General features: G+C 39.6%; 4 protein-coding genes across 4 annotated transcripts; 2 read left to right on the forward strand and 2 right to left on the reverse strand.

The window, feature by feature from the left end:
• Positions 1–11937: 11937 nt before the first annotated feature.
• LOC139735155 (zinc finger HIT domain-containing protein 3-like) lies at positions 11938–16220 on the reverse strand. Its single transcript, XM_071645915.1, has 5 exons — positions 16001–16220; positions 14555–14592; positions 14081–14158; positions 13472–13552; positions 11938–12938 (listed from the first exon to the last, which is right to left on the reverse strand). The coding sequence occupies exons 1-5, from the start codon at positions 16081–16083 to the stop codon at positions 12748–12750; spliced, it is 471 nt and encodes a 156-aa protein (XP_071502016.1). The 5' UTR covers positions 16084–16220; the 3' UTR covers positions 11938–12747.
• A 562-nt stretch (positions 16221–16782) lies between these two features.
• LOC139735156 (required for meiotic nuclear division protein 1 homolog) lies at positions 16783–25711 on the forward strand. The gene is made up of 10 exons (XM_071645916.1): positions 16783–16986; positions 17755–18264; positions 18981–19092; positions 19898–20025; positions 20364–20464; positions 21407–21513; positions 22258–22322; positions 23146–23343; positions 24270–24386; positions 25304–25711. Exons 2-10 carry the CDS (start codon positions 17815–17817, stop codon positions 25376–25378), a joined length of 1353 nt encoding a protein of 450 aa, XP_071502017.1. The 5' UTR covers positions 16783–16986; positions 17755–17814; the 3' UTR covers positions 25379–25711.
• Positions 25712–29544: 3833 nt separating this feature from the next.
• LOC139735157 (tektin-1-like) lies at positions 29545–34273 on the reverse strand. Its single transcript, XM_071645917.1, has 5 exons — positions 34084–34273; positions 33114–33279; positions 31787–32059; positions 30831–31053; positions 29545–30266 (listed from the first exon to the last, which is right to left on the reverse strand). Exons 1-5 carry the CDS (start codon positions 34271–34273, stop codon positions 29910–29912), a joined length of 1209 nt encoding a protein of 402 aa, XP_071502018.1. The 3' UTR covers positions 29545–29909.
• Positions 34274–38264: 3991 nt separating this feature from the next.
• LOC139735158 (tricarboxylate transport protein, mitochondrial-like) lies at positions 38265–59990 on the forward strand. The gene is made up of 6 exons (XM_071645919.1): positions 38265–38554; positions 46808–47015; positions 54387–54613; positions 56249–56469; positions 58154–58227; positions 58804–59990. Exons 1-6 carry the CDS (start codon positions 38386–38388, stop codon positions 58916–58918), a joined length of 1014 nt encoding a protein of 337 aa, XP_071502020.1. The 5' UTR covers positions 38265–38385; the 3' UTR covers positions 58919–59990.
• The last annotated feature ends 12099 nt before the right edge of the window (positions 59991–72089 follow it).

A 72089-nucleotide genomic window follows, 5' to 3' on the forward strand; every position in this document is an offset into this window, starting at 1 on the left:
TACCACCATTATTGCAGTAAACATTTCTCAGAAATTTCTAAGGACGATTAACGTGCACCTGTAGCAGAGGCCACGACGTAAATGCATGCACAATCATTATTAAAGCCATGTCCACTCTAAGCATTACAATGGAGTAACAACAGAGGACACCATAACGCAGAATGCACACGAGCACACAAATATATTGATTTTTGTTTTCTTACATACCTCGCGGGAAACTGAATGAAAACATGTAGCAAAGAAGAAACTATACTGCGTCCTCCAATATATATTTTCCGGTTAAAAAAAGGGTCCGCAGGTGTACAAGCCACCTGTTCTCCGTGCTATGTGTACGGTTCACTGTGAGGAGGGCAAGCTACGTTATTTTCTGTTAACTAGAATATGGAAGAGGTCGCCTTAAATGATGAGGATTTTGTTACTTTTGTGTTCATCTGGTGTTGATGAATGCCTGCTGAAATCTGTGGGTGGGTCCTGCGTCAGTTCCCGTCACGTTTGAACTTTCCTGCAAAAATGGACCCAAAGTGACAAATAATCACCCCCAAGGAGATAACAAAAATACGTTATTCAACCGCAGCAAGAAATGAGGGAATCGTTTCGAAGTTCACATGTTTCTAAGTGTGTGAACTTTCTTGCGGTGTTATCAGGTTATACCAGGTTCCCGTACATTTTAGTGGGGGCACTTATGTAATAAGTCATCTCATTTTGGGGAGAAAACACGCCAAAACAATTTATATTTGCATTTTCTTCGATGGCTCACATCGTAACAAAAAGCAAATTGTCAAAGTCACATAGGTCCTTGTCCTTTTGTCGCTCATAAATTATATTTCCGTATGATACCTGCACGCATACACACTTTATACACTCTCGACGTAGAAACAACATAGAAAGGCGAAAAGCTGTAGGTTTTCATCCTAGAGGCACCTTTTAAAACGACGCTTTGGAACACGTGTTTTCGCACATGCTTCTCTTCAGCCAGACCACTCGTTGAGCCTTTTTCCCCCCTCACCGGCGGTGAATTACGTGTATTCAAGCATGCTTTACTCGATAGGGATTACGGCGTCTCAGCGTTACCAGTCATACACGTAGCGCAGATGCGAGGGCGTATTACACGCCTCCGCGCTGAGCTGTGTCTGTCCAATTGCAAAACTCTGTCAATCTGCAGGTGGACTAAAAAGAATGCTGCTCGTTTAATATGGATCGTGTTTATCTGTGGGACTACAAGGGGGGGGGGGGGGGGGGGAGGGGGGACTGCATAAGATTAATGACTATAGAGGCTGCGGAACCGGGGAGGAGGGGAGGGAAGGGGGCCGTCCCCCTTTCACTTTTTGCTCTCTATACACAGTTTGAAATCAAAGACACGCACATTTGTTTCAGTTTTTGTTCTTATTTAAGCCCATAAAATCTCTGAATTTCCTAGGGTTCCGACCTTAGTGGGAGCATTGACCGTTGCCACCGATTCCGCCACGAGCACTATCCCCAACCACCTCCTCCCTCAGACGGCCAACCGCCTGCTAAAACAAGATAGGTTTCACGCCCCCTTTGGTATATCACCATCTGCAGATTTTATAACTTCAATCATCTTGGGCACCGAATTGTGTTCCTCTAAACGAGAGATAGATCATGCTATATCCCTCCGATAATGCCGGTTTAGCGCACTGCAGCAAGAAAATACAACTTGACATGCTTTTCCTAAATCCATTCCGTTATCACGATCAAAAGAGAATAATAATGGTGTCATTTTATAGATGTCAGCCTAGCCGTGATGTGGCGGAGTGAAAACTCAGTAAAACTAACATGCCCCTGCAGCTCTTTTGGGCTGTTTAATAAAGAAACTAAAATTAGTCCAGTCGAACCTTCAAAAGACAACTACTCTGCATCATAACCCAGAACATATTCTTTAATTTCTCTCTCCCCCTTTAACTATCTTATCTCTCCTTCTTCTTCCCTCTCTTTCTTTCTTTCTATCTCTCTTTTCATTCTGATTATTGTGTTATTCATTTCAGCCACTAAACTGTCCACGGCTGTTTTAATACTCTGTGTCTAAAGCAAATTGTGTACGAGGAAATAATTGTGGATAGACATTGTATTTGTTTATTGTTGTACATCTGTTAGAGGGAGATACATGGTATACATGTTTCGCGCTTTTGTTATGTACTAACAAAAATACATATAATGTATGTACATGAAGAGCTTGCTTCCAAAATGCGTTAAATTCATCATTTTCCAATGGATTTAGCACCTTTTGGAAGCAAGCTCTATACATGTATATATATATATATATATATATATAGACAGAAGTATTGGAACAAGTTCACGCGGTGGACTGCAGGTTCATCCGTATTTATTGCAACCCAGAAATGATACCATTGAACAATGCATTTGGATTGAATTAACGCACTTCTTTGTACAACTGTACATATATATATATATATATATATATATATATATATATATATATATATATATATATACATATATATATATATATATGTATATGTATATATGTATGTATATGTATATATACACATATATATATATATATATATATATATATACTTATAATATCGAACACTAAGGAAAAGCGTTAAGTTTGGTATGCATGAATAATATTGCTCATGAGATAAATTATTATTTTTTTTTGTACATGTCAAATGCATAAGCTAGATACTTTATCATTATATTTTTTGAGCATTCATACTGAAAAAAAACCCAAAAGACGCAAATAGCAAATGATTTATGAAAACATGTGCTTACCAAAATTAGGATATTGATGTGTGTGAATCTTCCTATCCCATAGGTTATCAGGAATGAAATGATAAGCCAAAAACTTACAAAGAAATAACAAGTAGAGGCCTTCATCAATCAACAGGATGAATCGCTTCCACCTTGGAAGTATACATTCCCTTAGGTGTAAAACCAGAAATTAACAACTTGTATCATATGACTCAGTGCGATGTTCGTAATTCAGAAGGTTCATTAGTCCGAAAATGATATATGGTTCCTTATTCCGACACACACAAATTCCTTATGCCTATAGACGTTCGTTAATCCGAAAATGAAATAGGGTTTGATTATTCGAACACCTGGCATCATACCGAAGTTTCTTTCATCCAAAAATGAAATAAGAGTCGTTATTCCGAAAGTTTGTGGATCCGAAGATAAAATAAGGTTTGTTATTCCGAAGGTTTGCGTATTCAAAAATGAAACAAAGTTCGTTATTCCAAAGTTTGATAGTGTGAAAATTAATTACTGTAAGGCTCGTGAACCCGAAAGTAAGGTGTGTATTAACTAACATTCAGATTTACGAACCATATTTTATTTTTTGATTAACGAACCTTCAGAACAACGAACCTTATTTCATTTTCGGATTAAAAAACATTCAGAATAACTAACTGTTACCATATACATATTATGAGTTATCACTACTTCCTGGGATGTTCATGCAGTGTTAAAGCTTTTAACGGTGTTACCAAGAGTGGCTGAGAATAACAAGAATAATATGTTATGTCAGTATTCCTCTATATTTGCTAATATAATTGGCAATTTACTGGCAAAGGGATTCAACTTTGTCAATTGTAGTGCATTCTTTGAAAATGCTTTTAAGGAATTTACTCTGCATTTTGCTTGGACAAAAAGAGAAATCACAAACACCCCCACAGAAATGGACACACACACACACAAGCACCTTTAAACAAATTGTTATGTGACACAAAGACAATCCGCCTATGACTTATACATATACCACAGATTCCTGAGATCATTTTGTCATTTAGCCTCTAGCAAGGGCAATTATCAAAATCTCACACGTCCATTCAACTCATCCTATTGCATTCATCAGTGATCAGCTTGTGCTATACCGTAATCACAAATACACAACAATCGCATTGTGCACATTGTGGATACACTCAGAGAAGTTGCAATGCATCACGTTTGATTTTCTTTTTGGGGTGATGTTACAGCTGTTCATAAAAAACACAGCACAATATACAGCTTGGGAAACACAAGCACAGACCTGCAATACAGTACTCCTTAGAATATAAACGCCCTATGCTTGTCAAATGATAATAATGAAAACAATAACAATAATAACGATATCAATAATGATAATAATTATTATAATAATGATAATGATAATAACAAATATGTATATGACCCCAATATATGTGTTTTGGTTTGTGAACTTTTCAGTTCTTGGGGTAAGACCAGTGAATTATAGTACCCTACCCCTCCATGTGAGATGCTGTCCCTTCTCCTGTTGGAGAGTGGTCTAGCCCCCTTCCTGGAAGAAAGATAAGACCAGCCCAACCAACCTAGATGTTGGCAGTGGTTTCTCACTCTGTTGTACCATTCTGTGTTCTCGTGTATTCAGATATGCTCCTCCCCCACCCCCTCATCGGGCGTGCGCTACAAATCTGGCAACCCTGTACGCCGAACGCAAAGAAGGACATGGTGATGTTGGTTTGCTGTTCAGGAATCTCGCCCCATGGTGGAAGAACTCTCAACGCAAATCCTCATCACTCTTCCTACATGTCTGAAGAGCAGCTGAAAGAGGTTGCAATTCGTGAGGGGCATCCCAACACACAAGGTAATGGTAGTTGCAAAGAATGGAAAGGTGGAGTGTGTTGCGCGTGATAACTTTTTTCCTTTGCAGTGAGGAAGTCGAGGGAAGACCGGATGGCGGGATGAGTTGCTTCAGAGCATCGAGACGAGCATAAATGAGATGACTGAAGGAAAGTCGATATCCTGGCTGAGGTGGAACTGCTAACCCAATTAAGAGAGGGGCAGGGTTCAATATCAAGAGTATGTATTGAGGATGCTGGTGCTACGACAGATGTTCTCGCTCGCTTCACAAGAAGCAGATGCCATCTGTATCTGCCAGGGACAGGCAGGAAACGCCAGAAGGGCATCCGAAAGGGGCAATGGATTCCCCAGTAACAGCTCTGTCCTGGATAAGATAATGTCATTAAACTGTTCCGAAGCCAGAGTTGGTTAGCTTTGATGGCAATCCCACTGTGTATCGTAGCTTCATGAATTGTTTTGAAGTTAATGTGGAACACAAAGTGCTGGGCGATAGGGCCAGACTTACCTATCTCATCCAGTACTGGTGGGGTAAGGCCCGCAAAAGCATCGAAAACTGTGTTCTCATGGAACCATGTGAAGGTTACGCTGAGCAAAGAGGATCTTGACAGGACAGTTTGGACAACCGCATGTAGTGGCAAATGCTCAATTAGATAAGATCCTCAAGTGTTCAAAAGACAATAGAACGACCACGCAGGATTGTGGGATCTTGCATGGTTCTATCCCAGATGGGATATCTCGCGGATGTGAATGGCTGTGAAACGCTACTCAAGATGAAACGACTCTTAACCACTTACCTTCAAGCAGCATGGGCAAGGGGAGCCCATACAATTATGGTGGGATGCGTAGTGCCCGACTTTGAATGATGACTACACTCGTAAAATCAGCCCAACTGACTAGCAATATCTTTGGAAGAAACATTGGGAAAACAAAAAAGAATGATAAAGCACTGAAGAAAGATGCAAGAGCTAAAGGGACAGTGTTCGCAACTCAGAGGGTTGATGAGAGTTCACAACGTCCAGCCCAAGGCAGTCATGATCGTCCAAATAGGAAATGCCCTTGCTGTCAAGAAAAGCATGATCTCAGTCCCGCAAACCCTCTAGGAAGAAAGGAGTGGATGACAGAAGAGACATAGCTAGAAAAGCGAGATTGTGTTTGAATTGCTTACAACCATTCCACTTGGCTGTAGGTTGCCTTTCTAAGGCTCAATGTGAAGTCACCAACTGTGGAAAGAAGCATCATGCTCTTCTGCACATTACATCTAATTCTAATCCGAACTCTCCTTGAGAAGAGAACCGAGGGAACAGTTCAAGGCATGAAAACGAAAAAGGAGAAAAGCGAGATAACCTAAGCTCTTCGAATCAAGGTCAAGGAGACGAAAGGTCAGTCATTCATCGCTCACTCCTCGCGAGGCAAGATTAGTCTGAGAGTTTTACCTGTAAAAGTTAGAGGAAATGAGAGACAAACAACAAGCTGGGCCTTATTAGATGAAAGCAGCGACGATTCGCTTTGCACCGAAGGTTTTGTGAAAAAATTGGGTCTCACTGGGAGTGAAAGATGTTTCAAGCTGTCTATGGTGGATCAGGACAGAGCAAGCAAATGCGGCCTTGAAGTTCCTATGTCAAGGCCTGGTCACACACCCCAAAAGTCGCATAAACGCATGAATCATGCATGAAATCACGCATGAAATTTGGTTGTGCATGCTTGTCCGTCGAGAATTTGACCATTTTTTTTTTCCCATGCTGCCAAAGAAAGGTCGTCAGCCGACCTGGACCAGTCCCAAGGAGACAGGGGGGAAGGAGAAGAGGAAGGTCCCAGCTCCTCCTCTTCCAGAAGATGTGCCTGCTCCAGGTGATGCTGTGGCTGTTTCTGCTGAAGATGCTGATCCCCGTCCTCAACCCGTTGAAGGCAAGGGCAAAGGCTAGAAGGGCAAGTCCAAGGAGAAAGCCAAGCCCAAGCGCTACTTCTCTCTCGAAGTGGAGCGGGAAGAAAGAGTGGATGGCTGAGCACGCTGACGTCTGGCGGCGGGGCCACCAACTCTACAAGAAGTGCAAGGAAATCTGGGGTGCCAAGGATGCTGAGCTGGGTGTGTCTGTGATAGAGCGCATGATGGGCTGGTGGAAGTCTGTCAAGGATTGGTATGTTAGGTTCTAAAAGTTCAAGTCTGGCCAGGCAGCGAAGAAGTATACTGACCCGGAGCAGTTCATCATTGACAACTGCAGCACCCATGGTCAGCTTGCAGAGATCCAAGCCCATCCTGCAGGTGCATGTTAGAAATCCAAGCCAGACAGTGACCACGAGCAAGCCCCCACTGCTCTTGATGACCTGGAGATGGTAGAGAGCACCTCAGCTGAGGCAGGCTGCACTCCCTGTTGTCAGTCCAGGCCCAACAAGAAGAGGAAGAGGGACGAGCAGGAGGAGGAATGGATGAAAGACCTGAGGGAGACTATTAAGGTGAACCAACAGCTCCTTCCTAGCCTAGCTGGTGCAAGAGAAGCTTGCCCAGTCCTGGTGTTCATTAGGTATGTGTCTGACAACCTGCCAGCTGCACCAGCAGAGCAGTACAAGCAGTTGAAGACCCGCTTCACTGCTCTCCTTGATGCTGCTTCGCAAGAGATTGTTACAGCTCCTCAGCCGGCAATACCTGCTCAGGCCACATCGGCTCTATCTGTATTCCAGCAGCCTCAGCAGTCTCCACAGTCACAGCAGTACCAGCTTTTCCAGCTGTACCCGCGGCAAGCTCCTCAGTACCAGCTTTTCCAGCAGTACCCACGGCAAGCTCCTCAGTACCAGCTTTTCCAGCAGTTAGTTATAGAGGGCTAACCTATTCAGTGTTTGTGAAGGTATTAGTTTCTTTGTTGGTGTATCATATGGATGTTGAGGCGTCAATAAGAAAGACGTTCAAGAGTTTAAAGGGACAGATGAGCTTGGATTCATTTTTATTCTAAGAAAGCCTGGTTGCATTTTATGATTGTCTGTAGGGATGGAATTGCATCATTTGAACTGAATTATGTGGGTGATAGAGACAAAGGTCACTTCATTATGCACATTTTTGTTTTGAATGATCAAAATAAACAAAGTATGATAGGGCCAGGTCGTTCAGAACAATATTTTCATTATCATTATTGTCATTATCATTACTATTATTATTTCATGGTACAGTGTGTTTGTACATTGAGAAACACAGTAACATGTATCAGATGTTGAGTCAGAATAGGTCTCTTAAGGACATTTTATGTGTTAATGTTTATGACTGAACACTTGAACATTCAGTGCCCTGCATATGGTTGCATGCATTTTTGATTAACGATTTAAAGTTGCTATCGTTGTTTATGTTAGTGGTGCAAATCAAAAGAAGTTTAGATTATTACACGTATTACTGTATTTGGAAGACACAGAAATAATTACACTTGACAAGCTTTTCAAGGTAGTGATAGCTAAGCATTATTAATTTCATTTCTCTTTTTATAGTGAACCACAAGTACACAAGTTCAAGTACACATGTCCATCACAAGTTCGATGAAGAATGGCAAGTCATACGTATAACAAGTTATACAAATGCAAGCTCAAGGAAAGGTTCAAGACAATGCAAGCATTTGTAAGCAAGGACAGCAGGGTACTGATGTTTTTAATAAAAGAATTAGAGAACACTTGTGCGTTCCAACTGTGCCCGACTAAAGTAAAGTTTGACCTTTATTCCTGGAAGTTTCATCCAAATCCGTTAACTACTTTTTGAGTTATTTTGAACACGGACAAACTAACAAACAAACAAACGGTAACGAAAATATAACCTCCTCCCTTGGTGGAGGTAACAAGAGAACAGTCGAGATTAAATGAGAAACTTGTAAATCTTGAGCTAGAACATGAAATAGAAAATGCAGAAATTGAAACACATGTACATTATACTAGAATGTGAAGTTCATGATCTTATTGGTAAGCCATAGTGTGAAGTTAATGAAAAGAAGGATGAAGTAAAGTCCTCAGCCCTAAATCCTGATTCTCGAGTGTGGTCAGAAGCAAAGGGTAATGGTATCACATCTGACCCAGTAGAACATAATTGCACCATGCCAACTAGTCCAGTTGAAGACAGTGAAATTCATATGCCATCTCACGATTTGTCTCATACACCTAACGTTGTTGTAGATGATCATTTGAGAAGTAATGATGTGTACAATTCCAACATGAATCCAATATTTCATGCCATTAATGTTGCTCTTAACCTGCCAAAGCCAGATTTGATTACTTTTGATGGCAATCCCACTGTGTATAATAGCTTCATGAATAGTTTTGAAGTTAATGTGGAACAGAAAGTGCTGGATGATAGGACCAGATTTACCTATCTCATTCAGTACTGCTCGGGAAAGGCTCGCAATAGCATCGAGAACTGTGTTCTCATGGAACCACATGAAGGTTACACCAAAGCGAAGAGGATCTTGAGAGAGCAGTTTGTACAACCGCATGTAGTGGCTTACTTGGATAAGTTCCTCAAACGTTCACAACTCAAACAGAACAACCACGCATGATTGTGGAATTTTGCATGAGACATGAAGCGTTGAGGAATGGTACTAGCCCAGATGGGATATCTCGCTGATGCAAATTGCTCTGAAATGCTACTCAAGATTCAACGACTCTCACCCATTCACCTTCAAGCAGAATGGGCGAGGAGAGCCCATACCATGATGGTGAGATGGGTAGTGCCCAACTTTGACTTGATGACTAACATTCGTAGAAGAATCAGCCCAGTTGGCCAGCAATATCTTTAAAAAAGAAACATTGGGAAATCAATTCCAAAGAATGATAAGGCAGTGAAGAAAGAAGCCAGAGCCAAAGGGACAGCATTCGCAACTCAGAGGGTTCATGAGAACTTGCAACGCAAAGCCCAAGGCAGTCATGATCATCCCAAAAGGAAATACCCTTGATGCCAAAGAAAGCATGATCCCAAGTCCTGCGAATCCTTTAAGAAGAAAGGAGTAGATGACAGAAGAGACATAGCTAGAAAAGCGAGATTGTGTTTGAATTGCTTATGACCATTCTACTTGGCTGTAGGCTACCTTTCTAAGGCTCGATGTGAAGTCACTGACTGTGGAAAGAAGCATTATGCTCTTCTGCACACATTTTATCCAAATCAGAACTCTCCTTGAGAAGAGAACCGAAGGAACTGTCCTAGGCATGAAAACGGAAAAGGAGAAAAGCAAGATAACCTAAGCTCTGCGAATCAAGGTCAAGGATACCAGAGGTCGGGTGTTCACTGCTCAGGCTGAGAGTTGTACCGGTAAAGGTTAGAGGAAATGGGAGAGAAAAGACGACCTGGGCCTTATAAGATCAAGGCAGCAACGTTTCGCTTTGCACCAAAGGTCTTGTGGACAAATTGGGTCTCACCAGGACTGACAAATAGCCATAGTAGCAGATGTCCAGTCTATGTTCCATAAAGTGAAGGTTCCACCCAGGGACAGAAATGCCATGAGGTTCCTTTGTCAGTGCCCAATGATGCAGATCTGGGTCTGGGGTTGTATAATTCCTCCTTATATTGTCTACAGTGAAAAGAATAAAGAATGGACTCTTGGAGGGGTACTAGATGCCAGAAACACAACATCACGGCAACTGTTTGTATGTACACATTGGAATAAATCAAGATGGTCAAAAGACTGACTAATACCAATGGATCGAGAATAAAGAACACTTGCCACCAGCCAGTCAAAGAGTACCAGGGCATTGTTTGCACCAAACAGGCCCTTTCGCATGAAAGTCTGGTCGCCCGGCATCAATTCCGACGTTGAGGTGCTCGTAATGCAGTGCACAGCATGCCAGATTGAGGCACCCCCATCCCCAGCAGAGCCCCTACGCCCGTCCCCTATTATGCCCCATGCTCCATGAAGCCGCATTCACGTTGACCTTTGTGGCCCCTTACCCACAGGCGAGACTCTCCTCATGATCATCGACGCTGCATCCCAATGGCCAGAAGTAGAGATTCTACGCACGACGACCACGTGGATAATCAGCAGGCTAGAGCGCATCTTCGCACAGCACGGATTCCCGAAGTGATCGTCTCCGATAACGGCTCCCAGTTCGTGTCGCAAGAGCTCAGTGAATATCTATCCTAAATCAACATGGAGCATCGCCGTGTGACCCCCTATCCAACCCAAGCCAACGCGGAGGTTGAGCAGTGTAACGCAGTTGTCATGAAAGCGATTAGCACAGCTCGCAAGAGCGTCCAAGATTGGAGAAGGGCAATCTCCAACTTCCTCATCACCTATTGCTCAACAGTGCATCCAGTGACGATGTCACCTGCTGAGCTACTGCTGAATTGCGAGCTGTTACTCTCACAACACCCCGCCATGTCGCGATCATATGTTAGAGCAAGGAAGCGTGACAACAACTACGAGAAAGCCATGAAATCAATGTACGACAACGAGAAGCCACGTCACAGCCTTGTAGTACATCCCGGAGACTACGTGATCGTGAAACAGCAAAAACGCGACAAGTTCTTGTCTAGATACAGCTGTACTACCCCCACCCGTGGATCATTGTATCTTCAAAGTGTGGAAGTGTGAAACTTCAAAGGGGAGAGGAAATGACACTGCGATATGCCTCTCAGTTGAGGAAAATACCTCGCCCCTTTAATGCCTACGACCCACACGATGTAGATGACGCAGTCAACTATGACACACCACCATGCGCCACACACAACCCCGCTCAAACTCTAAGTCGCGAAAATGACTCCATCGTGATTGCTAAACCCTTGCGCCGACCCCCACAACGTCTTTCCTACCAAAAGGAAGGACAACTATCCTGAACACTCACCTCCATCTGACGTTTGACTTGTGAACATTACAACATGAACTGCACGAATTTTAATGACTCAAAAAATAAGTGAAGTAATATTCAACTTTATTGGCATTGTTTGTGCTTGAACAGCATGGATGCCCATTGAATCGCATGTCCCCTTAATTTTTTGGTTAGTGTTCCTTTCTGTTCTAGGGGTAAGATCGATGAGTTATAGTAATGTGCCCCTCCAAGTATGATGCTGCCCCTTCCCCTTTTAACCCCTTCCTAAAAGAAAGATAAAACCTGCCCAACCAAACTGAATGTTGCTTGTGGTTCCTCACTCTGATGTACCACGCATCCAAGCTTATAACAGTGTTCATATCTTTTCTTTTATTCAGACACCCCCCCCCCCCCCCCTTGGGCAGGCACTACAATAACAATACTGATGATGATGATGATAATGATGATGATGATATCAATAATGATAATAATAATGATAATAATAATGATAATAATAATCATAATAAATTTATTAACAATAATAATGAAATTAATAATAATAACAATAATAATAATAACATAAGCATGGTCTTCTTCATCCAGGGGAGCCTCTTCAGTGTTGCCACTGCTCTCCCAAATGGCCCTTTACATTTCTGTGAAGTTACAGCATGTTTTGCCATATCTGACAAAATCAAGTCATCTGCACTAAAAGTGCACTGCCTTTCCCCCATATCCATCCAAACCAAACTGTGCATTGTCAGCACAAGTACTGTACTTTGGTTATGATACAAAGTATGTGCATTCAGCTTATGCATTCGACATGTAAGTGGTAAAATCATGGTATCATTTTTCGAAGGAGACAGAAAAATTAAATTTCAAACCTTGTGTGTATCTATTTTGGCAATCACACGTCTACATTTCCACACTGGCGATTACGCATTAGATCATTCTACACAAGTATGGAATGTGCATGGAACGTTTATTAAAATGTTGAATATGTAATATACTGCCTGCCATACATTTCATCACCACCTGTTCTGTTTCTCGCGCTCCTGTCATGTCTAGTCAACAACTTCAGTGATCCACCATTAGTCAACTACCCTGTAATACAGTGAACTGACGGCTTATGGTCATAAACTCATCATTGGACTTGATGAGTAGCAAGGATCTTATGTTACTAGTTGTGAGATGATGTTAGTACAAGGCACAACACATTAATTAATCAGTTGTATTCCGGAAACCAGTAAGACAGATCATACTTGTTCTCCTGTCAGCCCTTGTCCTCTAACACCTTCCTCATGTGATGAAGGAATTCATAGCAGATTTCAATTTAAATGTAAATTGACTTCTTGAAGTGAGATGGCACTTGTACTGATATGGACAGCAGAGGGCAGCATTCATTTGTCATCTCTCCATGAGGGGGCTCTCCTTGCTGCTCTGGGTGGCTGACAGGCAGGCATCTGCAAACTCCACAAAGATGGGCTCCTGCATGGCGCCCTCTATGGCCTTGACCTTATCCTCTGCCTGATCCAAGTGTATGATCATCTCCCTCAGGTGGCGGTTCTGTAAGAGGGACTTCAAAGCGTCGGACTTTCCTGTAATACCATGGACGAGACACAGACCGTAGATTGCATTAGGGTATACAAGCATTAGAAATGAGCACTTAAACTTTTCTGCTCAACAGATCCCTTCAGCAACAATTTATATAAGCATCGGTTAAATAGCCTAGCTGTTCATGAAGTTCGCGAATTTCTTCAATTCGGATCTCGTCTGAAGAAAAAATGTATATCAAGACAATCTACTGAATATGAGGTATGTTGTACACTCTTGGCCATTCATATGTATATGGGTTAATCAAAAACCTTTGACAAATCATTTTCTGATGTCTTAGACTGCTTATTAAGAAAATAACAAAAGATACCCTTTTCACTTAACAATGCATATATACACATGAGTGTATACATGCTGTTCCAATCTTTCTCCCAGTAAAAACAAAAAACTAATCTAAAAGAAGAGGTGCTCAATCATTCCATATGCAATCATAATCCACAGTTCTAAAGAGAGAGCTCTCATGATCATATTACAGACATGGGATCATGGAGTAACATAGAGAGATGAAGATACTGACCTAGACTTTGGAGTTGCCATGGTTTCAGGCGATCGGCATCAGCCTCTGGGTCACTGTCCTCACTTGACACTTCTCCATCCTCTGTGATGCATAAAGCGGTCACAAAAATCACAACATTCAGAAAGGCAGCATACTACGAGCTGTGCAGTTTTATTTTTTCATAACGGAGGGATGAGATGCTACAAGTTCACACTAAATTGCAGATAAAGGCTTGGTTTCATTGAAATGCTGCCTGCAGCAATGGCAGATTCAGGGAGGACCACAGGGCGCACCCCCCCCCCCCCTTTAATTTTATAAACGCGCCCCCTCTGTTTATGGAATTCATGGATCCGCCCCTGTTTTAGGTTCTTCATTTTGGTAATTGTACATGTATACTTCTATGCTTACAAAGGGATTACTTGGTCAATGATCGTTCTGCATACAGTTACTACTGTATCCGGGCAATTACCAAGAGAGGGCAATTACCCCCCGCTAAATATTGGTTAGTGGTAAGGTTAGGTTAGGGTTAGGTTTAGGGTTAGGATTAGGTTCAGGATAGGATAAGGATTTGGGCCAGGGGACGGGTCCAGGGTGATTACCCAGGGGGTAACTGCCCTAGACACAATATACCTCTCTCTCTGCTGGAATCTGTGGAATGCTCCTTCCCGGCAGGTTTCGCATGCCCCTCTTCTTTCTTGGCACAGGAATCTGCGATAGAATGAGTACATTGCAGACCAGTAAATAGGATGTAGCCCAGCTCATTAAAATATATAATATAAGGGAATTATATCTGGACAATTTAACAGTCTAAATACAATGTATGGTTTCTGAGAGACAATTTCACACACTTAGGACACATTTACACACTGAAGAGATTTCTTTGTGGGAGCATAGAAAGTTAAATTAGAAATAAAGGCTAAAATCTGTAACAAGGACAGCTTTCGATCAATCAAAATCAGAGTACCATGATTCATGTTTGACATGGACATGTGTTCTAAACGAGAATGTAGCACACATAGATTTCACAATCGAATTACTTGTATCACAGGTTATGAGTAAAAAGAAAAGTGTAAGCACAGGGTGTGATCATGAGTATTACTTTACCTTCTGCTTTGTGGTGCTTGTAGCATGTTACTGAACAGCTGTAATGGAAATAAAAAGTCAAAACACAAGGACTGAGTGAGTGACCACAATCCACAGGAACTACATGTATATCGTATATAAAAATCCTCTAGTCTTGAACATCCGTAATCCTCTTACTTTAGTTGCAACGGGTGCTACACTGGCAAGTTGGTGAAATGTGACAGGATAAATAAATGTCAAACTAATTCTTTCACTTCTCCTCAAGTGCAAACTGCAAAGCCCAGGGTAACACACACACACACACACACACATACACAAATCACTGCAAGCTGTGCTCACATTCACATCTCTGATGTTAACTAGATATCTATGTCTTTGACTGAAAGAATGGCCTGTATCTGGTCGTCGGGAAAATGTTCCGCGGAGACTGCGTCTGGATTCACGGATCCCCTCCTTATACAGACCGAAGTCAATGATGCTGGCTCTTGTGTGGATGCGCTGCCAGCGGTCGTGCACAGATCAAACATTACGATAAACCAAATTTCAGACAGCTTTTTTACATTCAAACAAGTTTGACATGACACATTATTCAGCAATATTTGGGGTAAATTTCTCACATTGTGCAATAGAAATACTCACAGTAAACTACGTTAACGCAGAAATTTTTTCCATATCGCAACATCGCCGCTCGCTAGCAGTGCAAGTCACCATTTTGAATCTGTAAGCCGATCACATGCGAGGTACATGTTTAAATTAAAAAAAAAAAACATGTAGAAACTACCTCGCATGTGATTGGCTATTAAATGGATTCATAATCTATATATTGAAGAGCTGTTATGACCGTATCGACGGGCTGGTAGTTGCATATTTAATCATGAAAATTCTACCAAAATGTTGGATATCCTGGTGAGTGCAATGAATACTTGAAACGTTGATTTTGCTATACAAGTTTAAATTTGCCAATCTAGGGCTGTGAATTACACCCAATCGAGAAGGGTGAGGTACCTCACCCAATTCTCCGTAGAGACAGTGGTTAGGAGCTTCCACACAGCGATGTATACTACCAACTTCTGTCTGTCTACCGAGGAGAGCGATAACGTCAACAACAAAAAAAGACTCCTCCAGACAGACGGATCTTTCTGTCTATCTATGTCTGTAAGTATGACACATACACTGACTGTATCTCTATTGAGTATTGTTTTACAGAAATTATACATCAAGATAGGCCTTTCACAGTTTTATTATAGGCATTATTGACTCATTTCTTCGGTGATTCAAATGACTGTGACTGTACGGCTAAAGTAAAGGGAATTTGACAAATTGAAGACGTCATCAATGATCAATTGAATATTATGGCAATATGGGTCCTTTTAAACTTCTTGGCTTTAGTGTGCACCCCGTGCTCTAACTAGGTCTATACATTTTACTGTCATTGCACTGCCGTATATCGCGTATTAATTTACTCACTACACTATCCGACACATGGGACATCTGTACTTCTGCTGATTCGTCTTGCAAATGGCGCACATACTATCACGGATACCATCCATGTCAATACCAAATACGTTGATTTAAGCAACCGGACTCCAACAGAAATTATGAGGGTGGTGGTGGTGCACCGTCGTGGGGTCAGTTTGACTTCGTTTTAGTGGTGTATTTTCTGATTGATGAGCAACGGAGCTGGGAGTGGTGGCCACATACACCACGACAGGTGTACGTGCATTACTGTACCTGCACCTGGCTCGCTACTACTGGGGGCGCGTGGTACTGGCACAAGAGTTCTGTGGGTACTGGTGCCGTGTGCTACATGCGCGGATATGCGCGATGATGGATGCTTGCTTTCATTGTGTGGGACTTTCCCCATTATGCCAGTGATTCCAGCTTATGGAAAGCTGCCTGATTCATACCATAAGAATCATGCGCCGCACATGTTGTTGCTCCCACTAAATGTACCACATTTCACAAATATGACCGTAACAAAAAAAAAAGGAATAATAGAAATGGAATCAACAGAGTCAGAACAATGTAAAATGCATGAATGTTGAAAGTGTCAAGAATAGCTGTACTAGTAATTAAGCTGTTTATGGAACGCTTGCTGGTTTTAGCTGCACAGCGAGAAGTAAAGGTAGGTCTACGTACAACACATGTGCGGATCGCGTGCGGTTCAAGCTGCCGTACAGTACATCAACATCTCGGGCTGTCAGCTGCGAGGGTCGACGTAGCCAGTGTTGCATCATAATATCAATTTGTCAGCTTTTCTTTTGATCGTGTAGTTACCTTCCAATCGTTGCATCCATTGGAATTCTCATGATGTCTCAAGCATGAAGGAGAAGGAGCCTGGAATTTTTTCCTTAAAACCGTGGCTTTTTGTCGATTGAAATTTTGCAAGAACAGCTGAAGCCTGAAGAAGGAACTCAGTCTGAATTTGATAAGAGAGCAAGCCAGGAAATTCAGTAAGCCAAGGGGCCGGGCAGTTAAGCATTGATTAGCCTTTTTAGGCCTCCTTTTTTTCGTTTATTGTTTTGTTTACAGCTGAATGACAAAAATGGAAAAGGCTGAACTTAAAATACAGTCAAAAGATTCTGAGGCTTAATTGTGCAAAATGAGATTAATTTTGTGATATAAATTTATCTATATTTTGCATTTTTTTTTTGTTAGATTGACTTGAATTAATACAATGACATACAATTACAATTTAAAAAAAAATATTTTTCTTACCTGCTGAGCAGTGTATATATATGGTACCTGAGGATATCCCAACCCTGTCTGGGTAAAATTTATAGCTCAAGAATAGGCCTTGTGTTATAGTAGTAGTGAAGTAACGTCACAACAAACTGATTAAAGAATAAAGAAAGTGTATCAGGATCGAGATACTCTGAGAGACCGGCTGACAAAAGGAGTAGTCGAGTACATGTACTTGTGGTTTTCCCCTTTTTAACCCATTGAGGATATGAGTCGCGAGTATACTCGGGCAAGTGTCTATGGGAAATGCGCGTTGTAGCAAAATCACACCGTCGAACCGGGTTAAAGAAAGTACTGCACCAGTGACCCCATTTCACACTGTATACCGCTACAGTGGCCTTTGGTGGGTTAGGTTTGGAGATCCCTTTGTGATGCAAATAAGGCAGATAATTATCTTTGATAATACATGTCTAGAGATCTAAATGATGTGGATGTCTACATGCAGACCACCTCTCTTTCTCTGTGTTGCAAACATGCAGGGAAAATACCATCTTGAAGTTTAATCAGCTCAGGATTGTTGGAGTTATCAGAGATCAAGTATGCAGCCAGTACTGCAGCAGAGGCTATTATGGATGAGCTCACCCCAGATTTGCTGCAGTATTCTCAAACATGTTGTGAGACTTGGACCTGGCAGGCTCTTTGCGTCACATTGCGGTTTCACCCACAATGTGAACCCATCCCGCAGCTGTGCTTTATTACTCGCCAGTACTGGTAGGAGATGCTCATTTCCTCCGAGGAACTGGCCGGTAAATCATTCCAGAAATATGAGGCTATCGTCTTGGACTGGTGGTGAGGGAACATCGAGGATTGCAGCACTTGCCAAGAGGTTAAAGTCATCAGATGCTTGGCTGGAGAAGCCGGTCGTCTTCAGGAGCACGGTGCCGTCGCCAAGCAACAAGCTGAGGCCAGACAGGAGTGGCAAGAAGGTGTCTAAGGTGCCGAGGCCGAGGACCAAGAAGCCGTCCCGGTTTATTGATGGAGTCGCAAAGGTGTGCACACTTATTCCCCCATGTGTTTTGATTTGTTTTTGTTTTATTATTGTTCTTTCAACAGGTGCTAAGCTCTTGTTTGGATGCACTGGGCAAGTGAGGTCAATTTTTTTAAAACAGATTTTGATGATTTTTTTTCAGCTCTTTGGATAGTTCATTCAGTTTGAGAGAAAAGGGAAACATACCAAAAGACCGGGACATCTATTTTCATAATTGATCACCGTGAAATCCTGACATGGTGTGCTGAGCACAGATTTCCTGATTTTTACATTTTACACTTTATTACCAACAATTTACCATGGTAACAGTGGGGAAAAAGGCCAGCCACAAAAAAAAAAAAAAAAAATGCAGGTACATATAGGTACAGTTTGAGTCAAGCATGTGTCTTGAGGAAATTAAGCATTCATACGCAGTGTGTTATATCAAATCACCATTTTAATATGCTTCATTGAAAACAAACACATATTGTCTGACTTTTCAACTCTTGTGGGCATATCTTTTCAATAAATATGAAATCTGCTTTTGCAAAGTAAAATTGTCTGTATTTGCAATTTGTGTAACTTTGACGTTTTCATATTAAAAGGCTTTATCATGATAGTGAAGTGGCAAGACATATCCACCAAAGCATTATGATGCGATCATAATGTTGTAGCAAAAGGTCATATGTGGATCTGATTCCACTTTGATTCATGCTGTCATGCTTGCCTTGTTTCCAGGATGCCTACCTGTGCACTGCCTTCTCCACTGCCGAGGAATACAACATAGAACATCTAAGTTTTGACCTACAGCTGCAGGGAAACAAGTTTTGCACAGTTGAAATGCCTCAAGGTAATTGAGTAACATGCAGTCAACCTTGCACAAGTCAAACAATTTGCTCAGTCAAATGAAAATTGTACCCTTGATTGATACAAGTGTGTGTTAATTGTATTATGTAAGTCAAAGGATTTGCTCCAATTCCTTTGGATTAAACTTTCTCTTAATATGTGAGCTTAACTGTGTATAGAAAGGTGACACAGCATTTGCTCCTGCAGCAATTGCTCTGCTCTTATTTTCTCCAAGGTCTTAGGGGTAGGGTTAGGGTTGTGATAGGGTTTAAAGTTTAGTTTGATATGAGGATTAGGATTAGGGTCAGGGTTATGTTTGTGGGTTGAATTTATGTTTCGCCCAGCGTGTAAAGTTGTATTTCATGGGAGCGGTTGTCGCAGAGGCAAATGGCATGGAACTGCATGGAAATGCTGGGTTTGTGGTGTCTCGCACATTGGTAAGTCTTCCACCTGAACACATTTTGGATTTACCTGTTAGTAGAAATACAGGCAAAAATGCATGTACATTAGCTTGTGTAGACCCTCTAAAATGAAACAGAAAAAGTGCCCTATGTGGGTAGATTGACACTCAACAGACATCTTATTACCTGCACTCGGCTATAGGGGAATAATCTAAAATTCTCATCGCAAAAATTTTGTTTGAAAAGTAGGATTAGTAAAAAAACTCCTGTCATACCTCCTTGAGGTGCAGCGAAGGACTTTCTGACTTACAATGTGCAAGTGTTACATGCATTGATGCAATGTCATCGCACACACCTATTTATTAGAGGGGGAAACTTGATCATCTGTATCATCGCTTTCTCTATCAGATGCCCATGACGTCCTCCACATACAGCTGTCGGATGAGTTCTACGAGAGCAGGGAGGTCATTGAACCAGGCGAGATGTTCTTTTTCCGGGAGGGTTCTGTTGTGTTCTGGAATGTTCCTGACCCTGTTGTAAGTCTGGAGGTCCTCATTTGCGGGTATTGGTATTAAAATAAACACCAAGATGCTATTCACAAGAAAAAAAAAGAAGGTTGGACAATTTAGCTTATACCTTGATTGCATGCTAGGATGGGATCATGCTATGAACATGGTACTGCAATTTAACCATAGCTGTTCAAAATTCTGCACATGATGATGTATCATACCATCAACATGATTCAGATACTTTTCTGCATAAAGTGGTAAAACAGGAATCATTACCAGTGAATAGAGACCGTACTGTGTACCCAAAGACCTCTACATTGCTCTATTAAATTTGTTTGTTCGTTTTGTTACAATTTTTTTTTCAGATAAAGGAAGTGATGCGAATATTGGGGAGACACCAGCACCAACCTTACGAAGTGGCCCTCGTAAACTGGGAGAATGAGCAGATGACTTACAGCTACCATGAGTGAGCACCTTCCATTCTTCTGTGTAGTGAAGTCTCAAATGTCCCTGTGGGATTAAATGGCACATGTGTCAAAGACAGTACATAATCTGCCCTGAACAGTGCAGGCAATAGTAACAAGCAGTAGAGGGTTTTAGTATACATTTTTAAAAAGCAGCAACGAAGTTGCCTGGGAGGTTTAGCTATTTGACAATGGTGAGAGGAGGAATTTCATTGAGGGTCTGGGGAGGGGGAGGAACAGAGAGCCAGATGAGTTGATATATTCACACACTTCAAGGAGAGGAGGAATCAAAATAGGAAAGGTGGAAGGTGGAATATTAGTCACCAAATAGGAGGGTAAAGACTGGAGCATAGAATAGGGCAGTCACAAATTGTCCGAGATTTTGAAGGGACGTCTTTGATATCCTCAAGCGACACATTATCCATCAATAAGAATTGTCAGGAAACGTGTATTTATGTAACCTTGTGTGCAATTAAAAGATTGAATGGAATGTCATTTGGTAGTCATTTGGTCTATAGCTTTGACTATATAAAAAGTTGAGTCATCAACCCAAGCATGGACATGTCAAATAGAGAAGGGAGTCAGTAAACAGAATGAACTGGATCTTGAATATATTGGTCAAGAATATGCTTTGTAATCTGTGGACAAAACTGTTGTGCAATATTTTCAAGTGCATCATTCATGCTCACCATATATTTCTTTACTCAAAGTGTAACAAGGTTATTCATAGCTCTATGTACAAACGTTGGTCAAGTAAAAAATGATGTGATGCATTTTTTATCATGAAAGAGCAACTCTTTTTATTATGCAGTTACCAAATGTTTCTTTGTTATTATACCCCCATCCACACATAGTGTGTATGGGGGTATATAGCAATCATTGTTATTAACTTTTCTCTCTGTCTCTCTCATTAATTCTCTCTGTGTGACATTGTTTTTATGAAGACAGAAGACCAACCTGATAAAGAGCAAGATAATGCTGGATGCTTCACGGTCACAGAACGAAACGGCGTTGGAAAAGTTTGCCTTCTCAAATGCTATGACGCTCTCAGGTCTGTGACCTCTCCTGTTCAAATTAATTCAATGAACTGCCTGCTTCATTTGTGTACTCAATCAAATGAAAAATGAAAAAAATGAAGATGGGTATGATGTATGGTGCATTTATCATTGTGAATATAATGACACAACATTTGCTCCTGTGACAATCGCTCCAGTATTATTTTCTTCAAGGATGTAGGATTAGTTAGGGTTGTGATAGGGTTTTAGGTTTAGTGTGATGTGAGGATTATGATTAAGGTTAGGGTTATGTTTGTGGGTAGAATTTATGTTTGGCTTAGCATGTACATTATTTCATGGGAGCAACTGTTGCAGGAGCAAATGTCATGGAACCAATATTAGTAATTTGAACAGCTTATATAGTACCTATGACCAAAATGTTTCGAAACACTTTACAACTCGCAAGAATAACATACATATAAATCAACTATGTGTATATATTTCATCATCTTTTCAGCCTCCCTATTTTTTTCTTCCCCTGCTGACTGAAATTGTTATGTTAAGCCTTGTTCAAACTATTCACATATTCAGCTACTTATGGCAGTGTCTTTCAAACCAAACCTTACTTAGGTTGTGTCCAGACAAAGTTGTAAAATAGATCTGAACTTTCTGTCATGAAAATACAAATGGCTTATGATCCATCACTCACCATATATCAATGTATTGATATGTTGTCTGAAATCTGCAAAATATTTTGTCGAATTATCAGAATTTGTCTTTGATTCTGTCTTCAAATGCAGTGAAATTGGCAATTTGGGAATATGCACTGGACAAATTTGTTGCATCAATTGAGAACATACCAGAGGCAAGTATCTAAATGCATTGCATTCAAATTCATCTTTTCTTCATCATTTTCTTTTTTGCTTGTTCTGTTTTTTTCTCCTTTGCCCATTCCCTCACTGACTTTCCATCTCTGTCACACACACACACACACACACACACACGCACTCTCTACTGTAAAAGTGGAAATTTTCGCGGTGTTGAAATTTTCGCACATTTCGCGCAACCAGAAGCTAGCGCGAAAATAAAAACACGCGAATATTTTTGCGTGTCGTATGTTCCAGTAGCTGATGAGTGATGTCTTTATTCCGCGGAATTAAAAACACGCGAAATTCTTCTTACCCAGCCAAGCGCGAAAAATAAGTCGCACGAAAATATCCACTTTTACAGTATCTATCTCTCTTGATATGTCACTTTCAATTGTCTTGACAGTTTGTGCTGCTTGATGAGTTACTCATGACTGATTTCATGCCTTCATATGCTGTGGGTGATTTCAGCTCATCACAGTGATGATGATTCTTGAAAACCACGATGTCAAATCTCAGAATATATTGAGACTTTAAAATTCAGACAGGAGAAATTGAAGTTGTAAAATTGTTTTATTTAAGTATGAAATCCTTCTTCTTTTCTTGTTTTTATTCAGCCAAGCCAGATATTCTGCAGTTTTCCTAGCTTTGATTTTTCTGACTGTATCAGGATAGTGTCACGACAGTTCACTTATTGAATTGCCTTCACCACGTTCTCAGGCCATTGTCATTTGAAGAATTGTCAAAAAATAAAAAGAGGATCAGATGTGTAACATGTCATCATGGCTCTGTGATTTGTCCTTTTTTTTTATTGGTTGCCAGAACATGAAGCTGGGCAAAGGAGTGAAGCTGTCCAGGGAGGAGGTGATGAAGAAGACTGGAGAGCTCTTTGCCCTCCGACACCGCATCAACCTCTCCTCGGACCTCCTCATCTCGCCGGACTTTTACTGGGACCGGGAGGAGCTGGAGATGGTGTACAACAAGATGTGTCAGTTCCTCAGCATCTCCAGGAGGACTAATGTGAGCATTCTGTAAAGCTAACTCAACTTCTTTTATTGTATAGATTCTATTCCCACAGCTTCTACAGCAAGGGTGTTGATTTCATTGTGTCCTCAGATCACCTGTACCTGTTAAACTTGTGAAGATACCTGCAGATATTTCCATGAAGAAAAATAAAAAGTAACAGCCGATTCCTCTGTAGCAAATCCTTGCTAATGCATTTTACATACAGACAGTGTAGAAAAAGAAGTGTTGTGACTTTGCACTCATTACTCTGTATCACTCACCAACCCCACTTGGGCAGAAATCCCCCCTTTCCCCTCCCAGTCCGGAGTCAGAGAGACTACATGTATTTTCCCTAAATCTCCAGTAAAGGGGTACTTTTCGCTCAACGAAATCCAGCACACGAGACTTATAAAAAAGGGCTACATTTGATTTTCACCCAGAGATTTCGTTTGAAAAAGTTGTTGTTGCTGTTGTTGTTTATCTTTTACAAATTAACAAACATTTATGACATGAAGTTTTCATTTTTTTTTTTTTTTTTTTTTTTGGGGGGGGGGTTTCTTATGAGTTCTGAGATCCCAGTTTGAACACACACACACACACACACAGAAAATCTCTCCTAAGGTATCATAATGACAGCTGCGCTGAGAGGAAGTGGGGGTATCTGTCTTGAGACAGGGTTAGAATGAGTGCTCACCTCAGATGGGGAGTGCATTGAGCAGTGTACCACGATTCAGGGTGTCCAGAAGTTTTGGCAGTCCAGGGATTGGGGGGAAGGGGAGGGGATGCATTCAAATGGAGGGAACAAACATATATGTGTACCCTAAATAATACTGGGTGGGGGCCGAGATCATAACCATGGTCATGTTGTGAACAGGCCAGAAGAATTATAAAATCAATCTTCAGTCTTCATCCCCTTCTGTTGCCCTCCCTGGTCCATCCAGGTCATGAACGAGAAGCTCAACCACTGCACGGAGCTGGTGGAGCTCATGCGGACCCACCTGGAGGAGAAGCACTCCCACCGGCTGGAGTGGATGATCATTGTCCTCATCATGGTGGAGGTGAGTAGTGCTGGTTGCTAGGCAACAGGAATGATGCGGGAGAGGAGTTATGCCGTCACAAAGTCTGAAGCCATAAGTTTTGCCCACTCAAGATTTCGTGTTGTAGATGCCTGTTTCACATTTAGACATTGTGCCAGCACAGCACATGGCAGAAATCTTTTAGCAGCATCTCATGTCAAAGAAACAAGATATTTGATTTTTTGTCAACATTTCAATTTTTATTTTCTTGATTCTTGCAGTGTTTATGATGGAGCTGTCTTTCTTGTTGACAAAACATGATTACTAGAATGTGGATGAGAATTCCATAAACAAATGTGTTTATGTGTTAATGTAATTATTGTTCTTTTTGGTCATTGTCAACGACAAATTTTCTGGAAATTACTCTTTTACCTGGATGTGTGCATGGGAACCTTTGCTGGATGCTGAAGATGATTTCTCAGTGAATGTTCCAGAGAAACTTTAGGATAGGAAGATAAGGAATGTTTGCTGAGGAGTAGAAAAAAAAAGTGTTTTGAATTGCCGCCAATCACTGATGTGGTGGCATTTAAAATGTTATTGATGATGTTTGAATGCTATTGTGACAATAAAGCTCTAGTCTCTTTGAGGGAGACCATCATTTGATCAACATATTGTTAGACCACAAAACATAGCTATTAAGTCTTGTGGAATGCATTGTTGTATAGAGCAACTACTTTGAATTCAGACGTCTCTCTGTTTTTCTTTTTTTCTTGCTCTCTCTCTCTCTCTCTCTCTCAGTGGAAAGACATGTCAATGGCAGTAATAAAAGAGTCACAAAGAAGATAAAACTTGATATTCTTATGTGGACAGGAGATAATCATCAATATATTTCCAATAAACACTCCCAAATACTTGATAGAATTCACCTGTGCATAAAATATGTCTGTCATCCCATGCAGGTCCTGTTTGAAATCATCCACTACATCAGGGTGTACCACACAGATGAGGAACCAGTGGGGGAGAGCGGTTCATGACCACTTTGCACCCATGGTAACATTCCTCACGACCCGAAGCATTGCCTGTGGACAAGAGCAGTCTACCGACAGTGGTCTGATTGAGCTGGACTGATGTTTAGGGGGAGGGGAAAATGTGTACAGCGTTTGGTGCTGGGTTAGCTAGCTGCTGATCTACTCTGTGCAAAATTATCTTTGCAATCTTTGGGTTAGTCATGGACTGGGTAAATATTCTAGTGATTTGAGGGTTATGGTTAAATTCTGTGCCTGCTGTATACCTCTACCTACTATGTGTATTCACTTACACTCCAGAGGAGTACGTGTATATTTGAGTCATTAATTATTTCAGTTGGGAAGTGCGTCTTACGTCAGCTCTCTGATAAGGTGACTCTCATCTAGTCGCAATGTGTGTTTCGCATGGGATTTTGTAGAGGAATTTGACCATTTGAGACTCTAAATTGTCTGCATGATGGTCATCTATGTTTCTTGTGCAAAAGTTCCAGAACTCATATTTAACTACAAGTATCTACCGTTAATGCATGTTCTGTTTATAGTCATACTAGAGAGGTTTCAGATTCTACTCGTAGGTAAGAGAGAGACGGTGTGTGTGTGTGTGTGTGTGTCTGAGAAAGAGAGATAGGGAGATAGAAAGAGAAACAGTAATAATATGATTGCAGTTTACATGTTTCATGTCTATGCATCAATCATTTTATGACAGCTATGGAGTAGAAGTGCTTGCTAATACTGTACTGCAATACTGGAGTAAATGGGAGAGAGGATTCCATCGATCTGGATGTGTCTTGTTTGGGTATCTCTGTCTCACCGATACAGTTTGTATGAAGTGAAAGCCCAACCATAGATTTACCACTGTGTACAGTGAAACATTATGCTGCCTTTCTTAGTTTTCTTTTGCTGACGTTCATCCACTGAGGTCAGAGGTCATGCCACATGGATGTATCGCATGAAGAAGAAGACTACATCATCTTTGCCCAATGACCTGAAACTGACAAGTATCATTGACAGTGATTGCACAGGATTAACAGGATGAGGCTGAGGTATATGTAGAGACAAGAGATGTGTTTTGTTAAATCTTAGAGAGCCGTGTGCCATATGCCCTGTCTTCCATTACATTATGGTATGTGACTTTTATACAGAAAGCGTTACTGATAATCACTGAATATTTTTTTCAAATATTTTAATCATTTGCCTGAAATAGTGTGTTATCAGGAACAAGAAATTAGCATATTTTTGGAGAGCATTTTCATTTTCTAAACAGAGTAGTGCAAATGCACACAGCTTGCTATGTACCATTGCTGTTCCTTGTAAGAAGTTTGCAGCGTATAAAGTATATGTTTCTACGTGGGATAGAAATTTTTAGCCAACAGTTCGGTGGATATCGTGGGATATTTGCAGTGGATATATGCATGAGAAATGGAGGTCCATTGTCTGGACAGCCAGGAATGCTGACATTTTTTTGGCTTAACAGTAATATATCTATTCTATACCATACTAGTAAGTATACAATTCTACAGTACATACAAATTCTCCAGTGACTAAAATGCAATATTGATGTCACAGGGTGTAAGTCACAGGATGTTATCGCATTGGGATTTGACATTTTGTTAGTTTCTGTTGAACAATAAAAATTTGAGATGATGTGAGGTAATGCAGGTAACACCTCAATTTTATCCTCAATAGAAACACATTGGGTAGTGGGTGCTGTGGGGTAATGTAAGGTGACCAGTAGGCAACCTTTTTAGGTGGTCAGTTCAAGGTAATATGGGGACGATTTTCTGTTGGATCAGAGCAAGTAACAACATTTGCAATGTGGCAGAATTCTCAAGTTCCTACCAAGAGATTCCGCGTGTTTTTCAATTGACTGGTCATTACAGGAACCTAATGTGTGACCTTATGATATACGACCTCCTGGTTCGCTTGCAGTTTGTAAATTCCTCACAATACTCTGCATTACCATGCATTTTATTGCTCAGTAGAAACAGTTCAGGTAGAAGGAAATTAAGAGGTGAAGCAAGTGACAAAAATTTGTGGTGATGCCAGGTAATACAAGATGTCCAGTAGAAAAACAGTCATAGTATTTTAAGAAGGTCAACATCCATTATATTTATCTATATTATATTATCACTGGATGGTACAGAATGAGGTACCACAAAATATTGTTTGAGCAAGGCCTACATATTCCATGAGGCAAAGACTAGTGCAATTTGTTGCCCCAGCAAGTGCAAAGTTTCCCAACGGTTTAGAGTCAATGAAATAAGGTCATCAAGTATCATCATGATTTGTAGATGATAACTTTACCCCTCTGGTAGAATTTCATCCAGTTCTGTGCCATTGGGCTAATTAATTTTGATGTGGGGTGTTTACGAGTGTAGTAAAGTGCACTATGTCACATACACGCACGGGCTAGTGGCATTCACATCGTGCAGTGAGTCTGCCCATTTCAGGTCACTCTTTGGGAATAGGATAGGATAGGATAGAATAGGATGCCCTGACAAGTCAATTACTTCTGTGTATTCACACTGAAGATGATGCAGAGTATGCTTGGATATAGGACAATGGCAAACCAAGGATGCAATAAGCACTTATGTATTGTACGATATTTGTCATATAGGTTATTTTCAAGATGAGTAAAAATAGATCTTAATTAGCAGACATATTTGTCACTCTGCTTTCTATCCTTTTTTTTTCTGTCTGTCTTATTTGTATACATGTTTGCATACTTTTTTAAAATCAAAGACTACAGTGCAGATGTAGATGGAAACAAAATCTACCATGCTGCAGTACAATGTTTATTTCCCTGTGGGACAGACTACCATCTGTCAATGTATAAATTGATGCAGAAAACGTGGATACCATAGTCTAATCTGGGTCACATGCAGTTACCCATGTGACTTCTGAAAGAGACCTATTATTGGAAATTTTCTTCGAATGATTCTGAAATTTGTTCTTATAACAGTATCCTTGCAGTATGTGCATTTGTTGTATGGCGTTATGTCAGTGTTGGGCATATTATGTTGGGAAATCTTGTATTCACATGTGCAGATATCTCTGCCTTATAAATTTTTTTTTTTATTATGGGAGAAAATATATGAATATGTTATCTAACATTTTGAGAGTGCAATGTTTTGTCTGTCATCTTTGTTCCTGTGTGCTTTGTTTATTTGCCTATTCATGACGTATAAATCCTTCACATGAAGCACATATTTTTCAAGTAAAGAGAACATATGTAACCCTTTTTTTTCATCAAAACCCAACAGCAGTAATATTTTTAGAAGGAAAGATTTGAGGTTTTGATAATTGTGGAATGTGAGGTCTATTTCAAGTGCTACAATTTTGTTTTCACTTTCAAAGTGTATTATGATGACTGAACTACCGTGCACTCCCGTTATAATGAAGTCCTTGGGACAAGCAGTTAGTTTTCTTTCGTTACATCAAAGTTTTGTTATAGCCGAACAGTAATTCTATATACATATTGATGGTAATTTTGAGAACTGAATTTTAACTTCGTTGTATAGAGAATTCCATCATAACCATTTTCTTTATAACAGGAGTTCAATGAAAATATGAAACATATTATTATTTTCAATGATTTTGCAATAAATTATCATTCTCAATTTTTGATACTCAATGATAATGAAAGGAAGCATATCTCACTCTTGCTTTATACTCACACAAATTGTGTTGATATGTTTATTAACATTAACTTCTCATATATACAATTTGATTCATTCCTCCTCAAGACTACATGATCATTGTGAAAGTCACAGAGAACAGGACATCATATACAAACCAAACAATTTTTCAGACAAGGATCACAAAATAACATTTCATCAATGGAACACAAAGAAGGAAGCTACAACTGTAATTCAATACAAGTAGATGTCAATGAAATACTTCAAAGATACACAAAAGGTCTCAATATCTTTTTTTTTTTTTTTTTAAATTCTCACATCTAATAATTTCATGATTGGCTTTTTTCTACACATTTTGAGCATCTCTAGTATAAATCATTAGAATACAGTGCACATGGCCAGCAGACAGATTATCAATATTGAAAAGCTTGGCAGAGTCAAGTTGTACAGGTGCTCCTAAAGAATATATGTCAATTATAAAGCAAAAGCGATGAACGAAATACTTATCGAAGTGTTTTTTTCAGGGCCAAGTTCTAGACATGAAGGTTACTTCTGTCATTCCTTGTATCTTCTGACACGGTAACATATGTCAAAGTTCTGTTTCAACAAGATGTTGGATGCTCCTGTCTTTTTACAGCAAGGTTAAAACAGAACGACTTTTCTTCAAGAGCCTGCCTTTGTATTCAGGTGCATGCAAATAATTCTACATGAGGAATGCACATGCAAAACTGAGGGGCTCTACCACCTTCATACTTCATTTTCAAAAACAGCAGCTTCTGGCTTGTTCTTGAAAGAATCTACTGGACTACTGCTCAGGTATCTTTTTTTTTCTCTCATGCAATAGCAAACGTAGATACCCAAGAGCTTAATAAGTTTTGAGTTTAGGGGTTCCCTGCATTATTTTAGTATCGCTTGATGTTGATGCTTTTCCTGAGGGTCATGCACTGCACGTTGTCGATGTTCAGCGACTTGGACTTGATGTCGATGTCCTCCTCGAGGTTGAGCTGGTTGCGGATCAGCCCCTTGAGCTCGGCTTGGGCCTGGGCCAGGGTCATCTGGAGCCGTTCGATGTTGGTGTTGATCTCGGTGACCTCGCCGATGAGGCGGTACTGGACGGGGTCCCTGCACAGCTCCACGTTGGGCCGGTCAGTTCGGTTGTCAAGGCGGGTCTCGGCGAGCTGCTTGGGTCCGATCTTGTCGTCGGACGCCTTCTGGAGCTTCTGGATGTTTTCCTCCATCTCCCGGATCTGGCCAAGGACCTGTGGCAGAATAAATCATGTACACATCACTTAGCGGTGCATCATTTGAATAGACATAACTTTTCAACACTAAGGAAAGGGCATTGTAAACTGATCTGAGGTGAGCAAACATTTGAAACTGTAGTCACCAATCTGTCATTTCATTAAAAACAAAAACTACTTATCCTAATGCAAGGCCACTTTCAGATTGTTTGCAGACCCAAGGAAAGCCTGTTCATCTTTGTTCAAAAAGGGACTGTAGTTAGATGGTCCAGCAGAATATTCAAAAAAAGTGAAAAAGTACTCAGAAAAAGTAGTGTTCCTGTATTCCCTCACCTATACCATGTTCATGTAAACGATATTCACAAGAATGACACAAGACTGGATTTCATGTCATTTCTGCAAAGCTCATTGCTGCACATGATCATGTACATGAATGCTATTCCCCACCAGGGTAAAGAATAACCAAAAAAAAAAAAAAGTAAAAACATAGCCAAAACGAAAAATGAAACAAACAAGTTAATCACTGGCGCAGGAGAAAGCCTAGGGAGTCTCCCAGCCCACAGGATGTTCCAGCCCACTCACCTTGGCCAGGTGTGTCTCCAGCTCGCCCTTGGTCTTATCGGTCTCCCGGATGCGCTTGCTGAAGGCCAGGTTGGTCTCGTCCACCTGTTGCTGCATGTCGTTGGCTGTCGTGTTCAAGAGGCTGTCCACGACGGCACGGAGGTCGGCGGCGTTCTTGCGGTCGCGCTCGGCCTTGAGGATGTTCTCGTTGGAGAAGGACTGCCACTCCTCAGGCGTGACTGAACTGCAATCACGGAAAGACAAAAGTATCATGTAGTCTAAAGTTTGTCTGAGGGTCAAATATATTTAGGGGGTTCAGAACATGTTCAGATAACATGTGATGGAACTTGACATTCAAATCCCTGACCCTGCCCAGTCAACCAGGCTGAGAATTTAGAACATTTGAATGTTTCTCATAGTGACTACCACTTTTGAATTCATATCAAATGAATAGAGTGGTCGAAGTTTCATCGCATATTTATGCACATTTCGAATGCTATAGAACTTTTCATGTTTGCAAAGTTTTTATGTATTTTCAAAATTGATATACAGCATATTCCTCACAAATCTCCCATTGACCTATACACAAGTCATCATTAAATAATTATCCAATATTGAAATGGAAAAATGGTAAAAATCATACCCTTGGCATCAGATCATTTTCTTAAGTTGCATGAATATAACAATTAAGACTTTTTGTAGGATTGGGTTTTATTTCCATAATGATTGAGCAAAACTAATTCTCATGGAGGGCATGTAAGTCGATGAGAGATCAGTGGGGAAATGACAGCAAAACCTGTAATTCGCCAATGGCTCCTGAAAATATAAATATTAGAAAATTCCGCAGTTCAATCAGATTCTAATGGAATCTCAAAGTCATTTGGTTCATTGACTTTATAATTTTTATCAAAGTCAGCCTTGAAATAAAGTGGCATATAACCCAATCAGTCAGAGTGCAGAAGGCATCAGAAACTCACTTTGTTTCGATCCTTGCGACGCCATCCTTGAATTGGAGCGTGGAGTTGTCATCCCTGAGCTCACGGCAGTTCTGGTCAATGCTGAGGGCGCCAAACTTGTCCTTGAGGTCCTTCTCGAGGTAGAAGCGGCGTGACCTCATGATGCGAATCTGCTCTGTGATCTGATCAAGAGTCTTCTGTAGAAGCGCCATCACACCTTGGATCGTCTCGCGCTCCTTGAGCAGGTTCTTCTCAACATCGTCGTGCACAAGGTCGATGCCAATGCGACCCTCTCTGATAGACAAAGTGAAGCAGAATGAATTCATGTAATACCAAGATCAACCAAAATGAGCAAATTGAGATGCATATCATCTATTCAAAGTCAGCACAATGGACTCTCTACTGTACATAACTGGTAGGCAACTTTCAGATGTTTGTAAGAGTGACAAAAATGTGTGTTAAGACTGCTTCAAACAGAAAAGAACGACAACTGAAATACATTTTCTGGCTTCAAAACTTTTGGTAAACAATATATAGATGATGACTGGCGGGGAAGGGAACATACCGAATGTTCCACCCGAAGGGTTTGAAATGCTATTGAGGGAGGTTATAAGTCCCGAGACGAAGTCGAGGGACTTATAGCCTCCCGAAATAGCATTTCAAACACTGAGGGTCGAACGTTTGGTATGTTCCCGACAACAAAAGTCATTATCTGTTCTATCATATGGGTTAGTCAAATACCATCACATGCTCTGAAAGTGCCGCATCAAACCGTACACCACTGTACCTTATTGATACGACCATGGTACGCTTAGCGTAAAGGTCCAGCACGCGCACAATGCACTCGATCGCGCTAGCTCGCGCAGAGCCAAATTCACTGTGCGCGCGGGTATTTGTTACGTGAAAATGTTTTCCCATGGGAGAATATACCAAGAATGTTCGCCCATGGGAGAACATAACGAATGTACCTCCATCACGTGACTGTGTTTAGCCAATCACTAACCGGTATTTGACTGACCCATTTAATATTAATGAATGTATCACTATACTGTAGACTGAACTAAACTTCTACCATGACCAAGAAGTTCAAGACAGGACATACAAGCTCATAACACTAATTTTTTTTTTACATTTGTGACTGAAATCTAGGCAATCATTGCACAAACTGGCATCAAAAATATTAACGTTGTACAACTTAGGTAACTGTAGATGGTGTCACACCTCTCCACAGTTGTCTCTCACACATATTTCACACTACTGGGGGGGGGGGGGGGGGGGGGGGGGGGAGGAGGGGGAATCTTGACAAAACATTGGTTACTTCGTGAGTTATGTCCATTGACACACTAACCTGAAATTTAGACACTGGTTGACAATGCTCAGGGGCTCTATACAGGCTTCCAGTGCATTCTGTAATCTTGTCTTGTATGCGAGCAGCATTTCAATCTCATCCTTGGTATCTTTGAGTTTCTTCTCCAGCTCATCCTTCCAGTATGTGACATCATCAAGTCTTTGCTCTGAAGGAAAATAAGATTGGATTTAGGATGATGGTTAAAGGGTACCACTATGCAAAGACCTTGTTTTGCTGTACATTGTATGTAACAGATACACATAATGTATAGTTATCACAACTATATTTATTTTTAAAAATTCCAACAAATTTCACAAAAGGACATTTCTGCAATCTTTTGATGGGTTGATGCTCTATAAGTATACATTAATTGATGCAATCAATGTAATGTAGAGCAATACTGCTGGCCCCTGCATGCACCCAGTCGCAATCGCCATATGTGCATCTGTCATAATACAGCTTGTCTATTATTATGTCTACTATATATGTGAATGTGTGTAGCTGATGCTTTACTATTTGTACTGATGCAGTAGACCCAATAATTTAGAAGCAACATGCACTAAATACATTTGTGTAACATCAAAATGCACAGACAAAAGTCACACACAGAATCTATAACCTTGAAACCTGACATACTTGATAAATTCTGGAAACAATTCAATTATCTCTTGATTTTCTCTGCACAGAAATCATAGCCATGGTATGTTGCAGTCATTTTACATGAATGTAATTTGTAAAGCAACATATCCTTTTTGAACAAGAGTCTTCTTTTACCTATATTTTCCTAAATCTTGATACAAGCTATGAAGATATTTAATCTTCACTGATGAAACTCGAATAACCATTGCGACAACCCAAGCATTTGTGTGTGAAAAAATACTAGTAACAGGAGAGTCTGATCTCATTGTATTTCTCACTGCCAAGAATTGATATAAAACATGGACCACAGAAAATTGTTCTTGTTAATTACCAAACTTTTTGTTGACATCTCTCTGTGTCTTCTTGGTAGCTTCATCTGTCTCATCAATTAGTCTGTTGCTTTCATCAATCAGTCGTTCGGCACTGGCACGCTGCTTCTCTGCACTGTTATAGTTGGAATGATTTGAGTAGTTCCATTCGCCATGAGTGAAGCGCTGCGGTGGCTGGATGAGTTTGGACATTTTTTCTTCTTTTTTTTTTTCAAGTTGATGTGACTTCTTTGAAGGCTATGTGGATCTGTGAAGAGATACAAGGAATGGTTAGTAAACATTACAATTTTGAACACTGATCCTTTTAACATGAGTCAATGAGACAATTTATCATAATAAATTTATAGACCTAAATCTACCTTGCATTATGTGTAGAACCACCTGTTTAATACAATCACAAATACAATGTATAGAAAATGCCCCGAGCTTGGTAGGTGTCCAACACATCAACACTACAGTGAAACCGACACCCCTCTATTATAGCATTGCGCATACAAAACAAACATTCACACATGAGACTACGTGCGGTGGTTTTGCATTCTTCACTGGGGATTTGAAGATGTCTAAATATTACTGAAAAACCCAATAATAAACAGGATCAACAGCAAAACAATGATACCGTTGATTATAAATGCACACTGAAAAAGCATTACGTGCATTTCACACGTAACGTATTGTCAATGGAGGAAAGGGGTGTCGGTCTCAAAATCACGGCGCAACTGGGCGCGTCAAAATAACACCCCGCACGTTTGAAGCAGTTACCAAGTGTATCTTGTAGTGTGTACTGCAAATGCGTCACATTTTTGATGCGCGCTTGTGAATTCAGAGTGTGTTTTCTTGACATGTGAGTAAAATTTCAGGCAAATTGTGAGATATTTTAAGTTTCTCTTGATAGAACAACATTACGGTGTTGATGTATTGGACACTCACCCATATCCCATAGTATAGATACTCCTGTGTATTAAAGCTCTGTACTAAAGTTTCTCGTAGTGTTGGTATCATATCCAAGTTACGTCTCTATTTACCAAAAGAAACCTTAATTACTCTGTATAATGCCATAGTTATGCCTCATTTAATGTACTGTAATGTAGCTTGGGGAAATACTTATAAGACTCATATAGATAAGTTGATTGTTCTTCAGAAAAAAGTTGTAAGGTATATTACAAATTCAAACTATAGAAGTCCAAGTTTGCCATTTTTTATTCAACTTCATATTTTGCCATTTGAAAAATTAGTTATCTTGAGTTGCTTGATTTTTATGTTTAAGACACAAGGTGATCCGAAATCTTTCATGAAGGATGCGTTTGTGTTAAATTCTACCGTTCATGCTTATAATACGCGTAAAAGTAATCTAATTCATCAACCCTTTGCAAGAACTCAAACTGCCCAAAATTCATTTGTATATGTTTGTATTAGAGAATGGAATAATTTGCCATTGAGAATTAGGTCAGCCTCATCACTATCCAACTTTAAACGTACATGTCGCATTTATCTTGAGGGAAATTTGTAAAACAAGAATGATCAGGGAAGCTGAATTTAAAAGTATAGTAAAATAGAAAGTATCTTTCTGCAATTTCATGTGAATTATATGTATGTGCATGAGAGTTTTTGTGACACGTGTTTGTGTGATTGAATGTGTGTGTGTGAGCGTGTATGTGTGTGTGTGCGCGTGTTGCATCTGTTCTATGTAAATATGTTACTATTATACTTCTTGTTAATATGTTTAAAACTTTAGTATGTTTTGCTTTGTTTTATATGTTTATCCGGGACCCCTTTTTTACAAGCTCTGCTTCTTTTGGGGTCCCAAACCATTCATTATTCTTAATGCTGTATCCTTTTGTAAAATGTCAAATGTTTAAATGAATTGGTTAAATAAACTTGAAACTTGAAACTTGAAACTAGATCTAACATGTAGGTGTCCAACACATCGACACTGTAGAAATTATCTAGTCTACATTGAAACCGACACCCCTTACAATATTTTTCATTACGACATTTCGCGTAGGTTCCTACAAACGAACATTTCAGTTCGGGAAACCCACTCACAAGGGGGGCCCCTCCTTATAAGTAACCCGTCCCCCTTATAAGTAACCCCGTCCCCCTTATAAGTAACCCCCGGGGCACCCCTTATAAGGAGTCTCCACGCTTTTTTGCAATGCAACGCGAAAATGAAAGGACTGCGGCAATTCGCTTGATTATGTCCATAAAGCTTCACAAGTTTCCTAGTTACTCACGAAATTTGAGCAAAATCGGTTTGAGGCATCATATCTAAAATCATGGATTTAAATGCGATGTCAAACGACCCATGCGAATGCTGAAATGCGAGCGATTACTGGCGTGAGTGTCGCCAGGCGCGGCGGCGCGGCAATGCTTGAGTGCAGACGTGGCGACTGAGTACGGAGACTTTCGTTCATTCAGGTGGCTAAGTTGCCACGTCTGCACTCAAGCATTGCCGCGCCGCCGCGCCTGGCGACACTCACGCCAGTAATCGCTCGCATTTCAGCATTCGCATGGGTCGTTTGACATCGCATTTAAATCCATGATTTTAGATATGATGCCTCAAACCGATTTTGCTCAAATTTCGTGAGTAACTAGGAAACTTGTGAAGTTTTATGGACATAATCAAGCAAATTGCCGCAGTCCTTTCATTATCGCGTTGCATTGCAAAAAAGCGTGGAGACTCCTTATAAGGGGTGCCCCGGGGGTTACTTATAAGGGGGACGGGGTTACTTATAAGGGGGAGGGGTTACTTATAAGGAGGGGCCCCCCTTGTGAGTGGGTTTCCCGAACTGATTTGCACATGAGACACTGGGCCTGGGGATTTGATGATGTTGAAATATTATTATTGAAAAACCTGATAAGATCAACAGCAAAACAATGATACCAAAGATTAATGACCCATTGGAAAAGCATTAGAGTTTCTATATAAACAATGTCAATGTTCTACGTGCATTTCACAAGACATGTGACGTATTGTCAATGCTAATGGAGGGTAGGCATGGTAGGGGTGTTGGTTTCAAAACTACGGCACAGCACAACTGAGTGAGTGCGTCAAAATAACAACCCACGCGTTTGAAGCAGTTATCTCTGTTCTTTGTCAAATCCTCCTATGCCGATTCTTGAATCCTTTAACTATTAATACATCATATTCATAGACATGATAATAGACCATATCTAATGCATTTTTGTTCATGACTGTAGTGTATGTCCATCAATACTCAATAGTCAAATAGCATGGTAGAATATATGGTCTTCCAAACTTTTGACCCTGGCCCCAGCACCACGTCACCAGCTTTTTTTTTTTTTTTTCTTGTCTTTTCTTTAGATGGTCTATTTATTTTCTTTATTATACATAAATATCTAGTCTAGAAAACCAAAAAAAAAAAAAAATTGTTCATACTCACCGACAGGAACTTCACTGTTTATGTTCTACGAGGTAGATCTCCTTCCTCACAACTGTGCTGTGAGCAGTTATCTGCACAAATGAATGGCACCAAAAGACCACCCTAAACATACACAATTCAAGTCGTCTCCAACGCTATAAAACGTATTTGGTACCGTAGGCGCCTGTGTGCATGTGTACCGCCGATAGAAGCTCGATGTTTGTGTCGCGGCATAGCAACAGACGTTGTATTTTCTGTTAGGGGAGTGCATACTTGGACTAAAAATGGTGCGAACATACGGTCACTAATTACCACGACATTATTTTGTTTTTCTTTCGTTAATTATGAATAAAAATTTAATAGTGATTTATTTTAGCTATCTAGGTAAGTTTTAACGAGATGAGCACAGATTAACAACGTAATTTTAAACAACTGATAGAGTACTGTACCCTATAATAAAGTGGTATATTCCTACATTGACGAGATCCAGCACTTCCGCATACGTCATTACGTATCTCGAAGGAGACGTGACTTTAATTGAGTTTGCGAGATTCAGCGAAACTTTCAAAAGCGCGAGATCGTCTGCTTCAGTTGACCTCTGACCGCACACACCCCCATGACGTAGCGTACCACTCGGGTACCAAAATACCGTGTTCTTTTCTACGAGATCCAGCTGAATGTGAATGCTGCATTGTGATCAAGAGCTGCATGCATCGCTCCACTCCGAGATCCTCGGGCGAGGAATCACGCGATCTGCAGTGCAACTGTTACGATCTGTAACGAGCTCTCCAGCTAACTTGCTGAAGTTTGCTTCGACACTACAGTATCCAAGCTTCAGATTTGGTTTAGCTCTTTTCTAGTGCGTGGTAGCGTCTGAAAAGTTGAAGGTGCTTCAGCTGTTCAGTTATTAGCAGCAATACAATGAGTTCACTTCCTAATAACCCGGAGCTCCGTCTCAACGACGTCGGAGGCACTGTAGTTCGTCGGAATTTGTTCGGCAGTCCCACTCCCAGGACATTCGCCGCTGCTGCAGCAGCTCCTCAACGTACAGGAGGCAAAAAGACACATCCCGGCAAAGCGATCCTTGCAGGCAAGTAGGCTAAGTTATCATACTTCCTAACCTTTTAGGACCTTTGAATATGTCTACCCCCTCCAAACTTTATCATTCATGGGGACAAGTTCGTCATGTTAAACATCAGTCCGGCAGTAATTTACCATACCATAACCAGAGTCCAGACTCCGTTGTTTGAAGGAGAATTGAAACTTTCAATGATAATTCAATAGTTTCATAAATTCAGTGCGGGAAACCCGCTCATGAGGACCGCTCCCGCGTACGAGGACTGCCCCGCCTCATGAGGACCGCCCCCACGCCTCATGAGGCCCGGGGGGGAATGCCTCATGAGGCCCCCTATTCACTTCTTATTCATCTCACATCTGACGTATAAATTGTCGCAACTTTGCACAGTGATTTTTTGTTACATACACATGTCCACTATCCATGATGAAAAGAAGAAAAGAAGAAAAAATCCTGTCTGGTTTTTTTCTTCAAAAATCGAGTTTTAATCAACCGATGCAGAGCGCCCATCAAAACACGGGCGCCAGCGTGTTCGCACAATGCAAGACTGCCGCACCTAGCGGCCTGATCTGACTTTTGAATCAATCCAAGTACAATTTCAGGGTATGAAACTATAACGCATTGCCCACATCTTACAGAAAACCCCATTCGATTTGCTTCGGTGGTCAAAGAGAAATGAGGAATTTTGTAGAGCATGTCAAGAATCTCTTTCCTCCAAGTTCTGTCTATTGTGTTTACATGCAGTTCCAAGAGCATCCAAGTGCTAAACTTGGAAGAATCAGACTCATGACATGCTTTACAACAATCCACATTTCTCTGTGACCGCTTACCCAAATTGAAAGGGGTTTTCTGCAAAATAGAGCTAAGATGTTATATTTTAAGACCCTGAAGTAGCATTTGGACTGTGCAATCATATTGGGTGTTATCAATGCAAAAATCCCATTGTATTTTTTTTTTTGACATACTGTACTACTGTACTTGATGGTACTGATAGTACTAGTGAAAAGTGATAGCGCTAACATGTTAGAAGTCTATTAAAGTACATACATGAACATGGCATTGGTGACTGCGTAGTGTCAAGCTTGTGCTTGGTGGATTTGGAGATGCCCCACTCATCAGTGCGGGGAAGGGGGGAGGAAGGTGGCAGAACAATTAGCGCCCAATTTTTACATTTTCGGCTTCTTGACAATCGTATTTACTTGCGATCGTGACAGATTTCCATCAAACTTGACCATGTATAGCATTCCTAGATCTCAGGCAGTACTGTCACCAGGTGATAGGATTTTACTATTTTTTATTTATTTTTTTTTTCAAATGGGGGGGGGGGGAACCAAGTTGTAGCCCAATTTTCACATTTTTTTATTTTTTTCTTGTAAATACATGATCAAATTTTCAGCAAACTTGGCAGAGATTTTTGTTCACCTCTAGGATGAACAAATGGGCACCATGCCTAACTTGGGACCCAAATTTATGAATCTTAAAAGAAATATTCAGGAGTAGTGGCCCCCTTAGGTCCAGGACCAAATTAGGATCCAATTTTTGCATTTTTGTCTTCTTTTTGAAAGCATATCGCCTTGGTCAAATTTTCTACAAAACTTGACAGGTTTTTATTACCAGTGAGCCCTTAAATGGACACCATGTCTTCCAGGAGGTCCCCCAAAGCTCCCCAAGTTTGCTTCACTCTTCTTTCATTCTGCAAAAATGTGTGAAAGATGAACTTGCAATACTTGGATGAGAGCGAGACCCCAGTTCCCTTGTTTCTGTTCAAAGTTGCTGAGCACTGACTTTTGGATTCGCAATTTGTCTTGAGCTGCATCTTACAAGCAAGTGTTGCCTATAAAATCAACTCATTGAGGTTTATCCAAAGTGTGCAACTCTAGTAAAATAGCAAAGTTTGCATCCTAGAGATACTGGGCGCTGCAACTTTCACTATGGTGTCTATCCTCGGACCTCACGTTAAACATAGGTCCTACTGTGTGTATTGGCAAGCCCGCATGATGTGATGATAAAAATTCATGTTTAATTGAGGAATATTGTTTAAAACTCCAGGAACTGTCTCTGTGTCTCACAGACCTTTAAAAAAAGACATGATATAGGATACATTCTTGTATTTTTATCATTTTAAGAGAAATTGATATCACACTTCAATCCTCCAACTTTGTAAATGTACTCATATAAATTAAAGGGATGGTATAGTTTTGGTTGAAATGGGGCTTCAGGTTTGCAGCTTTTTTGTGAGATTTATTAAATGAGAAACCTTTTATGAAATATGAAAGAGTACATAATTCTAAGAGGAATTCAATGTTTATTTGATGAATATTTGTTTTGAAATGCCTGAAATGCCAAAAAGCAAAGATGTTCTCAAAAAAGGTGGGACCCACCTTTTATTGGGACCACTTTGTTTTACTTTATCTACATCAGCCTTTTCAAAGCTTGATTTTCATCAAATAAATTTTGAATTCCTCTTGAAAATGTATGCTCTGTCATATTTTATAAGTGATTTCTAGTCATCTAGCAAAAATTTAATCTGAATCCCCAATCTCAACCAAAATTATACCATCCCTATAAAGAATAAGTATTGTAAGTCACATCACATGAAGCTCTAGACAAAAGAGTATGAAGCTCTTTGGTATCTCATATCTTAACACTATGACTTTATTGAAAAGAAATGTCAGATATTAGTTTAGTGCAGTGGCGGATCCAGAGGGGGGCGCAAGAGGTGCACCCCCCCCCCCCTTTATTTATTGTTAAAAACACAAGAAATAAAAAGAAAAAAATGAAATGAAACCCGGAAGTGGCACCAAAAATAATAGTTACGCCCCCCCTTTACAGAATTCCTGGATCCGCCCCTGTTAGTGTACATGGATAATTTTATGCTCTTCCAATTCAGGCTTTTTCTCCTTTTTCTTTCATTTTTTTTTTTTGTGTGTGTGTGAAGGTTACAGTGTTTTGAGAGTCTCTTCTCCTTTGATACAACTGTATTATATACTGTTTGTACTTGTTCTTGGAACAGATCCAAGTTTGCAGCTTGTCTTCATAAAGTTAGTTCCACAACCATTCTGTTTTTCAAAGAACTATTAGTACCTTGGTACTGGTATTCATTGATTCAGCAGGGCTCAGGGAAATGGTTTTTCATAAAAAAGAAGAAGACGAACATGAGTCTGTGTTTGTGCATAGTGCGTGAACATGTTTGTCGGTGAATAGACTACTTATAAAGGTATTCAACAAGGTGTGTATTAAAAAAATAAATAAATGCTAGCATGCCTGTCTCTGAGAAGCAGTTTTCAAGGCTTTTTGCAATGGATGAATGGGATGCTACTTTTGCATCCTTGTGGCATCAATTTCTTTTTTATAAGTACAAGATACAGGTATGTGGCAGCATTCTCTGTACATGCAAAGATCCTCAAATGTGTGATGTGAGTGGTACCAGTATCATTTCCCCTGTAATGTGTGGAGTACCAGCAGGACCTTTTGCAGGAAGCTCATAAAAACAGATCCCAGTATTTCATAGTGCTGGGCAAAGAAATGAGGACTACTGAAAGAAAGAAAAACAAAAGTCTGTATAATGGATTATAGGGACTTTGTCTTAGTTTCTTTCAGACTTTCCCAGTATAATGTTGATGCTGCCTCCTTATGGTGGCTTATGTTGGTGAACAAATTGTCAGACTTTGGTGTCACTCAAGTGACAAATGTGCAGATTAAATGTCATTTTTGATACACTTCTATTTCTCATCTGTAATTAATGTTTGCTAGTTTATTTCTATCTTTCATCTTTCATTTCTCTTTCATGAAAGATTACAATGTTCATACATTATGCACCTAGAATTGTGGGATGCTGCAGCCTCCTTACCACATTTTCAATTGTTGATTGCATAGGATAAATGGAAAAACTGTCAGAATGTGCATGAGAGGGATGTAGTCACCCAAGTGACGAATGGCCAGTAAGCTATGGGATGTCATTTCTGAAACACTTTAATACAAATCGCTGTAAATGGTCTATCAATCATTAATGTTTGATATTTCCTTGAATCTTTTTTTTTTCTAGAGCCTGTACATGCATACAGAACGACTTTGTTTTGTGTGAATACAACTGATCGTGAGCTGTATACAGAGTGTCTTATTAACAATGTATTTTACCTTCTAGGATTTTATACGCGAAAATGTGATGATAAGACTCATTGTGCACATTATTTACCTTCCCAGGGAATCATGGTTAGAGAGAATTTTATCTGAAAGGGATGACAATGTACCCATCTTGGTCATTTCAAGGATCTAACCTAGATGCTATGGAATAGGCCCATATGCTTACTAAGCTGTTTTAGATTTTCATTCCAGTTTTCAAGTGAGCTTGTGAACACAAAAGATAGAACAGTTCATTTAGCAATGTAATAGCATTGAATATATTTGGGTGTGTATAACATATTTTGGAGCTCTAACACTCCATTTTATGTGTAGATGTGCTGGCTAAGTCTATCAAGTATTCTCAAAATTTAAGTCAGATTACTAGAATCTTGAGCAGAAGTATTCTCTCAAAAAATATGTGCAATCTCTCACGGTAGAAAATTCAAATTAAAAGGTTCACTGTCTAAATTTAGAATGCAACCTTAATGTGACTCATCTGATCCAAATGGCAATAACTTTTTCCTGTGGTAGATGTTATCATTTTTTTTTCTCTCATTATGGATTTCATCATTGCTTATCAAAAGCAGACACCTTATACTCATATTTGTTTCATGCATCACTTTAAAATTCAGAGGCAGTAATGAGAGTTACTGCTACATGTAATTACAGCAAAAATTTGGTCAGCACACATTCCATGTATTTATGCATTCAATTAATTATCATGTTGCAAATGGTGTGCAACATTGGATTAAATGACACCAGCCTTCACTAACTGTTTTCCCTCTTTTTACAATGCTTACACATTGACAAAATTCATGAAAAAGTGAAAGGGCTGTAGAAGAGGCAAGCTTCCAATCATTTTAGTATAACACATTTTATATGTACAGTATAAAAATAAAAGAAATTGATTTATAAACGATTAGCTCTCCAGTCATCCAGCAGTCATTGCAGCAGCATCGTGGGACGCTTCTTTGATTAATCCTAATCATCTGGTGCATGATTAGCCCCCTTGACTTGCGTGCTGTCTGCAGAGAGAAATCCAATTACAGAATTGCGTGGGTTGGAGGGGAACGTCATCGTGGCTATTGATAGATGGGATATATCCACTGCCTCTGACACCAAACCTTTTCACCTGACATTTGCCTTGGCTGACCAAGCTGCGTCATGTTACATTGTATGTACCATACCATACTAAATGTGTGTCAGCTGTACTGTGTGCGTCTTACTATCATCAACAAACTATTGGCATTGGACCAGAATGCCATCACATTCAAATAAACAGACAACCATGATGACCTGACACACATTACATCTAAGATCTGGATTTAACAGGCTTACCAGGTACTTTAGACAAAGTATTGCACAGTGCATTCTCAAATATCTCATTGTGGTATGCCAAGAATGTATCTCACTTAATGGTGTCTTTGAAGCATGGAACAATTTTTTTTCAAACTCTGTATCAAATGTTGTTGTTGTTGCTTTTGATAAAGAAAGAAAGAAGAGAGAAAAGAAAATTGGGGCCCTATACAAATAATTTGCCCCAGACAACACTAACATAAAACAAACATTATAAATCTAGGAGATATTAAACAAGAATCAGCATTTGTATCAAATGCTGATTAATTTTAACCTTTTTGCATACTAACTACATGTAATGAATTTAAAAGCATTTCGATATAAAATGTAGTCGATTGTGAACATAATTCAAGCAGGCATCAGCACTCTCAATGATGTTAACCCTATACTAACTGGGCTATTTGAGACCAAGTTTTTACTGGGGGTGGGGGGGTCAATTTGACCCCCCTTCAGATCTCGGCCACCGATCACGCGATCGCCGCAAAATTTTGCCTGAACATAGAGCTGGATGTCAACTACAAGACTACATGGTCATACAATAGAAAAATGTTGATTTCATATTTTTTAATAAATTAATCTTGCAAATTAATGCATGAAATCATATTTTCACCTATAACTCCATCAAAAAGACTGAAGGATTGCTAAATTTTTGTGTCAGAGTTCCTTAAGACACATCAAACAATTTACTTGTAAAAAAATAGCGCAATCAAAATCAGATTCTTTTGTTTTTTATTATTTTGTTAATTTCTTATGTATTTTATCGTTTTTTCGATCTTTTGTTTTCTATTGTTTTTTTGCCAAAATTTGTTGGAGGCACTTTTTCAAGCTTATCTACATTAGAATTGATTTATTTCAATAGTTAAAAGTTGAAATAATCTAATTTATATCAATTAAACAAAAAAATACAGTTTGCATTGGATTTGCACACGAAATCATGAATTTGAGCAGTTTTCGGGTTGACATGCATATGCAAAACATTGCGTAACTTCAGAATGGTGTACCCGGACGTCGCAAATTTGGTCTCAAAATATGTTGGAGACTTCAATGAAAAAAGTCATGAAACGACGCGGCAAAATCTCTGGGCGTTGCGGAATCGTGGCGCGTTGCGGAATCGTGGCACGAAACGTTGAGGGGGGTCAATTTGACCCCCCAGTTAGAATAGGGTTAAAGGATGACAAAATTAATTTGTGTTTGGTAAAAAAAAAAAGAAATGATATCTTAGTTGTGATTAGCAGAAGGGCATTGAAAATGTGCATGATGTGGTTTATTTCTCTTGATGTATATGGAAGCCCAACACTAGACTCAGCTGCCACTGGTATTTGGGTATGATAAGAACTCATCACATTCTATAAAAGTACCTGGTAGGCTTATCATCTCACAAAATGCAACAACAATGACAAAAGTGTAATAATGTATGTAAAGTAGATCCCCTTTACTCAGACACATCGTGAGAGAGAAGAAAAAAATGCTCTATTGGCAGTGAGTGAGCATGTACTGTACATATGCAGCTGTTTCGGCTTCGATCAAAATATTCCTTACACCCGAAAATAGAATTTACCATCCCAAACAATTTCACTCTGTCTCACAAAAGATACCTCATCAAATTTGGGGGGAAATCATGACAAAAATGCCATGCCAGCCTGGATAAAGGTGAGTCCCTTTATGTAATATATGTAATCACCTCATTTAGAGGCTAGATGCGCTTCCTTTTAAATTCAAGGTAGATATGTTAAACACGTTTCCATGTAGGTTCGTAAAACACGTATACAATTTTTGAGTGGTGAAACAGTAGTGTTCCTCAGAGTTTGAGCAGAAGACTCCCCTTTGCAGATTTCAGAACTGGAATGAAACAAGTTGGTTTACTTCTAGATATAAAGGAAATAGGAAAATGTTGAATCTGTTATTTTTAATAATATTTTCATATAAGTTGTTAGTTTTTCTTATAAAACAGCGTTCATGTCTCTATGAGGAATTGTGTTTAAGTGTGAGACCAAAGTGGTTTTATGTGCTCTCCTGTGCCCTGGAAATTCGGAACTCACGTAGCAGTAAACCACACACTCACGCGTGCAAGTGCCTGGTGATTTGCCTTATGTACACTTACAGTTGTATGTGTTGTATGTGTGTGTGATTGACTTTTGGCTTCAGGGATAACTGGTTGAGTGATATACACCATACATCCACAGTGCCTTCTTTTCATTCACTTGATATGGTGTTCATTGAGCTTTACACAGTTACCCCCCCCCCCCCCCCATGCTTTACAAAACCATACTTGTACCATTATGGCTCAAAAATTCCAGGTCAGGTCTTCTCTGATTTTGGTAGCACTGTTGTTTTCATCATTTAAGAATCGTATTCCACAGTAATGTCCCCACAAAGTGACTTTCATAGACTGAATGGCTGAAAGAAAACAAGGACTTTATCCTACAAGTATGGCTAGGCTTGCTAACCTCGGTTGTTTGCTGTATAAACAAAACAACTGAAACGTGACAGAAAGACAGAATGAAATCTGTCCTGCCCCCTCTCTATCTCTCTCTCCCTCTCTCTCTCTCTGTCTCTCCTATGTAGTAAACTGAAGTAACTCATATTCTTTGGTATACATGTAGCTTCTTTTACAGAGCTTTGCATTTTGATTTATAGTCCTTGTTGGCCACTAAAAAGAAGGCAGGTTGGTAATCCATTTCATCCTCTCATAGTTGTCCTGCTGTGTAGTATTGGTATTAGGCCAATGATGTCTGGTTGAATTACAACACTCAACTCACAAGGCAATCTACCCTTCAAATTTTTCTGCAGGTGGTATCGCTGGCGGGATCGAAATCTGCATTACATTCCCGACAGAGTATGTAAAGACCCAGCTCCAGCTGGACGAAAGGGCCGCCAAGCCACTGTACCGAGGGCCCATCCACTGTGTGAAGTTGACCGTACGAGACCATGGGGTCAGGGGTCTCTACAGGGGCCTCAGTCCGCTACTCTACGGATCTATACCAAAGTCTGCCGTCAGGTATGTGTGCAGATCGAAACCCCTGGCCTTTAGAAGGGGAATGAAACTTAAATATCAAAGGGATGGTATACAGTAGTATTGAGTGAATGCAAAAGTATCAGTAGAATTACTAGAACACATTTTGAAGTTTGAGGAAAATCTGACTATCTGTTCAAAAGTATAAATAAATTGTTAAACTTTCGGTACAGTAATCACTGGATAGGAAAATGACAACATTTCACGATGTCACAGTCAACAATGATGCGAAGAAAATACAAAGAAATTCTTTTAAATGTCATATTTGATTAAAAGTACACATTCCTTCCACTTGCTCCTGACATAAAGGTGATGTTATTTGATCCACCTTCTGAGAGAGACAAGCCAAGCGCTTTTTGATTATGGTAAAAAATAAAATATGTTGATTTGTTATATTTTCTTTATATCTTTTGTCCATGTGTGACAGGAATGCACATTTCAAGAATAGAGCTCTTCTAATATTTGAATGCTTCCAATTCTAACATAGATTTTGTCTGTAGATGGCTTATATTTGCTTCCAAATGTTACTTTAAACAGCTGCCATTGTTTAATAATTTAGAAATATTTTGCATTGAAAATTATATCATTATTTTTAGTGATTTGCATATAATAAAAGTTTTACTACCCAAACAATGTCTGCAAACATTTGTACATTCTTGAGGGAAAACAGACCATATGAGCATATTTACTTTTCCAAAATTACCCCATGGGATTGATGTACAGTTGTACTTGTACATGGCAGAAATAAATTACTCCAATTATCTTGCCAATATCAGGTTGCACATTAACTGGAGCTTAGCACAGCTATACTGACACCAGTTGTTTACACTGCAAAGCACACAGCCAGAAACTCTGTGCTGAGTTCATGCTGCTGATTGCAGTAGAGCTGCTGTACTACACATGTATGTAGTATTAATAGAGTAGAGAGAAGGGAAACGGATTTGTTGACAGGTGATGTTCAGTGAATCTGTCGACTTCACACTGAGCCACTGTTTAGGCATTGAGGCACACTTGTTCATTAAAAATCTGATCAGCTCTTTGCCATGTAGTCTTTGTTTCAAGACTCAGTTTCATTTCAGGTCACGCTTTCGTGCTCGGCGAGATAGTACCTTTTTGGCTTTGAGAAGTCATCAGTATCAATTACAGTGAAATGGGAAAGATGATTGAATTGTCTTTGAATGTACCAAATCTGCAGTAGAGGTTCCCCAGCGAGTGTGGATTCACACTGAACTGCCAAAGATTGCTTGATTGAACAGATTCTGGTAATGCTTAACGGACAAGTTCACCTTCACAGACATTTGGGTTGAGTGAATGCAGCAAAAACACATCAGTGAAAGTTTGAGGAAAATCAGACAATCCGTTCTAGAGTTATGCACTTTTGAAGTTTCTGCTCACTGAAGGCTGGATGAGAAGACTACTATAGCTTGTGATGTCACATGAGTACAACGATATAAACAAAATATAAAGAAAATTCAACATATTTTCACTTTCCTCGCTTAATAAAAGGTCTTATGACTTCCCTCTTTCAGAAGGCAAGGGGAATAATATTACCCTTAACATACGTCCGTGACAAGTTGAGGAAATGTACACTTTTTTCAAAAAGTAAAATTTTGTGAAATTCTCTTTTTATTTTCTTTATGTCGTTGTATGCATATGACATCATACACTGTAGTAGTCTTCTCATCCAGCAGTAACTGCGCAGAGACTTTAAAAATTCATAACTTTTGATCGGATTTTCCGATTTTCCCCAAACTTTCACTGATGTGTTCTACTGATATTGTTACATTCACTCAGTCCACATGTATATGAAGGTGAACTTGTCCTTTAAAATGGAATACCAGCATCACCACCATTGTGGAGCTTCCACCTGTCCCTGATCTGGAAAAACAAATGGAATTACCTCACAGTCCTCTTGTCCCAACAAGAGAATGCAAAAGCCTTGCTTAATTGTTAATAAGGGGGACGGAACCCAAATATACTTGTGGATTGAGTGAATGTGGTGATATTAGTAGGGCACATTAGTGAAATGGTTTGAGAAAAATCAGACAATCCATTCAAAAGTTGTGAATTCTTAAAATGCACATTCCTTCAACTTGTTACTGACATACAATGTGTGATGAGAGTAATAATATTCCCCCTTCTTTTTGACCGAGATAAGTCAAGTGCTCTTTCATCACCAGTGAAAATATGTTTTCACTGTCATTGATGTGTTCTACTACTCTGCATTCACTCAATCCAGTAATATTTGGGTTTCATTCCCCTATATCTGATTTCATTAGCTGAAATGCATGTTATAAACGCTTTACACTGGCATCTCCCTGATTTAATGTGCAAATGTCACCAGCACTGCACTTCATTGAGAATATGTACATGTATGTTAAGGATATGCAGCACAGGGTTAGTCAGTTCACCTCAAAGAGGGCATGCATTTAACTTAATAATAGGGAAGGTACCTGCATAATTCTGACTGTCAATACGACGCAAGCAACTGGGTAGGGACGTTGTGTGTACTCACTCAGAGCTGGTACTTCTGGGGGTAGGAGTACCACTTGAGGGGTACATGCATGTAAGTGAGAGAGGGCCAGGGAAATTTGGAGGTGTATTTGATCAGCTGTGGCTTACATGTTGTGGAGAAGATGGTGATAGTTCATGAGAGAGTAGATCAAACTGACGTAAAAATTCATACCTGTACATGAATGTTTGCAATGCATAGAGTGTGCAATGTAGAGAGTAGCAGCTAGAAAGTAAAGAATGTACTATCCCAGTACTAATAAGTAATTTTACATCCTTCTTATATAGATGATTTAAAGTAACTTGGAAAGGAAGTAGCACATTTGAAAGCAATATAAAAAAAAGGTATTGATGCTAATTAAAACAAATTTTATTGTCTGGTTGTATGTTTTGCATTATTGACACACATTGTATTATCTTTATCTATTATAGAATTATTGTTTAAAGGGGATAGCTAGTAACTGATCAGTGGGAATCAGTGGGAATGCTGGGGGATGATTGTTCCGATCCATGTGGGGTTCATTTAAGAGTAGATTATATCTGTTGTCATGTGAAAATTATTTGCTTCAGAATGGTCTTATATTCAAGTAATGTGCAGTTCAATGTTTCCAGGTGTAATAGCATGCCTGTACAGTGTCGGGGCGATTGTTAACAGGCCGTTAACGATCGCCCTGTCACTGTACAGGCTTGCTAACCTGGAAACATTAAACTGCACATTACTTGAATATGAGACCATTCTGAAGCAAATAATTTTCACACAACAATAGATATAATATTATAATGTACTCTTAAATGAATCCCACAAGGATTGGAACAATCATCCCCCAACATTCCCACTGATTCCCACTGATCAGTTACTAGCCATCCCCTTTAATTCATCATTGTGATTCAGGATAATGATAATAACAATTATTTGAATTGCCGTCATTAATGAAAATTATAATTAATGAAAAGAGAGAAAAGGAGATATTGCTATTGTTAAACCCAAAACAAAAACTTAGTTCTTGATTGAGTGAAATTAAGTTTGGCATCCATCATTATCACGTCAACATAAAAAGCATCCTACACATTCATATCTTGCATGGTGTACATATAGGCTAACCATGGAATATAACCACTGACTTCAAGGTGATATTGATTATCGCTGGATTATAACAATCCTCTCAGCTGCAGGCTCCTAAATCAAATTGACATTTCACTCTGGTGAGATGGCACGAGCACTCTTATCAGGCGTGCCAGGGCACTTCGGGAACGTGAGGGCAATTGATGTACATGCAGCTCCCACAGATATGCCCATGATCTTTAACCATGAAAATTGCAAATAACAGTACCGATGCTATCAACATTACACTCACAGTGTACGTTTTTATGAGCACAAATCTTGTGTGTATTTTACAAGGACCTCCTAAAAATCAACACCACAGGATATTGAAAAGAAACTGAAACAGTGGCTCTTAGGTAATTGACAGATCACACAAGAGATAAATTGTTTCCGGCTATGTATTATCTATTATGTAGTAGCTTTTTTTAGTGTATATTCTTCAGCTAAGTTTCATTTTGTAAATTGCAGTTCAACATCTTTTGACTTAAATGAAATCTGGAGTGTCGACCATGAATTTTATATTTATTCTTTAAAAAATGTTTTCCACATTTGTTTGTTCAAAACATTGTGATCTCCTGATATTTGTCATTGTAGATATTTTTATTGTTGAAGTCAAACAATTTTTCACTGTTCTCTTCAACAATCATATAGTAAAGAAAAAAAAATGATTGACAATTAACCTGGGGCACATATCTACCTGCAGCCTAAGAGAAAAGTGCAAACTATCATGATTACTTACAGTGTAAAGGACAAGTTCACCTTCATAAACATAAGGATTGAGAGAATGTAGCAATATTAGTAGAACACATCATTGAAAGTTTGAGGAAAATCGGACAATCCGTTCAAAAGTTATGAATTTTTGAAGTTTTTGTGCAGTAACCGCTGGATGAGAAGACTACTGCAGTGTGTGAATAACTTAGATGTCACATGCGTACAACCATATAAGGAAAATATAAAGAGAATTTCACAAAATTTCATTTGTTGAAAAAAGTACACATTACCCCGACTCGTTACCGACAAATGTTATGGGTAATATTATTCCCCCTGCCTTTAGAAAGAGGCAAGTCAAGTGCTCTTTTATTATGCGCAAAAAGTGAAAATATGCTGAATTTTCTTTACATTTTCTTTATACTGTTGTACGCATATGACTCACAAGCTGTAGTAGTCTCCTCATCCAGCGGTTCCAATACAAAAATTTTAAAAATTCATAACTTTTGCATCGATTGTCCAATTTTCCTCAAACTTTCACTGATGTGTTCTACTAATATTGTTGCATTCTCTCAATCCTTATGTTTATGAAGGTGAACTTGTCCTTTAAAATGTACTTAGGTCATAAATAGTGGGGATAAGCATCAGTCAGATGTTACAGCTATGTAAATCATCAGCTGTCTGAACTGTAAAATTTAGTGTACACTGATTAAAAGATAATTCACAATTTATTAACAGTACATTGCTATTGATGTATATGAACCACACCACAGAGCAGTATGGGGGGGGGGGCATTTCATCAATTGTTTTGTCAGTGATTTTCACAGACAAATTTGCTCTCAGCCAATCAGATGCCAGGATTTCTGTAGCTTAGAGTGGTTGTCGGTGACTGACAAGTTTCATGAAATGCTGCCCTCGTTATCAGAGATGTCCAATGTCCGTGTGGACTCATTTGAACGTGTACACAATTTTACACTGGGAGAGTATTGATGTGGGTGCATGGTTGCATTAATGGTGAAATATATGGATTGTGAACAGTTGACCCGTGTAGTAGTCATAATAATACACTGTACCAGGTACCTTGGTACTGATAGGGATGTTTGCAAAAACAGTTACCTCGGTATCCAGTGTGTGCAAGTTCCTGGATTTCCCTTTGTTTTGTGTATAATCTCTCTATCTGAGTGTGTGTGTGTGTGTGGGGGGGGGGGGGGGGTGATCAGCTCTTTGGATGCAAATCATATTACGTGGGAGCATCCTAATACATTATGCATACTTCAAGCTAGGAACCAGATGTTATGGGTATAGACAGGTCTAATGTACAATCCCACCATATTATTCCACAATGTCTGCCATGTTTAGCGACAGGATGTGCAGCAGCTGATGTGACCTTCTCTAAATCTCTACCCTCAGTGTCATCAGGGCCCTGTTGCATAATACTATATAGTAACTTTACATGCAGTGAATAGTAGCTCCGCAATCTATGTTAACCATCAATAATTTCTTGGCTTTGATTGGCTTTGATTGACTATGGAATTGTGCTGCTACCAACTTAACCACTGATGTGATGTTACTATAGTTCTATGCAACGGAGCCCATGGCACTTGGGTCAATTTTTTTTTTTTTTTTTAGGTGAAAGAGGCACGTAGCAGAACACTCCTCTTACATGTTGTTATTGTTGTGATTGACACAATGTTAAGTCTGGCTTGCATGAAGTCATGAAGCTAAGGCATCATCTTATCACCTCCGCCAAGCCGCGCCAAGGGAGGAGGTTATGTTTTCTTTACCTTTGGTTTGTGTGTTCGTTCATTCGTTTGTTCGTTAGTTACTTTGTCCGTGTGCAAAATAACTCAAAAAGTAGTTAACGGATTGGGATGAAACTTGCAGGAAAGGTTGAGAATGACACAAGTAACAAACGATTAATTTTTGGTAGTGATTCGAGAATTTTGGGGGAATTTATGAATGATTTTTGATGTTTTGGCAGGTAGGGTCAATGAACTTGGGAGTTCAGGCTGTGCGTACACGGTATTGGAGGTTTGCCTGCGCGCACTATAAAGTGCGTGCTCTAGTTTCTCCTGGGGCGAGGCGCGCCGTGCAGCTGAGGGTTTATGACGTAACAAAGGCTTCTATATTGGGATATCGGACGACTTTCAGCACACAATGCTATAAGTACTTATGGGTGGAAATTACTGATATCTCTATGGAAGAACAAGATCAGTGGTGGAAATGAGCTGCATGCTTGGCGGAGGTCTGTGCTCTCAGAGTGCTTTTCTAGTTATATCTGTGGGTGATGTAGATCTTCAAATCAAATGACATATCAAATTTTCATATACCTAACACATTTGTTGTCGTTTAACTTTGGCATAGTGTCTGCAGGATTTTAGATTTATTTTGATATTGTACAATAGTTCCTTCACCCAAATGACAGTTGCCAGTTTGGATATGTTGTTCTATTTCATCATTCTTTGCACTCTGTGTATTGATAAAGAACTGTGTAATACACATATTGACTTTATTATATCTTAAAATCATACATATTATAGCATTGGCAAATATTTGCGTTGTCATAAAATCATACATGTATACATTTCATTTGTATTGTAGTGCAAGCTTTGTATTATTTGAGGCAATGTCACTGTCACCTTTGTATGATCAGAAAAATAATCACTGTTATGCTGTGCTGATGTGCAACCATGTATACACTTGAGGAGTTTGTTCGCAAAAACCGATAAGTCAATATTTGAAGTACGGTCTCTGTCATAAAGTACTAAATGATACATTTCAAATGATATATTGGTCATATAAGGTACATTTTTAAAGTTATGGTCAAAAGAAGCAAACATTTTCTCATTATTCTCTTTATTTTTCTTGACCTTTAATCGCTAATATCTCCATTTGGCAAATATGGACTTATCGGTTTTTGTGAACAAACTCTTCACTTGTTTCATTTTCAGTATTAAGAAAGCACATGATGATATGTGAGAGCACTGCTATCATCTTTCTTGTCAACTTTCAAATTTCTGATCCACTACCCTCAGATTTGGCGCAAACGAATACTTGAAGACCAAGTGGCGTGACAGTCACAATGGTGCCCTCAGCAAGACGGGCAGCTTGGTGTGCGGCCTGGGCGCAGGGGTCAGCGAGGCCATCTTGGCCGTGACCCCAATGGAGACGATAAAGGTCAAGTTCATCAACGACCAGACGTCGGCCAATCCACGGTACCGAGGCTTCTTCCACGGGCTGCGAGAGATCATCAAAACTCAGGGTGAGTAGGAAATGTTTGAATTTCCCGAAACAGATCCACCATCCCCACCGAAAAGTGAATTTCAGTTGAGAACAACTCTACAAAATTGATAATTTCAAAGTGAACATGTCTTACTGTCACTGGGGAGACAAAACCTCGTATCTACAAAATGTCAAATGTTCAGGAGAGCAAAAAAATACATGGCAGCCAAAGCACTATATCAAATGGGATAGCTTTTCCTTTGTCATGCCATGGTGGCTTCATTTTTGGGGTAAGACAGCTAGGATTTGGACAGGACATCACTTAACTGATTTGACCATTAATCCCCCCCAAAAAAGTCATTTTCACCAAAATATGAGATACAAGGTCTTGTCACCCCTGTGACGATATGTACCTGGATATTTGTCATTCTTCACTGTAGATTGCCTGTGGTAAGTTCAAAAATGGAGAAATGAAAGTTATGAGCAAAATCACTGCAGAGGTACAAAACAATTTTATAGAGGTTTTTATCACACATCTCCCCATCCCCCTCAAGAAAAAATGAATAAATGAAAAAATAATGAATAAATATAAAAAAGAGAGCTTATAACTGGGTGAACACCATCATTTTGCTAACATTGGAATATGATTAATTGCATAATTCACAGTTATGGATTTTCACATGGTGCATATTGTGCACCTGTAGACATTCTATGTGTGCTAAATGTCATAGTTATTTGTTTTTCTTGTGGAAGTAGTGTATAAGTATCCAAAATAACATTTGAGTGGATGCCTGGTTCCCACATGAGGAAATAGAATGAAGTATTAAATGGGACACATACTTTGCGATGTGTATGAAAATCTGATTTGAATGGTAAAGATTGAAAAGCATTCAATAGCACAGAGGTGAGTTACAACTACATTGTATAAGAAAGCAAGAGTGTATTGTCTAATAAGATCCTCTTACATGTATGCACCAAATGATGTACGAGAGAGGTGAGGTGACAATGAGCCGAACTGAAAGTTTGGGTCACTTTCATCTTAGAATTCTATAGTGTTCATGCTTGTCCCTCATGAGAATATTAATTCTCACATATGATTCATCATGCCCTACTCGGGGTACCCCTGTAAACCGGGGTATGGCATTATAGCACCATCCCATGTCTATCATCATACAGTTATGCCAGCTGCAATGTTATCAGGGCGACTATTTTCTCATCATCAGCGCCGTCATTAATTGGCACGGTGATAATGATCCCAATACTGATTTTCCTTTCATGTTAACTTGTGTAATCTCGACAACTAATCACAATGGTAATAAAAATTTCACTGAGTAACTATTTAAGAATTTGTTATTATTACAGTATTATTATTAGACCCCACCCCCATAAATAATTTTTACACATTTTTTGGTAACCCAGAGACCAGGTACTGTGCAAAAAAATAAAAAATAATTCAACAAAACGGTGAATTTTCATTTGGTACCGCAGGGTACCAAATGTTGCGTCATATGAGGAAATGTGATAGATTCTGAATAATGTCATAAAACTTGGTGTACACACCAATGTTACAGTATTTAACAGAACGTAGGGTAAAGATTGAATATATTAAAAGTCCCATTCTCTGTCTGTTTTCATCACCCCTCTCCACCCCACAACTCCTTTGATCCCACCCCAGGTCTGCGAGGCACTTACCAAGGTCTGTCCGCCACCATCATGAAGCAAGGCAGCAACCAGGCCATTCGCTTCTTCGTCATGGACTCCCTGCGGGAATGGTACCGCGGCGGCGACCCCAACAAGTACATCAACCCCCTGATCACCGCCTGCTTCGGCGGGATCGCTGGCGCGGCCAGTGTGTTCGGCAACACCCCACTGGACGTGGTCAAAACTCGCATGCAGGTGAGTTGGAGGAGAACAAGTACTGCAGTTTGCATTGTTTGACAAAATCATTCCATGCCAGAAAAATTATAATTTTGCATGTTGTGATTGCAGATAGCAACTCCTTTAGATAGGTAAAGAAATTTTCTGAGTGTATTTTGTGTATGTTTGATCACTCTATAATAGGGAGCTTTAGATTTTAGACACGCAGACGTTCAAAGGGAAAAAAACATGGTCTGAGCGTGCGCAGTAGCGCAAGTCAAGTTACTGCGCACGCTCAGACCATGTTTTTTTCCCTCTGAACGTCCGCACGTCTAAAATCTAAAGCTCCCTAATGTTGCATACTTGCCAACTTGTCCTACTTTTATCAAAATATTTGTTTTGTTTTCTTTTTTTGTTGTTGTTGTCAGGAAATTGAAGAAGAAGCTTTATTGAATGTTGTGTTCCTATTCTTTGACCATCTGTTCATGGTGAATTATAGGAGATTGATTGAAATTCCTATTTTTTTTGCAAATTTTACTACCAATTGTTCGTGTTTGTTCAGGTGCAGAGTTCACTGGTATGATTTAGTATGTGCTTTATTTACAGACTTGGAGGGTTTTTTTTTTTTATTCTAAGAGAGAGAGAGAATGAAAGGTTGCCAATTTGAGAAAAATAATAAAAGTGATTATAAGGGAGAAAATGTGAGTATTGTTGAGTGTTATGTTTCAAGATCATATGCACTAATGCAGAATTGGTGCAGTAGGTAACAAAAGACCAGCCACATGATCGCAAGAGTAAAGTGCTAATATGGCAGATTGAGGAGTGCTGCCATGAGGTTTCACATTTCCCACCATTTTTCTTAACACAAACATTCTCTGAATGCCAGCATTCTTTAGAGGATGTTCACCTTCATATACAGGTGGATTGAGTGAATGTAGCAATATTAGTTGAATAAATCAGTGAAAGTTTGAGAAAAGCCGGACAATCCGTTCAAAAGTTATGATTTTTTGTGTGTGTTTCTGTTCAGTAACTGCTGGATGAGAAGACTACTACAATTTGTGATGTCGCATGTGTAGAACGAGAAAAGGAAAATATATAGAGAGAATCTTTTTTTGAAGTTGTTTTTGGGTTTTTTTTACAAGTTCATATTCCCTCAATTTTTTACTAACATATGTCAAGGGTAATGTTATTCTCTCTGCCTTCTGAAAGAGGCAAGTCAAGTGCTCTTTGATTATGCGAGAAAAGTGAAAATATGTTGAATGTTCTATATTATCTTTATATTATTCTTTGTGACATCACAAGCTTTGGTAATCTTCTCATACAGTGATGGTGGCAATGAAACTTTAAAAATGTATAACTTTTGAACGGATTGTCTGATTTTCCTCAAACATTCACTGATGTGTTCGACTAATATTGCTGCATTCACTCAACCCACATGTATATGAAGGTGGACTTGTCCTTCAATCACTGAAACATTACATTATCTGTTACTCAAGGGGTTAAAGCACTTTACTACCTTTTGACATTCTCAAGCTAGCTCCAATCAGTGTACTATGCGAGTAAAACTCCACCTACGTATAGAATTAGTAGTGAGCAAGAATGACAGTCTTGTCATCATGGTCATTCTCCACTTGATCTCCATTAAGATTGTATGGCAGGGACTTCAGGTGAAAGTGGTCCATCAAAATCACCATCCCAACATTATTTCTTTCTTCTGTTACAGGGTCTGGATGCCCATAAGTACAAGAACACATGGGACTGCATTGTCAAGATCTGGAAGTACGAGGGTGCAAAGGCGTGAGTATTCAATGCCATTTTAAATGCACACACAGGTTGACAAATCAGTGGCCCTTAGACGGCGCTATTTCGATGTATCTGCCTAAGCGCCACCACATCAATAGCACTGGGATCTATGCATTTCATCATGCATTTCTGATGATGATGATGATGATGATGATGATGATCGATGCTTTCACGTTGTACACCAGATGGTAGTCTTGCAGATAGTTGAGGGTATGGCAGTGTTTATAGGCAATAGAAGATTGTTCTCTTATAAAAGGGACACAGGAAAGCTACATGTATTTTGTCATTGACCATACTGTTTCCATGCAATTTCAGTACGCTAATTTTACTGAAATGCACAGTGCCGTAATGTTTGCCCTCAGAAATCTACGAAGTGTTGTGTGTCGGAAACTTTAAAACAAAAATTATAACCAACTATTTTGTGCATTTCTGCATCTTCATATTTACAATCCATAGTATGATTAATATATCTAAATGCAAATATATGTGTGTGGTTGTGATGATGATGATTAATGGTAGGAATTAATTTTGTTTTTACCCTTTTCCTGAATTCAATCCCTGCTCTCTCAGATTCTACAAGGGCACACTACCACGTCTCTCACGTGTCTGTCTCGACGTCGCCCTGGTGTTCGTCATCTACGATGAGGTGGTGAAGATCCTCAACAAGGCATGGCCTACGGAGTAAGAAGACCTGCTCTGCCCTGAGTTTTATGTGATGTGGATGCGCGCCCACTTGCAGCAAGCTTGGACCCCCCTCAAGGAGCAATGGATTGATCCAACAGACGCACAAGCTTGTCTATAAGCCAGCATGCACAGCCAAAAGAGTTTTGTATAGGATGTACTGTTAGGGGCTGGTAACCATTAATTGTTGGTATTAAGCTCTTAATAATCAGCCACTTGGACAGGGGAAAAATTAACTGGGATGATAAAGAGTAAACACTGGCAGGTCATAGGCATAAATTTTAGTTCATATTTGTTTCTTTTGTGAAAAATCATATACTTTATAGATAACTATGCTGTAAGAATTCAGTTTCTTAAGCAGTGGCCCATGCTGTGTGGCTCAATTTGTGAAATTACAGGTGTATGTTTATTTGAGCAGGTCAAGTGAAATATTTCATAGGAAAAACTAATTTTGGTTTGTTTGTACATATTTGTTACTAGTTTATTTGATTAATGTTTTATGTATCTACACATAGCTCTTAAAAGTTTAATATTTTGAGGTAAAGTGAATCATTTGAAGGGAGCACTTTGTTTGAATTCAGTTGTATTCAACTCAACATAAATGCACAAAAGGGGCACTCTTGTATGTACTTTTGTTTAGTTAGATAGCTAGCCCTGTTTTGCTCCCTCTCTCTCTCTGTATTTCTGTCACCTGATCATCTCAAGGCATGGAGGGATGATAATGATAGATTGTAATAAGTCTTGGTCACTGCCTTAAGTCTCATGGATAACCCGATAGTTGTGCTCAACTGTAAGACGATAAGAATTAGAGATGTTGTCCTGCATTTTTATAGGTATTTTCTTAATGTTCTGCGTCGACGTGAATGCATACATGAGTCCGACAGAAATAGACTATCCTTCAAACAGGCCTGTGTTATAGATGTAGCAGGCCTAACATACATTGATGATTGTTCTGCATGTGTAAAGTTCAAGTGCTATGATGGACACCAGAATGAACAACAAATTAATTTCTAGATATAGTATGGTAATCTTTGCTTGCAAAAGAACATGGAAGCTCTTGTGGAAAGCAGGTATCTGGGTAGAGCGCAAACTGACAACTCATGGCTGGAAACACCTGATGTTTGAATAAAGAATTTAATGCATTTTCTTAATTAACGAAGATCAAAATAGTGGTTATACCATATTTCTTTTCAAACCTGCCCCATGTGAGAAATTTAATTCCATGATTAAACATTGCAATATCAATTTACATTGTAGATGAAATATTATTATTTTTACAGAAAGGGCTTGGGCTATTTTAACAGTGAAAGGGGAAAATGATAAATCAGTCAAATTCAAATATTTGGTGCTTATGCTCCAGCCAAAGTAGAACTGTTCCTCAATATAGCTTGTGATTGGATACCAAAGCCCTGCATGAATGAAAGGCCTGTTGCATATTGTAATGCCAGGTTTAATGTCTTGATTTGTGTAGGTTCTACACAGTGCAAGGAAAGACACCGTCCTACTAGCCTTACTTAAGATTGGTGTTTATACATTGCATGGAGCGTGTATAGCTTTGCAAATGAGGCAGTGAAATCATCCTTACAAAGCACCATATTTTTTTTCTCTAGTTGGGAACCCCCCTCAAAAAAATAATAGTAATGATGATAAATTATAAAATTTAACAAAACAAAATTCAACACAAGAAAACAGAAGAACTGATGCTTCATTTTGCAAAATTATAACGCTATTTAGACATTGTCTCTCCTTGCCCATCAAGTTGATATCAAGTGTTCCTGTGAATGCTAGTGCATCACGAAATGACAGTTTCAGCCTTGGTTACCTTGGAGCTTCTAAAATTCGTACTGGGCCTACGAAGAGATGCAATGATAAATGCAATAGTAATGATGGGGAAAAAAAAAAAGAAACAGTATGTAGTGTACAATGTGCATACAGTAAATGTCATTGTGACTGAATGATAGGTTATGTGCACATGTGACTAATAAATGTAAACAAAAGTGTGTGATCTGACAAGTAACCAGCTATCTAGCACTATCCACATCTCCAATTTCAGAATCGTAATGAAATAGTTGATCTTGTGTCACAGTCGGCATGACTGTTATGAATAATATTTGTATGCTTAATCACATGTTTAAAGACCTGATGGCGTGGGGAAGCATGGGTCATGTGACTGAATTGGTCTTCATTCGCTGCCCACCAGGGTACATTAAAAAACAATGAAGAGTGCCCATCAGCGAATATGTGCATTGAGGCATGCACTCATTGTAAACGGTCGACTCTAGTTAAGGTTCTTTGGCTGTGTGCATGTACTGAATTCGGTGATAGAGCTGTACACAATTCATTACAGGGATTCTTGAATATATCTGAGCTGGGCCAGCCTTACCACTCCATGGTATCCCCACACTATTCAGGTTTTTAACCCATTGAAGACCAGTCCCAAGTATACTTGGGCAGGTGTCTGTGGGAAATGCGTGTTGTAGCAATATCAGCCTGTATTCAACGGGTTAAGCGGTAGAGATTGATTGTCTCTTGCAAAGAATACTACGCAATTTGTCATATACATGATGTCATGCCTATCATCGCACAACTCATTGGGGAGATGTATGATGCGTGAAATCCACAATCTCCCTCCCAGATACCGCTTTTCTGAGGCATATTACCAAGCACAAATGATGTGTTTGATTAACGCATCAAACCCCTGATAAATATTTACTCAGTCTTCACCTTGACTTGTGGAGAGTTTAGGTTCAAGTTTGTGTGTGAAGAAGTACTGTACTTGTGTCATATATTAGAAAATGAAGAAGAAATGATTGCATGTTTAATGCAGCGCCTTTTAAAAAGTGGAGCATAACTTTGATCTCTCCCAACTTTGAGCATTTTGGATAAATACATTCCAAAGTATTCAATTTACCTCATGAATGTATCGTGGGTCAAGGATTGACGTCTGTTATCATATATTAACTGCATTTCTTTTCTTGTCCTTAACTTCTTAATTTTGATTACACTTGATTTGTAATATTTCAGACATCGCATTACTCATTTTAAAGGACAAACACAGCATTTCAAGTCACATCCCTCACTTAAATATAATTTTCGTCTGTAGGGGAAGACATGCATTCATCAGCATATTTCATATCAGTGAGTGATGACTGGAAGAAGGCAATATGTCCCTTTGTGCCAGATTTTGAACATCTACTTCCATATAACCAAAACAACTCTGCTCTAGACTACTAAGCTATAAAAGCAAAAGAATTGTTTCAAAAACCCCATTACAGGTGACCCCATAAGTATGACATTATTTAGGATCTATCATCTTGGTGTATCATTTTTAGCTCACCTGAGCCAAAGGCTCAAGTGAGCTATTGCGATCGCCCTTCGTCCGGCGTCCGTCGTGCGTCGTGCGTCGTGCGTCGTCCGTCGTCCGTCGTCCGTCGTCCGTCGTCCGTCGTCCGTCGTGCGTCGTGCGTAAACTTTTTACATTTTCATCTTCTTCTTGAAAACCCCAAGACCGATTTTCATCAAACTTGGCAGGTAGCATCCCTAGGGGGTTAGGAACTCAAATTGTTAAAATGGGCACCATGCCCCACCCAGGGGGCCCCCAGGGGGGCCCAAACCCCCCAAAATTAAGGAATCTGTAAAAATCTTCTTCTCTAGGACCAGAAGTGATAGAGCTAAGTTAATACTATGAGTTAGTACATTGATGACTGTAGTTTCAAGTTTGTTCATGGCAGAATCAGGGGTGCCCCCCTTGGGACCCAGGGGAGGGGGGTGGGGAAGGGTTCTAATGGGGCCTAAATTGTACATTTTCATCTTCTTCTTGAGAACCCCAGGACCCATTTTCACCAAACTTGGCAGGTAGCATCCCTAGGGGGTTAGGATCTCAATTTGTTAAAATGGGCACCATGACCCACCCAGGGGGCCCCCAGGGGGCCCAAACCCCCCCAAAATTAAGGAATCCGCAAAAATCTTCTTCTCTAGAACCAGAAGTGATAGAGCTAGGTTAATACTATGAGTTAGTACATTGATGACTGTAGTTTCAAGTTTGTTCATGGCAGAATCACGGGTGCCCCCCTTGGGACCCAGGGGAGGGGGGGGGGGGGGTGAGGAGGGGTCCTAATGGGGCCTAAATTGTACATTTTTATCTTCTTCTTGAGAACCCCATGACCCATTTTCACCAAACTTGGCAGGTAGCATCCCTAGGGGGTTAGGATCTCAATTTGTTAAAATGGGCACCATGACCCACCCAGGGGGCCCCCAGGGGGCCCAAACCCCCCCCCCAAAATTAAGGAATCCGCAAAAATCTTCTTCTCTAGAACCAGAAGTGATAGAGCTAGGTTAATACTATGAGTTAGTACATTGATGACTGTAGTTTCAAGTTTGTTCATGGCAGAATCAGGGGTGCCCCCCTTGGGACCCAGGGGAGGGGGGGGGGGGGTGAGGAGGGGTCCTAATGGGGCCTAAATTGTACATTTTTATCTTCTTCTTGAGAACCCCATGACCCATTTTCACCAAACTTGGCAGGTAGCATCCCTAGGGGGTTAGGATCTCAATTTGTTAAAATGGGCACCATGCCCCACCCAGGGGGCCCCCAGGGGGCCCAAACCCCAAAATGAAGGAATCTTTAAAAATCTTCTCTAGAATCAGAAGTCATAGAGCTGAGATAATACTATGAGTGAGTACATTAATGACTGTAGTTTCAAGTTTGTTCATAGGAGGTCCAGGGGTGCCCCTCTTGGGGGTAGGGGGGGGGGGGGGGTTGGTTGGAAGGGTCCAAATGGGGGCCTGAATTGTACATTTTCATCTTCTTCCTAAAAACCTCATGATGGATTTTTGTCAAACTTGGCAGGTAGCATCCCTAGGGGTCAGGATCTCAATTTATCAAACTGGGCACCATGCCCCACCCAGAGGGCCCCAGGGGGCCCCAATCCCCCAAATTAAGGAATCTTTAAAAATTTGGGCCCTTATTGTACATTTTCATCTTCCACTTGAGAATGCCTGGTCAAATTTTGGTAGAGCTGTGAATAATTTAGATTAGTGACTGCGTGAAAGGTGAACTTGCGATACTCAGGTGAGCGCTAGACCCGCGGGTCTCTTGTTTTAATGTTGTAACCATGGTGATTTGTTGGTGAGACTAGTGAATCACATACTTATATTTGTCTGAGGTTTCACTGAAAAAGAAAGAAGGGTTATGCAGGGATGAGTTAGTGTGATTTTTGGTTTGTTGTTGTTTTTTATAAGGGTATGAGCACATTGGTAAAGATGATGAAAAGGTATATCTAGCTGGTTTTGTGGCAAGATGTTATAGCGATTCCTGGCAGTGAGGCATATTTTTTCTCAGGAGGGGTTGGGGGAAATAGTGGCTCAACAACAACAGAGATGATTCAAATTCAGCTGCTTTTCTCAAAATGATATAAATCTCTTTTTGTTAAAATGGCTCATTAGAAATAGAAAGAAAAATTAACTTGATTTAAACAAGTGGAAACAACAAGCAAAGTAAGGGGGAAGATTTTCTGTTAGTTTGTTGATTTTTTTTTCAGTATATTCGCTCGAACAGTGCGTATTGATTGAAGCTAGTGATTTTATTTTCATAGGAAATAAGCCTGTATAGACAAACAAAAGGGGAATTAGAAATGAACTGAGTTAGAGATTGTTCAAATTTATGTACATTGATTGGATGTAAGAGTTTGAAGAAGGAAAAGGTAGATGTACATGACAAAAGTCTTTATGATACTGGTAGTGCACTTTCCTCTACATCTGATCGCAGAGAACTGCTCATAGTGAGGTGTGTATAGGGAGTAAGGTTGGTACACATTTAGGTTAACTAACATGACACATCTGTGTAGTCACTTGGTATGTTACAGTATTATCAATTAATTTATTTATCTGACACTCTTGTTTATTGTTTAAATTGATATGTATTTGTTCCTTATTCTCAACCCACTTCAGATTTGACTTTTTGTTTTACCATGAACTTTTAATATAACAATACAAGAAGTTTATGCTAAAAACCAGCCAAATAGAATATTTTGGTGACAAATATACAATTATGATAACACATTGTTGGTCAATATCATGAATTTGAAATGTAATGGTTTACTTTTTCCTTTGTGTTTCCTTTGTGTTTCCTTCATGTTTGTCAACGTATGGATATGAGTTAAACGTTTTACAATGCACAAAATGTGTGGAAATAGATTCTGTGTGTTAAGTGAATATTTGACGGCTCAAAAGCAGAAAAAAATGAGAAGTAGATTCATTCTCACTTCATGATATTTTTGAAAATGACAGTGTAGTATAAATATGTCTAAATGACAGCACATACCCTTCACAGTGCTACGATACCTGCTCTAATCTTTCTAAACAGAACTTTGCAATGTCTTTAATGGTAACATGTCTGAATGATGTAATTTTGCAGCTCTAGACATTCTTGGCCCATGCATATCTTTACTCTGAATTGCTGTTTTTTTACCAAAAAAAAAAAAAGTAAGGTTGCTAGTGTTGTTGATATCATACCTCATCCCAATTGCTGCTCACTGTACCCTGGCATTTCTCCTACCCCACCATTACCCTGTCCCTGTCCCCCTCCCCTCCCTCAAGAAAAAAAAAAATCTTACAAATTGGTATTGGTTTTGTGTCCCTGTGTCTTCCATCCTGCTGGGTATATTTAGTAAAGTATGATATATGAGTGAACTGTGCAGCATTATGTAATAAACAGGGAGGTGGTCCCACCTCCATAGTAATAACATGTGAATGTTGAATGGAATGTAGAGAATATTCATATTTGTTGTTTCATTATTACAAGGGTTGATTTGTAAATTTTAGATTTGTTCGCATTGTGAATTTAATCAGAAGACAACTGGATGTAACATCTCTTGTCTAAATTTGCTCAGTGGAAATAATTATTTTATTGAATTTTTCGTGTTGACGCAATATAGGATATATTTTGTCTTCTTGTGAATTGCTATAGATAGCATCTATCTTTTTATTCCAGCCCTCTGGTCTAGTTGAGGAGTAGCTTTCGCAAAGTTCTATTATGTGCAGCGTCAAGATGTGTTTGACTATGGTGGTGTGAACTGGTCAACCTCGCTGATACTCTAGAAATGGACGCTTTGTAGAGACATGTGTGGAAAGATGGGCATCGTTCAGACTGTAGTTTGTTTATGCTGTTGATTGTTCAGACTGGCAGATGTAGCAGACAATGGCTGTTAACGTGCCCCTTAAGCTGTGACTTGTTGAGAAGGAAAAAGTGTACCCATACCTCTATCCGTTTCCCACTTGTCTCATGGGTGTTGAGATAAAGGACAAAGATTCTACAAATGTTTGTTTGTTTTCCGTGCATGAATCTCAGGCACACAACAACCGAGAGAATAAATGAAATCTTGTGATGAAAATCAACCCGTGGATATGATTTCATGTTTCCTAGATCTATACACATGTAGCAGTTGAAGTGAGAGTGCCAGAACTGAATGTAGTAGAGAAATGTTAATGGTGGGTTCACTTCGGTAACTATTCAAGCCACTTTCAATTTTGTTAAATAGCCCAGCATCAACTTTGATGTTAACAAAAAAAGAAGAAGAAGATAACCCTTACCTTCATACAGTATACTGTAAGAGCTGAATTTTCGCGTACAGATATTTTCGCGAATTGCTACTTGGAGGACATTTTCGCGTGTTGTTAATTTCGCGGTTGCGAGGGTCTAACTGAACTTAATTATTTGCGCTTTGTTATTTTCGCGGTTCAAAGGCGATTCGCGAAATTCGCGAAAATAAAACCACCTCGAAAATTTCACCTCGTACAATACAGTGAAATAAAACGAAGGGGAGTCACCAAACATTAAATTTGAGAGACATATTTCCAATCTTTTTTTTTTCTTGACTAGCCAAGTTTATTCCACCCAGTTTAGACAAAGAATGTCCAGACACTAAATCAAGTTACCTCTACTGCAAATAAGTAACTGCTGTACAGACAGTCAAATGAAGTGGGGAGACAAAAGAATTATTATATACATAATATGTGATAATGTACAATATTTAGGGTCTTGATTATCTGTTATCCACAGCTGTAGCTGCAATTGTAAAGGCAAGACGGAGACACAATTTTTAAAGGGGACCCCAACCCCCCCCCCCCCCCCACACACACACACATTTATATGTGAATTCAGTGAATGTAGTGATCCTAGCAGAACACGTCAATGAAGTTCAAAGGAAATTGGACGATCCATTCAAAAGTTCGGAATTTTTCGAAGTTTTGGTCAAATCCTTGTACTGTCATGGCTGGATGAGAACACTACAGGAATTTGTGATGTCACAGCAAGGAAATGATGTAACAGGAGATAGGAAGAGAATTCCATCACAAAATTTCATTAAAAAACCCCAACAAAAACTACATATTCTGTCATCTGGTCACTGATTATCTTAAGGGTACTATAGTAATCATTATTCTCCCTGCCTTCCGAAGGGGGTAGTTGAATTGCTCTTTTGTAAAGCTAGAAAAATTCTCTGAATCCAGATGTGTGTATACTTGAAGTAAATTCCCCTTTAAAGTAATGCTCAATTAAAATTTCAGCAATTTCTTTTGTCATATTTTGTAGTAAGAATGTGAGCAATTGCTACTGATTGATTTGTACTCATCTGTTACAAAGGAAACTACGCTTATTCATTAATGTGCTTTAGTCGGAGGTGACGTTTCCTGCTTGGTCATAATCCGAAATAGATATGGTATTAAAAGTTGAAGATGTCACACCTTGGCACCGTAATAAATGCTGATACGCACGCACGAACATTAAACACACCATCTAAGAAACACACACAAAACACATTGGCAATGAAAATCTAACCAGAATAATGTTCCTTGTAGTGTATGTCCCCCCCCCAAAAAAAAAAAACACACACACACACAACAACAACAACAACAACAAAACAAAACAAAACAAAACAATTCATTTTTCGCACTGATAACACCCAATATGACTAAACCGTCTAAATGCTATATACTTCAGAGTCTTAAAATATAACATCTTAGCTCTGTTTTGCAGAAAACCCCATTTAATTTGGTTAAGCGGTCACAGAGAAATGTGTATTGTTGTAAAGCATGTCATGAGTCTGATTCTTCCAAGTCTAGCACTTGGATGCCCTTGGAAATGCAAATTAATGTGTGAACACAATAGACAGAACGTGGAGGGAAGAGATTTCTGACATGCTCTACCAAATTCTTCATTTCTTTTTTACCACTGAAGCAAATCGAATGGGGTTTTCTGCAAGGTGTGGGCGATGAGTTATAGTTTCATACCCTGAAATTGCATTTGGATTGATTAGCTTTTTTAATAGCTACCGTTGCGGAGGGCACCGTTGTATTTTTTTTTTTTTTTTTGGGGGGGGGGGGGGGCGGGGACATACGGTACTGTCGCAGCCATGGCACACGAAATTCACTCTATAGATACGTTATTTTCTTTAATCATGACAAAAGGCTATGTGTGATCTTAGACATGGCATATTGTATAAGGCATTTTGCCACAGCAATTTGAAAAAGGATTTTGGTTTCACATTTTTGCTTCTTTCTCTGTCTGTCTGTTTGCCTGTCTGTCTGTCTGTCTGTCTGTCTGTCTGTCTGTCTGTTTGTCTGTCTGTCTGTCTGTCTGTCTGTCTGTCTGTCTGTCTGTCTGTCTCTCCCTCCCTTTCTCTCCCCACCCCCATCTCTCTCTCTCTTTCTCTCTCTTATTATAAATATGTTGCCTGTCTATCATCAGGAGTTCGGAGAGGACATAATCATTGAGGTCATTTTCGCCTTTCGTCTGGTTTGTTTCTTATATTCCGGTTAGCCACCGCAATGGAATTTGATCACTGATCTTTGGGGATCTGATGAGGATCTGAAGATCTGAGGAAATAATAGAGATCGATGACTTTGATTCAAGACCCTCAGACTGCTTCACCATGAACGTAGATGGGGCTATGTAAGTCCACAGTCCGTAATAGAAGGCTCTGCCACAATCTAGTAAGAGTACTTACACATCTACAAAGACACTCTATAGACCACAGTCGAAGTCAGGTGCCTTCTCGATACAATAGCTCTGCCACAGTCTAATAGGGTAGATAACATAAAAACAGCATCAAAGTTTCAGTGTGATGTCTTGTATGGTCAGGGTAACTGGAACAAGACATTTGACTCATAATACTTATTAGTACAGTAGTTGTGAATTCTTGTGTGCATGTGATATTAGTATTCAATCATCGTTCATTTATCGGGCAATTTTTTTTTTCCAGAAACGTGTTCGATGAATATATTACAAGGTTTTTGAAGCAGATATTAGTTTTCGTCGCAATGTGACTATTGAGCGCCCAAATATACATGCTCAAATATCATGAATTCTTCTTCGTACCAGCAAAATGTGAAGTGAATCAGTTGGACATACAGACAAAATGGTTCTCACCTTCAAAGGCACAGGAGCAGCACAGTAGAGTTTTCAGAGGAGCAGCAGCTGTCGCAGTCATGTCGCGCAAAATATACCATTGTATTGTTACACTCATAGCGATGTAATTCCCTTTTCGCAAGGCAAAGTGCTATTCTAAGGGATTATGACACAACAATTTGAAGAAATGAAAAACGATTTCAATTTCACATTCTGTCTCGTTTCCTCCATCCCTCCCCCTTCTCTATCTCTCACTCGCTCTCTTATCATGTATTATATAAAGATATTGCCAGTCTATCATATCTACAGAGTTCAGAGGGGGCATAATCGTCAAGGTCATTTTCACCTCTCGTCTTTGTTTCTTATTTTCCGGTGAGCCACAAACCGCATCGGAATTTGGCGATCAAGTACATTGAGGGTCCTTCACCATGTAGAAAGCAGTTAGCAATAACCGCAAAAATCCAATAACCGCCGGTACCACGGCTATAGCTTGGCAACGACCAGATAGCTTAGAGTATTTTTGTTTGATGTCACCATGGAAACCACATTCCTTTTTTATGTGAATTACGACTTATCTTTTTAGAGACCATGGCAAATGTCAAATTCATCAAATATAGCACTCCGAGACTCTCTCAAGTTACGAGGTGGCAATGGAATCGCGAGAATGTAGCTATAATATCAAAATTCAGAAGTGAAGATGAGGCAAATGCATGACAAGCACTGCAGCCGATGGGGCCAAAATATCAGCAGTGGCTGGGACAGTTGATAGCTCTCATATCATAAAACATTCTTGTGAACAATATTTATGAGCATATACGGTAAATACTTATAAACCAAAAAAAAAAAGTAGCAACAGACTTCAAGATACTATAGGCGCACGTCTCTAACAAAGACGCTTTAAACGACAAGGAAAGATTTGCTCGCGCAATTAAATTAGTAACTATTGATAGGGGTCAGCATCATGTGTTTTCCTGGTTTCGTGTTTAAAAAAGTCACATCGACTTTCTAGTAGGTCTAGATAATCTGGGCTTATTAAAATTCATAGTCTCTTGTATATGATATGCCCTCCCAATTTTAAACAAAGTATAATGAGGTATAGTGTTAAAAGAGCATATTTTGCAAATTTTGAGCTGGAACTGTCGATCAGTGTACAGGGAAGATTATGTGTGGTATATAGTGCTTCATGGGTTCGTGTTCATTTTCCCTTTTAATGTCTTGGGAGTTTCAAGTACATGTAGTTGTAAGACAGAGGGGTTCCCTAGTCAGGAGTAGATATAGATATTAGATAGAAATTAAAATGACGATCTTTGGACAAGATTTAGTGTTGCAATGTTATACCACGATGATCCAATTTCTTTTCCAAGTCTCCCTGGTGTTCTCAAAGGTAAGGCCTGAAAACGTCAGTACAATCAGATAATTGGTTCACCACATAAAATAAAAAATAAGGGCTCGCGACATTAGCAGTGGCCCGGCGACTCGTGGCCACTAAAGAATTGATGTCTGGACGCCAAATTTTTCAAAAGATTATAACTTTTGGTGACCCGCTCGGGTAACTAAGATTCAAAATGAATTGCTAGGTTTTCCATTTATTTCGTGCCGATCAATTTCCTTTTCGTGCCACCAAAATTTGGGATTTTAATATTTCAGGGTCTCGAATGGGCAACCAGAGTAAAAAGTTTGTGTCGAGCCCAGACGTTATTATATAATTATGAGGGATTGCAGAAATGCTCCTTATACAAGACTTCGATTGTCACACTTTATATAGTTTTCAAACATTCATTGATTTGTTTGTTTGTTTGTTTGTTTGTTTGTTTTTTGCTTGCTTGATTGTTTGCTCGTTTTTCAGAGAAGGGAACTTGAATAAAGATGTTATTCCAAGCAAGGAGAAATCGCCCATAAAGGATTGTTTATAGTAATGTTGAGGCACCCGTCTTCCAAATTATGCCGAATATGGAAAGAGAAAGTAAATGTGCCTGTTTTGTTAACTTGACTTTGTGAGACTGTTGCCGGTCCAAACAGTCCGTAAACAATTTTCTACAAGAACACTTTAAGTCCGAGTAAAGTCCCGTTATAGGGAGAGTGTCACACTGTACCATTCGCCGGTCACTTGGTTCCTGATGTCTGCACTGCTGTACATCAGCGATAAGATCGATATCTTCCGCCGGACAACGACCATTCTGATCGATATCAACACTAGATGAGATGAAAACGATGGGAGTGGTCTATTGTTCGTATCCAAGGAAACAACAAAGCACCCTTTGCCCGGGGTCAATATGCATATTAGTTTGAGAGTCGCGTTCCCGCGGTGTCCAAGAAATAAACTTTTGTTGATTGTTATAGGCCCACAAACACTTTTGTTGCATGGGGTAGCAACGAAAAGGTACTGGAACTTTTCGATTGGATGGGATAGAAAAATGTGCATATGTGTGTGAAAAAAGGGCATGAATCCTTCGAAATTCTAACTTGCAATTGAGTGTTTATTGTATAGAATATTGTAAATTGATAATTTCTCCTTTTCCTACATTTCCCATCTATCACTGGTAATAATCCCACCTATATGGACTGCGAGCCGAAACATGTTCACATTCAACTGTTCTGTTTGAGATAATTATCACTGAATTGTCAGTCATTGAGTTTGTATGCCTACGTGTGATATGATATGCATTCTTATGATTATAATCATACACACACACGCGCGCGCACACGCACACACACACACACACACACGCATATCTATCTATCTAGCTATATATTTATATATATGTATATATAT

The sequence above is a fragment of the Diadema antillarum genome, unplaced genomic scaffold (assembly GCF_040938485.1).
Source record: "Diadema antillarum isolate AM-2024a unplaced genomic scaffold, OU_Dant_1.0 seq00000565_RagTag, whole genome shotgun sequence".
In the NCBI taxonomy this organism is placed as follows: domain Eukaryota; kingdom Metazoa; phylum Echinodermata; class Echinoidea; order Diadematoida; family Diadematidae; genus Diadema; species Diadema antillarum.

What these genes read in the sequence shown, in the direction of transcription:
- LOC139735157 (XM_071645917.1), bottom strand. Translation starts at nt 34,273, where the DNA reads ATGTCCAAACTCATCCAGCCACCGCAGCGCTTCACTCATGGCGAATGG. An exon ending in AGATGTCAACAAAAAGTTTG is followed by an intron (nt 33,280 to 34,083) that starts GTAATTAACAAG and finishes ATTTTCCTTCAG; the next exon opens with AGCAAAGACTTGATGATGTC. An exon ending in AACCAGTGTCTAAATTTCAG is followed by an intron (nt 32,060 to 33,113) that starts GTTAGTGTGTCA and finishes TTTGTCTATCAG; the next exon opens with AGAGGGTCGCATTGGCATCG.
- LOC139735156 (XM_071645916.1), top strand. Translation starts at nt 17,815, where the DNA reads ATGCAGCCAGTACTGCAGCAGAGGCTATTATGGATGAGCTCACCCCAG. An exon ending in ATGACTTACAGCTACCATGA is followed by an intron (nt 20,465 to 21,406) that starts GTGAGCACCTTC and finishes GTTTTTATGAAG; the next exon opens with ACAGAAGACCAACCTGATAA. An exon ending in AAATGCTATGACGCTCTCAG is followed by an intron (nt 21,514 to 22,257) that starts GTCTGTGACCTC and finishes CTTCAAATGCAG; the next exon opens with TGAAATTGGCAATTTGGGAA.
- LOC139735158 (XM_071645919.1), top strand. Translation starts at nt 38,386, where the DNA reads ATGAGTTCACTTCCTAATAACCCGGAGCTCCGTCTCAACGACGTCGGA. An exon ending in CGGCAAAGCGATCCTTGCAG is followed by an intron (nt 38,555 to 46,807) that starts GCAAGTAGGCTA and finishes ATTTTTCTGCAG; the next exon opens with GTGGTATCGCTGGCGGGATC. An exon ending in TGGTCAAAACTCGCATGCAG is followed by an intron (nt 56,470 to 58,153) that starts GTGAGTTGGAGG and finishes CTTCTGTTACAG; the next exon opens with GGTCTGGATGCCCATAAGTA.
- LOC139735155 (XM_071645915.1), bottom strand. Translation starts at nt 16,083, where the DNA reads ATGGATGGTATCCGTGATAGTATGTGCGCCATTTGCAAGACGAATCAG. An exon ending in AGATTCCAGCAGAGAGAGAG is followed by an intron (nt 13,553 to 14,080) that starts GTATATTGTGTC and finishes TATGCATCACAG; the next exon opens with AGGATGGAGAAGTGTCAAGT. An exon ending in ATGGCAACTCCAAAGTCTAG is followed by an intron (nt 12,939 to 13,471) that starts GTCAGTATCTTC and finishes ATGGTATTACAG; the next exon opens with GAAAGTCCGACGCTTTGAAG.